Source organism: Miscanthus floridulus, chromosome 17 (genome assembly GCF_019320115.1).
Source record: "Miscanthus floridulus cultivar M001 chromosome 17, ASM1932011v1, whole genome shotgun sequence".
Classification (NCBI taxonomy): Eukaryota; Viridiplantae; Streptophyta; class Magnoliopsida; order Poales; family Poaceae; genus Miscanthus; species Miscanthus floridulus.
In genome coordinates this window covers 100,152,959-100,223,764 of record NC_089596.1, presented here as the reverse complement: position 1 = coordinate 100,223,764, position 70,806 = coordinate 100,152,959, and the positions used below count along the sequence as shown (strand labels likewise).

At 47.2% G+C, this 70,806-nt stretch overlaps 4 protein-coding genes across 7 annotated transcripts; 2 read left to right on the top strand and 2 right to left on the bottom strand.

The window, feature by feature from the left end:
- Positions 1-20,591: 20,591 nt before the first annotated feature.
- Positions 20,592-23,023, top strand: LOC136516240 (3-ketoacyl-CoA synthase 4-like). The gene has a single exon (XM_066509599.1). The coding sequence runs from the start codon at positions 20,886-20,888 to the stop codon at positions 22,446-22,448; it is 1,563 nt and encodes a 520-aa protein (XP_066365696.1). The 5' UTR covers positions 20,592-20,885; the 3' UTR covers positions 22,449-23,023.
- A 17,620-nt stretch (positions 23,024-40,643) lies between these two features.
- Positions 40,644-41,744, top strand: LOC136514975 (GATA transcription factor 15-like). The gene is made up of 2 exons (XM_066508672.1): positions 40,644-41,295; positions 41,430-41,744. The coding sequence occupies exons 1-2, from the start codon at positions 40,948-40,950 to the stop codon at positions 41,742-41,744; spliced, it is 663 nt and encodes a 220-aa protein (XP_066364769.1). The 5' UTR covers positions 40,644-40,947.
- A 3,664-nt stretch (positions 41,745-45,408) lies between these two features.
- LOC136517509 (putative F-box/FBD/LRR-repeat protein At4g03220) lies at positions 45,409-50,929 on the bottom strand. Of its 3 annotated transcripts, none has more exons than XM_066511082.1 (2): positions 49,803-50,929; positions 45,409-45,895 (listed from the first exon to the last, which is right to left on the bottom strand). In XM_066511082.1, exons 1-2 carry the CDS (start codon positions 50,906-50,908, stop codon positions 45,823-45,825), a joined length of 1,179 nt encoding a protein of 392 aa, XP_066367179.1. In that variant the 5' UTR covers positions 50,909-50,929; the 3' UTR covers positions 45,409-45,822. The 3 variants fall into 3 exon arrangements, with proteins under 3 accessions (XP_066367179.1, XP_066367177.1, XP_066367178.1); XM_066511080.1 differs by having other exon boundaries at positions 49,883-50,929; XM_066511081.1 differs by having other exon boundaries at positions 49,922-50,929.
- A 9,300-nt stretch (positions 50,930-60,229) lies between these two features.
- LOC136515083 (sugar transporter ERD6-like 4) lies at positions 60,230-64,831 on the bottom strand. 2 transcript variants are annotated; one of them, XR_010773942.1, is made up of 18 exons: positions 64,428-64,831; positions 64,224-64,313; positions 63,777-63,836; positions 63,618-63,683; positions 63,308-63,373; positions 63,125-63,200; positions 62,849-62,913; positions 62,666-62,758; positions 62,423-62,503; positions 62,249-62,333; positions 61,794-61,840; positions 61,648-61,710; positions 61,507-61,566; positions 61,263-61,328; positions 61,116-61,175; positions 60,848-60,962; positions 60,584-60,750; positions 60,230-60,492 (listed from the first exon to the last, which is right to left on the bottom strand). XR_010773942.1 is itself a non-coding variant. In XM_066508769.1 (17 exons), the coding sequence occupies exons 1-17, from the start codon at positions 64,725-64,727 to the stop codon at positions 60,638-60,640; spliced, it is 1,506 nt and encodes a 501-aa protein (XP_066364866.1). In that variant the 5' UTR covers positions 64,728-64,831; the 3' UTR covers positions 60,234-60,637. The 2 variants fall into 2 exon arrangements, 1 of the variants encoding a protein (XP_066364866.1); XM_066508769.1 differs by having other exon boundaries at positions 60,234-60,750.
- Between the last annotated feature and the right edge of the window lie 5,975 nt (positions 64,832-70,806).

Sequence of the window (70,806 nt, the reverse complement as noted above, 5' to 3'; positions counted from 1 at the left end):
GTTTCTTATGGTGCCGAGCCGGATGTGGACACCTTCTGCACGTACTACGAGCTACAGAAGTAGCTAAAGAAGAAGAAGGAGGTGCAAGAGGGCAAGGAGGTGGAGGTGACCTACTAGTATGGTAGTTGCACCTTTATGTCTAAGAGGAACCAAGGCATAGACTGCCTGGAGATCTCTTTTTGCCAGAAGGGCAAGTGGGACCATGGCTGGCTTGAGCAATGGTTCTATGTGAAGACCTATGGGGTCCGTAGCACTACCGAGGATGGTGTGGAGGTCTCGGAGTATCCATTGACTTCAAGGATGGCCGCACACGCGCGTGGATCCACCGGAGGAGGTGTCTCCGGCGAGGGAGGCTTGCGACCAGGCTTTTGCGGCAGCGTGCCGCTACTCCGGTGGCTGTGACCAGGTGGAGGATATTATGGCCTCCAACTACTGGCCCCTGGGCAAAAACAACCCAGCCTTTTGGCTAGAACAGGTGAAGGTTCCCATTTTTGGGCCGCAGGCCGGGATTCCGTTCCCCCGCTTTGGTCAGTCTTTGAGGGAGGGGGTGACGGAGGACAGTTTCATCTCTGAGGTTCAGGAAGCCGCCGTAGGGTTGGTTGGCAAGATTTCCGAGCGTGAGTACCCATCTCGGAGGGCCATGGTAGGCACCATGCCACGGCTCAATCGAGTTTTTGAGGAGGTCGGGATCATCTACCGGGAGCACGAGGTTCCCACCGAGGTCCTGGCTTTGATTGAGAAGAAGAAGAAGGCCTTCACGAATAATGTTACGGCGGAGGCCGAGTCTAAGAAGAGGAAGGGCGCCATTGTTGCTCGGGCGCCTGCGAAAAAGAAGAAGAAGAGCGGTGCTCTGTTGATCACGTCGGCCGTGTCTTCTACCGGTAGTGCGGGTGTTGCCTCTGCTGGCAGTGAAGACGTTCCGAGCTCCTCCGTCCCATCAGTGGACGTGCGGGTTGCGAGCGGAGAGGATTGTGGCTCTCCTGTAGCTCTGGTGTGCCCTGTGAGCGGTGCTGTGAGCGGTGCTGGGCGTCCAGGATCCAGCGCTGCTCCGGCACGCTCCTCGCATGGTGCTGTGAGTGTCGGCGAATAGCCAAAAGGTAGCACCGCCGAGCCTATGCCTGACATTCTTGGCGGGCTGTGTTCAAGTTCTAAAGAGGGCATGGAGGCCGTCTTGTGGCACGCTCCTTCGTCTCCCACCGTTGTTGCGCCTTTGCCCGTGCCGGTGGCTGACGTTAGGCAGTTGGAGGGCGTGCTTGCTGAGCAGGCCCTGGTGGCTCAGTCTTCTTTGAGTCCTCTGCCCGTCAGTCCACTGGCTGAGGAGATCCGGCCCTTTAGGCCTTCACCGCAAGATATGGCGGAGACTTCTGCCCAGGGGGCGCGACAAGCGGCCTAGCCTGGGCTTTTTATGAGTAAGTTTGTTTGGTGCACATTTTTGTGTTTACTGTCTTCGCCCGGTTTATTTGTTTACATATTGTACCAAGTGCTAATACTGTGTACCTGTTGCTTTGTAGGTGATGTCATGGCTGGACTCCTCACCCCGGAGGAGCGAGCGGCCGCTGCCGGCGTCAGGTTTGGCACCGGGTCCAAGTGAGTATAGAATGTTTTTATTTTACTCGTCATTTGGCCTGTTGTTATTGCCTATTTCTGATCGGCCCTCTGACCTGAGTTGTTGTTTTTTTTACACAGGCTCCTCTGACACTTCTATCTCAGGTTGGGAAGACTACTATCTTGGTGTTCTTGGCGACGTCGGAGGTGGTCTTTGGCTGTTGGTGTGTTTATCGTGAGATTTGCTTTTCTCGCCTTATTGTTTTATGTTTGTTTGTTCTTCTGTGAACAGATCGCTTCAAATAGCATCTGAGGGACATGGATTTCTTCCAACTTCTCCATGTTCATCTAGAACATTAGAGCCTGGTGCGTCTTCGGTGGTTTGCCCCTTTTTTGTGTATGTTCGCCTTTAGACTTGTTTTTGATTCTGTTTCTGATCGCCTTGGTCTTCTTCTTTCTGGTCACAGGGGTATCACACGGCCGTTGTTATGGAAGAGTGCTGCACTCACGAGGTCTCCGACCGAGATACTATGATTGAAGCACTCAAGGCGGAGATCGAGAGCCTAGAAGGTGAAAAAGGGGGTCTATCCAATTCCCTTGTAGCTCTCCACCTATCTTTGGCGGAGAAGGAACGAGAAAAGGATGGTTTGAGGGCCGATCTCACCAAGGCCCGGGATGTAGAAGTTTTGTCTGCCGAGCAGGCCCATAGGGCAAATGAGTTGGCCAAGGGTCTCCGGCGAGAGCTTGCCTCTGAGAAGGAATCCGCAGCGGCGGTGGTGGAGCAGCTGTCTTTGACGACAAGGCGTTTGGACTCGGTCAAGGGGGTCCTTGCTGCAACCATTGGCCACTACCGGGCCACCGTCGCTGAATTTGGAGGTGAAACCTCCGCTCCTCCGGAGGAAGACAGCGTGTACGCCCTCGCCTCCTGGCTAAAGTGTCACCTTGCGAAGCTCCCCAGTCTGATCAATGGCTGCACGGACTACGGGGCGCTGGCGGGAGTAGCGAATTACACCAAGCTTTTGGCGCGTGGCGGGTGTACGCATACCGAAATTATTCCGGAGGGAGCGCTGCCGGGTCCGGAGGAGCTCGATGAGACTTCTCTTGGTTTGCGAAAAACCTTGAGAAATTTCATTGGGCACTTTTGGGCTGCATTTGGGAGATCTGCTGCCCGAAAACTGGCGGAGGAAAAGAGGGCGAAGGTATTTCTACTCTTTGTAGCCGCTATTTTTGTCTCCTTGCTTTTTGCGAAGCTGCGAAGGCTTTCGTTGCTTGTGCCCCTGATACTTTAGCCTGTGCTATAGGATGCATAGAAGAGTCTTGCAGGCCGGCCTCCGTCAGTTCCGCGCTCGGTGACCGTGGGCCGTACCTTCGCCGCCGCTGGCGCTCCGGTGGGATCTACGATCGGCGGTGGTAGTGGTCGGAGGCCGTAGGCACCGTGCCCGCCCACAGTTGATGCGGGCTCCGTTCTAGGGACTTCTGCTGTGGCCGATGCGCCGGAGGTCTAGGCTCTTTGTAGCACTTAGTTGTTTTGGCGTGTATATTGTAGTCCAGTTGGACTCTTGTGAATAAAGTTTATTTTGTTCTGAATGGTTTTGTGGGAAATTTTAACCTTGCGCAGGTTCTGAATCGGGAGCCTGCGCAAGATGTTGCGCGACTCTCTACAACGAAGGTATTTATGTGAGCGGAGAGCTTTGGGAGTATTGGCGTTTGGCCTTTCCCCGCAGTGTTGCGTGCGACGTGTGAGTCAGTTAAGTTTGACATAGACGACGAGTGTGCTAGGTTTACTCGCGCGCTTGCTTGGCGTGGACCTCCGCCACAATAGTTAGGATTTTATTATAAGTTTGTGTCCTGTAAGAATGCTACTTGACGTTTTATGGAATACAAAATAGGTTCACTTTCTTGATTGTTTGTGCGGGGGCTTCAGTCTGTTGTGCTAGTTTACATATCTCGTCTAGTCCCGAGTTTGCACACCGTTGGCCTTTGCTTCGGCGAACGTGCGCAATACAGAGGTGGTGGCCAGGACCTCCGCCCCATGTTCTTTCCTTCTCTGTGCTTGCTTGATGGCGGGGGTAGAAGTGTTGGCAGTTTTTTTACCGGCGGAGGCGTACTTGGAGTCCGCCTGGCGAGGCTTGCTGAATCGGTGTTTCATCCGATTGGAGGTTTGGCGCAGCTTGTGCAGACGGCGGAGACTTTTGGTATTTCTTTAGCTGGGTATTTTAGCTGTCTGGTGGTATGAGCCTCCGACGCTGCACCCTCGTGGGACTTGTTTCATTTGTGGAGATGACAGGTTAGGTCTCTGGCGTCAGGGGGATGTTACGAGATTTCGTGCGATATCCCCCTTCTTCCGTAGGCCTTCGCTGTTCATCACCGTGCCATAGTTCCTGTATCTTTTCTCACTGTCTCCAACCATCTACTAGTGCCTTCGACTTTATGAGTTTTCGTACAATATCTATGGCTGACTTAGATATCTAAGGAGACCCCTGCCTCCATGGTCGTTGCTGTGGCTTGTGCTTGTGCTCTGCCTTCTTCCCCCCTTGCGCCTTATGCTGACTGAGGTTTAAGGGTGTTGGGGGAACCCGTTTTACAGTGGTGTGGTGGCTTTTGGTTATTAAATTTTTGGTACGTTGTTTGTTGGAACGTATCTTGGCTTTAATGACCTATATCTTGGTTGTATTGTTCGTGTCTTTTGAGATCTTTTGAAGTAAATAGGCCTAGTGCCTAAGCGACAGGGTTTTGTCGGACGTTGTCCTCGTTTTGCTGTTTTTGATGGTGAAGACCTTCTTTTTTTTGGTTCTGGCGCCATAATGTTGTTGCCCCTGATGCTTGGGTTGGTTTTTTGTTTATTTCGAAGGCCTGTTTTGGCCAAGGTTGTTTTTGCCTTGATGCCTGAATTTGGTCAGGTCTTCTTCAAGGGTTGGAGGCCTGTTTGGCCAAGTTGATTTTGCCTTGATGCCTGAATTTGGACAGGTCTTCGTCGAGGGTTGGAGGCCTATTTGGCCAAGTTGATTTCTGCCTTGATGCCTGAATTTGAATAGGTCTTCGTCAAGGGTCAGAGGCCTGTTTGGCCAAGTTGATTTCTGCCTTGATGCCTGAATTTGGACAGGTCTTTGTCAAGGGTCGGAGGCCGGTTTGGCCATAGAGGTCATTTCAAATTGCCAATGCCTGTGGCCGGCGCTTTGAAAGGACCTATGCTTATTATTGTTCACCGAATATTGCGGCGCCAGAGCTGGCCGTTTTCGGTTTTGGACTTTTTAGGTGTTCTTTTGGGGGATTACCTCTTTATACTTGTAGAGGATTTTTACATTGAGCCTGCCTTGTTAAAAACCTCACCTCCGCTTGGAGTTCCCCTGTGAGGAAAAGAGTACATGCTCTTTTACATTTTTTGGGTTGAAGAAAAATAAACTGAAAGGTAAATGAATAGAGGGGCCTCCGCTTATTATTTGCGGAGGTTGCCCTTTGGTACACTGCCTAGATGTAATATCTGCTGAGGCTATCGATATTCCAGGTGTGGGTTGTCGTGACACCTTCGCTGTCGGTCAAGTGGAAAGAGCCAGGGTAGCCTACTGTCGTTGTTGTGTATGGGCCTTCCCATTTTGGTTGCAGTATGCCAACAAGTTGTGCATTGGGTTTTCTTCTAAGCACAAGGTCTCTGTGTTTTATGTCTTTCCTTACCACCTGAGAGTCTCTCCACTTCTTGGTTTAGGACTGATATTTTGCAATGTTTTTGACTGCTTCCAGTCTTATGGCTTCTATTATTTCTTTTGCATATTCTTCATCTTGCAACATTAGCTGTCTCGTTGTGCGGAGGCTTTCATGCTTGATTTCTTCTGGCATCATGGCCTCTTCTCCATAAAGCAGTTTGAATGGTGTGAATCCTATTGTTCTTGAGATAGATGTATTGTGTGACCAAATCACTCTGGGTAATTCATCTACCCATTTTCCTTTGCGTAGGCCTAGCAATGTTTTTGATATTGCTGAAAACACTATTCTGTTCGCTCTTTCCACAGCACCATTGGACTCTGGGTGGTATACTGAGGCGAAGGCTAGTTTTGTCCCAATGCTTTTGTAGAATTCTTTGAAGTTCTCTGAATCGAATTGTTTCCATTGTCTACTGTCAAAATCCTTGGTACACCGAATCTGCAAATAATGTTTTGCCAGAAGAATTTTCTGATAGTTTCTGAGGTTATCTGCGCCAGCGGCTTTGCCTCTATCCATCTTGTAAAATATTCTACTGCCACTACTGCAAATCTGTTTCCTCCTTGGGATGGTGGTAATGGGTGGACCAGGTCCATACCCCATCTTTGTAGCGGCCATGTCGGAGGTATAAGCTGGGTCTCCGACGATGGTTTTGACTGCCCTAGAGAGAATGTTTGGCATGCTTTGCATGTTCTGACTGTCTGCTCTGTGTCTTGTATTTGTGTTGGCCAATAAAAGCCTTGCCTTATTGCCTTTGCTGATAATGCTCTAGAGCCAATGTGTGACCCGCAAATTCCTGAGTGTATTTCTTGAAGCAACTCTATGCCTTCGCTCTGTGATATGCATTTGAGGAGAGGCTGGACTACTCCTTTCTTGTACAGTACACCATCTATGATTGTGTAATTTCTTGCCCTGGCCTGTATTCTTGCTGCTTTTGCTTCATCTTCTTTGGTGGTTTTGCCTTCTAGGAATTCTGTTATCGTCTTTCTCCAATCTTCATTTTGCAGGTGTAGTATGGGCTTTGGTGCCTTAGATGCCTCCGTAGTTGCCAGAGACTTCAAGATCTAGTAAAAAGTGTTTGGTGGCAGTGGCAGGTTGTTTGCCACAGCCTTTTCCAATTCATCTGCCTCTGCATTTTCTGATCTTGGGATGTGCTTTAGGGTGAAGCCCTTGAATCTCTGCTCCAAATTTCTGACAACGGATAGGTATTTGATGAGTTCTAGCTCTCTTGTTGTGTATTCTTTCTCTACTTAGCCAGTGACCACTTGAGAATCTATTTTGACTGTCAACATTTTTGCCCCTAGGGCCTTTGCTTTGCTCAGCGCTAAGATCAGGCCTTCATATTCTGCTATGTTGTTTGTTGATTTGAACTCTAGCCTTGCTGTGTATTTCAGTCTGACGCCGGAGGGTGCCGTTAGGATGGTGGAGGCTCCTGCTCCGGCTTGGCCCTAGGCTCCATCCGTGAATGCTATCCAGCCTTGAGTGGTTGGTTGTACCTTGGGCTCTATCGGAGGTGTCCAATCTGCTACAAAATCGGTTAGTGCTTGTGATTTGATTACTGTTCTAGGGACATACGAGATACCAAACTGTGATAGCTCCGTAGCCTATTTGCCTATTCTGCCAAAGGCTTCTTTGTTTCTGAGCAAGTCTTGCAGTGGTAGCGATGTTGGAACTGAGATTTCGTGGGCTTGGAAATAATGCTTTAGTTTTCTTGATGCCATCAGGACTACATAGGCAACTTTTTCCACCTCAGTATAGTTTAGCTTGGCTCTGGACAGTGCTTCTGAGATAAAATAAACTGGCTTTTGAGTTTTGCCTGATTCTTTTTCTAGCTCGTGAACTAAAACTGCGCTGACTGCATGGTTGAAGGCCGCCACATACAGCAATAGGTGGCTTTCTGATTCTGGGACGGAGACCACCAGTGAGTTTGCCAGATATTCTTTCAAGTTATGAAATGCCTCGGATTGCTTGGACCCCCACTCGAAGTTGTCTCCGCCCCTCACGGCTTGGAAGAAGGGTAGGCTACGTTCTGCTAATTTTGAGATGAATCTGTTGAGCGCTGCTATTCTTCCCGTCAACTTTTACACTTCTTTCTTGTTTTTGGGCTCTGCCATTGTCATTATTGCTCTAGTTTTGTCTAGGTTCACTTTGATGCCTTCACTGCTTATGATATATTCGAGCATCTTCCCTTTTGAGACGTCAAATATACATTTTTCTGGGTTGAGGCGGAGGCCAGCTGTCCTGAGGCTGGCGAAGGTCTCCTATAAGTCGGAGACATGATCATCCTTGCTCTTGCTCATGACCACTATGTCGTCGACGTAGGCTATGATGTTTCTATCTAGTTGTGAGCCCAAAACTTCCTTTGTCATTCTGGCAAAGGTTGCGCCGGCATTCTTGAGGCCCTCCAGCATTCTGGTGTAGCAATATGTCCCGAAAGGAGTTGTGAAACTTGTCTTGTCTTCGTCTTCTTTTTTCATCTAGATTTGGTGATACCCAGAGAAATAGTCGAGGAGAGAGAACCTCTGGCATCTGGCTGCCTTGTCGACGGAGGCATCTATTCTTGGCAATGGGAAAGGGTCTTTTTTGCAAGCTTTATTCAGATCTGTGAAATCTATGCACATTCTCATTTTGCCATTCTTCTTTGGTACCAGTACTACGTTTGCAAGCCATTCTGAATACTTGACTTCCCTAATCACTTTTGCATCTAGCAATCTTTGCATCCTCCGCCTTTGCTGCTAGGATTCTGTCCTCTGACATTTTTCTCTAGTTTCTGCTTTCTTGGTCTCATGTTTTCATTGATGTCCAGTTCAGTGCTGTATGATGTCCCTGCTGACTCCCTTGGAGGTCGGAGGCTGACCAGGTGAAGATGTCCTTGTTTTTTACTAGAGTTTCCATAAGCTCTTCCTCCTCTGCCTTGCTCAATTCTGAGCTGATTGTTACTTTTCTGTCTGGTAACTCCTTTTCTAGAGGGATCAGCTTTGTCTCTTCTTGACCTATCATATCTATTTTTCCTCTGGGCATATCTGGAGGCTCTAGTTCTTTGTCTGCCGACTCGACTGCATTGATGTTTTTTGGGCTCTGTAGATAGCTTTTTCTATGTTTCTTGCTTCTTTTTGGCTGCCTCGGACTGTGATAATACCATGGAGTGCTGGTATTTTCATGCACAGGTAGGCCATATGCAGGGCTACATTGAATTTGGTTGTGAATCCTCTACCCAAGATGGCATTGTATGGGTAACACAGATCGACGACGTCGAAGGTTATGTATTCGGTTCTAGCATTTGATTGGGTTCCAAATGACACTAGGAGTGATATCTTTCCTAGTGCTTGTATCTGCTTGCCTCCAAATCCTATCAAAGGGGATTTGGAGGGCTATAGTTGATTCCTGCTGAGCTTCATTTGGTCAAAGGTATTTGCAAAAATGATGTTTGCTGAGCTACCAGTGTCAATCAACACTCTACTTATCTCCCATGCTGCTATGTTTGTCTTGATCACCATTGCGTCTGTGTGAGGGTAGCTTTCTAGCTGGAGATCTTCTTCTATGAAGGTGATTGGGACTCTAGACCAATCTGTGTATTTTGCTGGGCCCTAGACTGCTACGTTGTTTACTAGGCGGAGGTGATTCTTTTTTTGCTTTTTCGTTTGAAACTCCATTGATGATCCCCCAACGATTGGCAGTATCATGCCTATTATTGGCAGTGCTCCATGAGGGTTGACTTGGTTTTCTAGGTTTGGCTCATTTTTTGGTGTTGGGGGTTGGTTGTGAGGTGGCGGCGGAGGCAGTTGCTGCATGTGCTGCTGTTGCGGCGGATGCTCAAACCTGCTTTGGTTTTGTGGTAGTTGGTTTGTTTCGAGGTAGGTTATGTGGGGAGGTTTTGGGTTTATGTAGGTCAGGCTTGCCTCCGGCCTATAGTTGCTCGCCGAAGGCTGCTGCAAGGGCGCTGACCGCCATGCCGGTAGGAATTCTGGGTAGTAGGCGGAGGCCAGTGTGGAGGGATGTATTTGGTTTGCGTTTAGCGCTGGGTACATCGGGCAGTACTGCTAGTGGCCAGTTGTGTAGGTGTTGTTGACCTCTCTTGCACTCTGCTATGCTGGAGGTTGGGCAGTCTGCTTGTTCTTCATTCTTTCCTATGTCACTTTTGTCTCCGAACAATCTTTGGTGCTGTGCCCTGCGCTTTCGCCGTGAAAAACACAATATGGCCTACGTTGTTTCTGGTTGTGGTTTTTGTTCCAGTTTTTGCCTTGGTAACCTTGCTGGCCTTGGTTCCTGGTCTGGGTCTCCGGCCCTGCTGGCGCTCCTAGTTGCCCTTGTTTGGGGTAAGGTTGACCCTCGATGCTGAGCACCTACCCCTGGCCTAGTTTCTGATTTGATGCATTCTGGTTCGTATAGCTCTTCTGGGAGTTTTTGCTGCTGTTTTGCTATCTATTTTGACCCTGCTCCTCTAGCCTTTTCTGGAGGTCATTATCTGATCTGTAGTACTTCTCAAACTCGTCATACAACTGTTGTATGGAAGTTGGTTTTTTTCTTGCTAGGTGTGCAGCGAATGGCCCGATTCGGAGGCCTTTGATCGCTGCTTCGATGGCGATCTCGTCTGGGACGTCTAGTGCCTTCGCCTTTAGTTGCACGAATTTCCGAAAGTAGTCATGTAGTGTCTCTCCCTGCATTTGCTTGCACTGGAACAGATCTGTGGAAGTCAGCGACTGTGCTGCTAGCCCCTTGAAGTTTGCCAATATCTTGTCTCAGAGGTTCTCCTAAGAATAGACTATGCTTGGTTTGAGCATAGAATACCAAGCCAACGCATCGCCTTCGGCTGCAATGATAAATGACTTTACCAAGACGGCGTCGTCTCTGCCGGCGGAGGCTACTGCTGCCTCGTAACTCATAATAAACTGATGGGGGTCTGTCTTGCCATTGAACTTTGGTAGTGTGATTGGCTTGTACGCCGTTGGCCATGGCGACTGTTGTATGCCTTTAGAGAGTGGGGACTTGGGATCGATAGGCCTCCGCATCACCTAGGATGGCATCATGGTTGGGCTGATCACGGGTGGAGGTGTTGCTGCGGAGGCTGGGATTGTGGAGGTTGACGCTGGTACTGCGTGCTGCATACTTAGCATCTCGGCATGTAGGACTGCCAACTGCTGCCTTATTTCTGCTGCTTGTGCTGATGCTTGAGTAGCTTGTTGATTAGCTATGAATGTTGCTACCATTTTGTCCCTCTCTTGTTGCACTCTTTGCAACTGTGCTTGTAGCTGTTGCAGTTCTTGCTCGAGTGTTGTGCCTGAATTTGGTTGGGCCTTTGGATCTTGAATTTCTGGATCTTGGGGTTCTGGTGGTTGACCCTAGGCATCTGCTCTGGTGTCATCCTCCATAGGTGAGGTTGCGTAGGTGCTACGAGCAGTGCGCCTAGGCCTTCCTCTCTAACCCATGGTCACTGCTGCTCTAGTGGTGGTTTTTCTTTTCCCTACCATTGTTGGTTTGCCTTGGCCAAACCACGGTTGGCGCCAATGTGGAGACTAGCGGTCTCAGACAGTGTGGAGGAGGTGATGACCTCCGCCCGCCGGGCACTGCCCTTAGGCGGAGGCTCGGGAAACAGGCATGACAAATGGGCGTGTAAGGGAATGGCACACAAAACTAGGGTTCCATTCATTCATCATCCAACCTGCTATACTATTACAAGTGTTCCCTATTTATAGGACCCAACTACCTCTTGACAGAATTTATTACAATGCCCCTCAACTGCTATAGTACATTCCTGGAATATTCCGCCACCGGTATCTCATCCATAGGGCAATCTCGCCACACCGTCTTCAAGTAATGGGCCTCCATAAGCGGCCGGCCCGCTGTGCCTCGGTCTTCGGCCCAGAGGCCTAGGTTCCCGACGCTGACCTCCACCTTCGGTGGCACGCAGCTGCTTACATGAGCCTCCACCAGTCCGGTCGAAGACCTCATCCGGAAGTCTCCGCCCGACCATGCGGGGGCCATGCTAGCGCACCCACGCGGACCTCGGGCGCCTGCGCTTAGGTACCGGCACACACTTAGGCAAAGTTGTTTGTTTGATTAGCTCGGGAGTAGGGCGGCCTCTGCCTTTACCGCTGGAGACACCCTTCAGTCGGAGTGGGGCGGCGTCCGCCTGGACGGCCGGAGATGCCCGTGCTCGGCCCAGGCGGAATCCGCGACACGCTCGCTGAGCCTCATGCATCACCCTACAAGCATAGCCAGGAAAGTTCCTTTAGTCAGTGCCAGATCTCCACCCTTAGACGGTCAGAGATGCCTTGGTGACACCTCACAGTCAGAGGCCTTCGCCACCTACCGAGGCCGTGTTACAACACTTCCCCTATTCAATGCAGATGGAAAATCAATGCTGACGGGAATCCGAGGGGACACGCCTGGACCAACGGGACGCGCTCTGGTTGACGAGACGTCGCCTGGTCAAATAGGACATTGCCTGGGCATGCCCCACCACTACCACACGCCTGGCATAAGAATCAGGGTGCACCCGCATGCAGGCAACTCTCTGCTTCCCCAGGCAGGACCATGGAACGACCCGATGATGGAACCCCCATCCAAAGGGGCCAATGGGCCTCCTAGGTCGATCGGATGGCCTAGGCAAAATGACGAACGAACAACCGCTAAAAGATAAGCACATCTATTCACTTACTTTGCGTGTTAATTTCATTACTGAGTGTCCAACCCCGGCAATGGTAGGGGCACAAACATTGCTCGAGGGGCTGCGGAGGGAGACTACTCGATTAGACATCCTCATCGTCTGACCCCTCCTTACATTTAAAAAACTAGAGACATGGGGTGCGGGTGTAGAACTTTGAGTAGAACTGGACAAACCGCTAGACCCTACGCACCGGCGGCTACGGTGTTTTTGTTCACCAGCATAGTTGAATTCATAGTTCCCCCTACCCTGAGCTTCTGTATCCGCCTTCTCGAGAGGGGTTCGGAGGGGTCCGCCTATAGAATCTCCTTCAAGGAGAAATTGTCAGGTCGCTTAAAGTCAATCGAACGGCTCGAACCGCCATCGAGAGACGGAGATGAAAAATCATGATGCTCATGCAGGTCACGCTGGCCCCATCGCAAACGCCGGACTCAAAACCCACACGGACATGTCTGGTAAGAGCTTTTCGTCGCTCATACCACCGAGGTAACATTACCAATCCCCGCTTTTGTTTCCATTAAATCGCACATTAATCCAATCATCCAAACGTTGCATATGCGATCTTCGCATCTCAACACTTCGTGTCGCGCCACGCAGCGGCACCCACCTCATTCGATATGAGCGGCAACTAACCGAGGTTCGAAGGCCGACCCACAAAGGGCTCGAGGCCGCCTCGTATCAAATAGAGCCAGGGGAGAAAACCGTGATGAGCCCCAGCGGCCTTGCCCGACCCCGCTCATAAGTGGATAGGGACATCTCGACCTTTCTCGTTCGATTCTAACCCTAAGCCAAACTCATAGAATCTCCATCGAGGAGAGGCCAATGGGCCCCCTAAGGCTATCAAATGGCTCAACAATCTGCCGAGAGGCGGGTTAAGAAGTAGTAAAATGCCACATGAGGGCTTTGCCGACCCCGTCAACGAATGATGGACCCAGATTTCACACGAACATACCCGTTAGCGAGCTCATTAAGCGCGACACTCGAGCTGTCGAGGCAAGTGTCGTCAACTCAGCCCCTCGGGCTGCGGAAACCGAGGACGGGGTGACACGCGAAACACGGCCGACCCCTATTAGACCCCAAGGGGCTCGGGGGCTCGAGCCGCTTGATCCAAGATCAAGAGACCGAGGTTCGAAGGTTGACCCACGAAGGGTCCGGGGCCACCTCACACCAAACAAGAGCTAGTTTAGAAAACACAGATGAGCCTTAGCAGCCTTTGCCCAACCCGCATTGAGGTGGATAGGGTCATCTCAACCTTCTAGTTCAATCTAGCCTCTAGCCGAGCCCATAGAGTCCCCATTGAGGGGGAATATGTTGGAAGGCAGGTCAAGGAGTAATGGAACGCCACCCGAGGGCTTTGCCATCCCTGTCGCAAAGCAATGGGATCAGATTCTAGCCAAACATCCCCGTTAGCGAGCTCATAAAGCACGTCACTCGAGCTATCGAGGCAAGTGACATCACCTTAACCCCACTAGTTGCGACAAACTATGGACAGGGCGACAATCATGCAACTAGCCGACCCTTGACTGAACCCCCGCCATGCGTGGGGCTCGGGGAAGGTCAGGCCAGCAATAGGACCAAACACATGGTCACGCATAATCGCCAAAATCCTAAGTAAGGGGTGCGTACGAATGTAGGAGTAAGTTCGCTACCCTCGCTTCAGTCTCCAGTAACATCCGGCCCCAGCGACCACGATGGGTATGATCTCACTCGGGGGTTGATAAAGGTATGAATACCTTCTTTCTTTTTTCAAAATAGTCATTACATCAGACCTTTTCCTCTTGTCAAGACTGGCGGCAAGGTTCAGGGGAACAGATAGGTAAGACTGCAAAAAGCCCACGCCCAGACGGCTACAGTAATTTTGCTCACCAGCATAATCAAAAATTCCCCTAAAAACACCTTGGGCCCTACAGTCTTAATGAACGGAAAGATCAGACCGCATAAACCTTTTTTCAAATGCAAAAGGGAAAAAGTAAGCTCTAACGAACGAAACAAAATTGCAAAACGAAATCACAAATCTATTTTTGGACACGAAAGTACCGACACTTGTCCACATATTACAGATAAATGTTTATCAAACTTGGTCAACTAACTACTTCTTTGAAGGGAGAACCATGTCTTTCAGCCCGTTCCCCAGGTTCCACGCAATAGGAGTCACCACCTTCATAGCCAGGCACGAAGCCGAGGCTCATTACCTCCAAGTTGATCTCCTGATCATAATGAGGGCGAGCAACAGTGAAGGCTTGGGTGATCCCAGCGTGAAAGGCGTCCTCCTCAAGCTAGCCCACTCGCGCCGTGAAACTCGTGGCACGAGCCACAAGTGAGATGGTTTCCTCCGGCTGCGCCACCCCCAGGTCATCAAAGACCACCCCAACAGTGGCACGTAGAAGATCATGCTCATCACTCTCGGCCTAAAGAATCCCCCGCACTTTGGTGAGCTCCATGCCTAGCCCAGCAGAGATGCTCTCGGCCTACAACCTTTGGGTCACCGTGACTCCAAGATCTGCCCGGAGGGAGTTGACCACCTGATACGCCTCATCGCGCTCTCGGACAGCCCAGTCGCGCTCCTCACAGACCGTGCCATGCTCCAAGCGGAGCCTTTCTATAGTTTGGAGCAGCTCGTCTCTCTCCCTACGTAGCTAGGCAATCACCTCAGCATCCTGACCTGCCCTCCGCTGTAGCACCACGGACCTATCCTCGGCATTCAACTTGAGATCCCACTCTGTCTCTAGCTCCGCCAGGAGCTCGACGTCCGCTGGCTGGCCTCGGTGTCCTTCTAGTGTAGCTCGTCCTACTCCTTTTGGACCCTAGTGGCCACCTCCTCGTCCCACTTCACCCTCACCGATAGGTCCTCAAACATCCCATTGATCAACTTCGCGTCCCGACGCGCCTCGGCTTCCCGCTACTGGGCGGCAGCAAGATGCATGCCCATGTCTCCTTGTAGTTGGGCCTCCTCGATGAGGCGGTCCCTTTCCACCTTTTGCTCATGGAGGAACTGGGATTTGTCTCGGCTACGAGCAATGAGGGACTAAAAAGAAGACCGGTATCAAAAATACGAAAATACAAAAATACATGGAGAAAGAAGAAAGTGAGGGAGAAGATCAAGCGGATACCTGGCCATTGGGAATGATGACATCACGTAGGATGCCCCTAGCCTGGCTCAAGGCATCCATCATAGCCGAGAACCCAATGTCGAGACTCTCCTGCTCCATGCTCTCGGTAGCATCGTTGAGCGAGAAGAGAGTCGTCGTTGGGTCTTGAGGAGCCATCCATTGGAGCTGCAGCTCACCCCACGAGGGCGAGCAGCTACCCCCCAACATTAGGGCAGAGGGCAACCCCACGCTGGTCCTCTCCACCACTGCCACGGCGCCCGAGGACCCTCTAGCCATGTCCCCCTCCGACCGACCCACCTCGGGCTCCGTCGCCTAGGCCGCCTAAGGCGTGGATTGTGCCGCCCCCTCGGACACCACCGTGGCTATGTCTGGCTACTCCTGACTTGGTGTGGTCGTGGCCACCTCCACTTGCGACGCTGGGGCCTCGGCTTGCGGCGCCGCGCCCACCGCCGAGGGAGCCACAAGCGTGGGTGGCAGCCCCGTCTGCTCCAATGTAGGCAGCGGTGTCACCTCTGCCTTCGTCTTCTCGGCAACCTTCGAGGGCGCTTCTTTAGCCCCGGTGCCTGCTTGACCCACCGAGGGCGCGGGCGCCACCATAGGCGGCACCTAACTGGCCAATGAGGCCACAACGTCAGTTCCGCTCATGCCCGAAATAGGGGCGATGTTGAGCGACGGCGTCCCTCCCGCCTGAAGAGCAACACTCTTCTTGGGCGCCAGCGCTAAAGAATGGCCCCGTCATAATAATCTGCAAGAGGTAAAAGGCATAAGGTCAGATCAGAAAAACAAAAAAAACAGGGGGGGAAATAGGGAAATCGGTGACCTACTCCGGTGCTTTTGGGTGGCGAGAATGTTTTGGGGACAAACCCCTAGATCCCTACTCCAACTTATCTGGGCGGGACCGTTTTGAGCCTGCCCCCTGCTCCTAGGCAGGAGGGCTTGTCTCCCTAATCACCAAGGGCGCAGCGACAGAGCCATCCCTCTCTATCGATACCTCGGGCATGGCGGTAGATCCACCCACCCCCATCAGCTCGTGGGGCGCGATAGTAGAGTCGCCCCCCTCCATCAGCACCTCAGGGGCGGCGGTAGATCCGCCTCTCCCCATCCACCGATCCTCCACCGGCACCCCAGGTGTAGCAGCGAATCCACCGGCTCCCACTAGCCTCGAGGACAGGCCAATGGTTTGGCCCATCTCCGCCGGCCTCACGGACTCACTTCCCCCCACGTGGAACAGGAAGGGTCCCTACATGGATAATTGGGTGCCTGTCAGCAAATCTTCGCCCTCTAGGACATCCTAATCCACGTCGGCAACTACCTCATCAAACTCGTTGTCGTCATCGTCGTCACTGCCTATCTCCTCTCCTCGATCCCATGCTTGCTTGTTTCGTAGCATCTCCTTCTTCTTGAGCTCCCTCATCCTCTTATCCCACTTGGCCATGGTGTGATTCGCTGCCGCCAGGATCCGATCCTTCAGTAGCGGAGCTGGGCTATCCCCGAGGATGAGTCTCTTCAGCTGGTCCCGCTATCCCGAGGTCAGCATCAAGGGGTCAGAAATTCAAGTAAAGAAAAGGCATAGGAAAGGGGAACTTACGAAATCAATGAACCCTGGTTCCGGTCGCATTGGAGGATGTCCCGGCATCGAATATATGAAGTCAAGGACAACGCCGACGGTGTCCTTCGAAGGCTCCATCACCTCCTTGATCCGCTACGCCACTTCGGTGGGGGGAGCGCTTTGTCGGCGAGTGCCGTCCCTTCAGGCGACGCCCTGGGCACCATCAGGTACAGGGGGAGTGCGCGGCTCATCAGCGGCACCACCCTCCGCGTGTGGTAGGCACCGATGATCCCTGATCCCTTCACACCCCTCTCCTTTAGAATTTGGAGGATGACGAGATGGTCCTTGATCCTCTTTTTGTCCTTGTCCGGGACACCCCACTTCCATGACCCTAGGATCTCTTCGATGAGGCGCTCGGAGTACGCCGGCAAGGGGGCGACCATGTTGTCCTTGACGTAAAACCACTACGAATGCCACCCCTTGTTGGAGGACGATAGACGCATCAATGGGTAGTCGTTCGCCTAGTTGTTACGCAGGTGAATGCTGGCACATCCCATCGGCATGCTCAGCTCCTGCTTCCCGGCCCGCTTCTTCGACAGGTTGAATGCAAGGAAATACCACCATAGATCAAAGTGGGGACTAATCCCTAGGAACCCCTCACACAGGATGACGAACACCATAATATACTGGACCCCATTAGGATTAAGGTGTTGCAGCTCCACCTGGTAGTACTCAAGCAGCCCCCGAAGGAACTTATGAGCAGGTACGGTGAATCCCCGCTCATGGAAGAGAGCAAAGGACACGACATACCATTCGGACGGCGACGGCTCAGGCAGCCGCCACTCCTCGACGGCGGACAACGGGCGAAGGAGGCCACGGCAAACGAGGCCCTCCAGGCGCTGAGGGGTAATGTTGGATCTGCACCATGACTCCATTGAAACGATGAGAAAGGGGGTGGATGCAAGCTCGATGGCGGCTACAATACGGATGCGAGCTAGACGACGGCAGCAATGCGGGTACGGGAGGCTCAGGCGATTGGCGGCGGAGGCTGTAGATTCGAAGGCAAGGAGGCAAAGTACAGAACCCTAGGGGCAAACCCCATGGTTTTATAGGGCGACGGATATGAGAAGGGCAACCATCTGCCTCGATCTCCAAGCCTGCCATGACACACTGTCACGTCACGTCGCGGGATACGCGCCCATGATCCCTATCCTTTCCCACCAGAATCATACCGGACGGTTCACCTTCCCAAGCGGACCGGACTCTTTTCCCACAGAGGGGATACGAGTCAAAAAGCTTCATCTCTGGCCTGCCTAGGCCTAAGAGTCCAAGGGCTAGCCCAACAGTCTCGATGCCTGTCCCAATGAGGGATGGGCCCATGAGCGACCAGGACTTAGGTACATGAGCATTAGTGGGGCCTTGATCCGCAGTCGAGCCCCAGCTAGGCTGACCCTAGACAAAATCCCTGCGAACGGAATACTAGGGTTCCCTTAAAACTATTCAGTTGACAAAAACCGAATCTCATAGCCCTACCCGCGAAGGGTCCAAAATTACCCCCTGGACAATTCTGCCTGAATCACCCGAGGGCTACACCCGTCGGGTGCTCTCGCACGCACCCTCTGGCAAGTCAAAACACCCCCGGGCGATCCTGTTCAAATCACCCGGGGGCTCGGGGGCTACTGTCGGGGACCTAATACCGGGGTACCCAACGAGGTGGAACTAATAACCATCGAACATTGACACTTCTGGTCAGACGAGAACACTACTGCGCTTCTTGCCCGAACAACGGAATATTGGTTCTGCCTCGCCCGACCACCGAGGGCTGGCTCCGCCTCGCCTGACCCCCGAGGGCTAGGCTCCGTCTCGCCCGATGGCTAGGGGCGGGCTCCGCCTCGCCCGACCCCCAAGGGCTAGGCTCCGCCTTGCTCGATGGCTAAGGGCGGGCTCCGCCTCGCCCGACGTCCAAGGGTAGGCTTAGACTCGCCCGACGTCCGAGGGCGGGCTCCGCCTCGTGCTGACGAGTGCACCTTGATCCTTCATAAAGATGAGCACAGGGTACGACAGGACATTCGAGTCAACTGCAGTATCAAGGGTCATGCCCTGTATGCCTGTAGGAAGGCACCACCAGGACATGATGAGACAGGCGCTTTAAGCCCTTTCCGACCTAACAGTGCCTGAACAGTATTGTAGGCGCCGACTTTTGTCCCACAGTGTTATAGGCGTCGCCATCAGCCCTCGGACGCGGATACTAACATAAACATACGACAACCAATATGATCCAAGACAGAATTCACATCACCTACAGTGACGGACGTAGGGTCACTTCCCTGTCTATTCCTCGAAGGGTCGCAGCTTAGTCCTCTAATACGCCGCACCCCTTCGTCGGCACAGGATGGGACGCACCTACTTGCTGACAGAAGCCAGAGCATGGCCCTGTAAGGATTAGCAAACACGCCATCCCTGGGACGGTCTGCCATGTTTGCAGGGCAGGCACACGGGAAAAGGAAGACTCGGCTCCTCGAAGGACCTTCTCCACCTTTGTTTTTTCTCTTTCTCCCATCTGTAACCCCTGCTCCCCTTTGGTCTATAAAAGGGAGGGCATGGCACCCCACTAAAGCGTCTGACTTTTGACGGATCAATTCAACATAACACACAGCCAAGCAGCAACCGAGCTCTTAGCGTCCTTTCGACCATTCCATCAGAGACTTGGGACCTGTCCCTCTCTTGACCGTTTATACCACCTACTACAAACCTTTTTTGGTACTAATAACACGAGTAGCAACAGACTGGACGTAGGGACATTTAGCCCGAACCAGTATAAACCTTGTGTCATTTAGTGTACCATCTGTGCCTAACGCGCAACAATTATAAATTTACTAGCCGGCGTTTGTTCGAAACACCGATAATTAGCTAGCGAAGTTATTTTTCAACAGCAAGGATTTCATTATCATCTACAAAGTCCATACTCCAAACTTTATTTAAGTGCTACATATATGTTCTATAGTGTTTTTGTTCAATAAAAATTAGTTTTCAACCCTACTTGATATACATGAATTATGGAGTAACTTTTCATTTAACATTTTTATTGATCATCTTAAGTTAAAAAAAATCATCCACACATTCTACCACATGCGTTATCATATAAACATGATGCTCATGACATGTTTTAGTAATTTGTATAGGACACCTAACATGGTAGAAACGAGTTGGTTATGCCAGGTTGGCGTGAACTGTCTTATCTAGGTTACGTTAAAGAATGATTTGTTAATCTGGCTCTTTCGATAAATAAAGATTACATGGCAAATGGATACGTAAATATAACGGTATTTTCATTGTTTAGGTAGGAAAATAAAAAATCTCCTTATCCAGTCATAACCTCTCTTGGATGCCGTGTTCACGGTTAACCAGCTATACCTCCGGTCTCTACACATTTACTTGTTTTGTCGCAACTCATGGACTAACAACAAATCATCCTTGCACTATTCGATAAGGAACATGAGATCATCACAAAGATGAAATGGAAGTTTAGGTTGTTTAGGTCTAACGCCTCTCTCTCTCGCAAGGTAAGGCATGAAGAAACAACCTATGGCAAGCAGGTGAACTTAGCAGGAGAGCCTAAAGACAAGAAGGATGATCCATTTGGCTGGAACACTATGTGATTGGACAATTTAATAGAGAATATTAAAAAATTATCATCACTCTATTGACCATTTGTAGTTTTATGAAAAACTGAAAAACGTCATTCGAATATGAGAGAAAACATCAATTTACGACTGAAAATCTTTCTCATCCCTCTAAGCTGAAATATTTTATTGGAAGATTGTAAGCTGAAATATTTTACGGCCTTACTTTGTCACAAAATTTGCAAGGATGCCCACATTAGAAGTTACACTCATCTTGGAGTATGAAATCCAGGATTCTTGGAGGGTGCCACTGCAAAATCCGAAGAAGAAACGGAGCAAAAAAAAAAAAAAAAAAAAAAAAAAAAAAAAAAAACCCTCCTCGTCGCGCACCCCTTGCCATTATTTATCCCCTCTCCCTCTCCCTCTCCCTCTCCGCAACAACCCGTCCCCGCTTCGTCCTACGCCGCCGCCGCCGGAGACGGGCCACGCCCATTCCCCGCATCCCCACCTTGCGCCCTCCGCCAGCTCCTCTCGGCCGCCGCGCAACTATCTCCACCCCGCGATTACAGCGACCACGAGACCAGCAACGCCTCCACCACCAACGGGAAGGATCCATCCAGCCAGTCCACGCATACCCCGTCTTTGACTCGCACTTCGCTTTCCAGATCTAGGCGGGCGGGCAGGCGGGCCAAGGAACGATGAACGGAGGCGCCGCCCCACCGTCGGCGGCGAGCGCGGCCACGGCCGCCGCGACGCCGCCTCACCGGCGGCTGCCGGACTTCCTCCAGAGCGTGAACCTCAAGTACGTCAAGCTGGGGTACCACTACCTCATCACCCACCTGCTGACGCTGATGCTGCTCCCGCTGATGGCCGTGATCCTCCTCGAGGCCGGGCGCACCGACCCCGACGACCTGCGGCAGCTGTGGCTCCACCTCCAGTACAACCTCGTGTCCGTGCTCGTCCTCTCCGCCGTGCTCGTGTTCGGCGCCACCGTGTACGTGCTCACCCGCCCCCGCCCCGTCTACCTGGTGGACTTCGCCTGCTACAAGCCGCCCGCCCACCTCCAGGTCCGGTTCGAGGTGTTCATGCGCCACTCCAAGCTGTGCGGCGTCTCTGAGGACGCGCTGGAGTTCCAGCGCAAGATCCTGGAGCGGTCCGGGCTCAGCGAGGAGACGTACGTCCCCGAGGCCATGTTCGCGATCCCGCCGCAGCCCACGTTGGCCAACGCCCGCGCCGAGGCCGAGACCGTCATGTTCGGCGCGCTCGACAACCTGTTCAAGTCCACCGGCGTCAAGCCCAAGGACGTCGGCGTGCTGGTGGTGAACTGCAGCCTCTTCAACCCCACGCCGTCGCTGTCGGCCATGATCGTGAACAAGTACAAGCTCCGCGGGAACATCCGGAGCTTCAACCTCGGCGGGATGGGGTGCAGCGCCGGCGTGATCGCCGTGGACCTGGCCCGCGACATGCTGCAGGTGCACCGCGGCACCTACGCCGTGGTGGTGAGCACGGAGAACATCACCCAGAACTGGTACTTCGGGAACCGCAAGTCGATGCTCATCCCGAACTGCCTGTTCCGCGTGGGCGGCGCGGCGGTGCTGCTGTCGAACCGCGGCGCGGACCGGCGGCACGCCAAGTACTCGCTGAGGCACGTGGTGCGCACGCACAAGGGCGCGGACGACAAGGCGTTCAACTGCGTGTACCAGGAGCAGGACGGCGAGGGCAAGACCGGCGTGTCGCTGTCCAAGGACCTGATGGCCATCGCGGGCGGCGCGCTCAAGACCAACATCACGACGCTGGGCCCGCTGGTGCTCCCCGTGAGCGAGCAGCTGCTCTTCTTCGCGACGCTGGTGGCGAAGAATCTGCTGAGCGCCAAGATGAAGCCCTACATCCCGGACTTCAAGCTGGCGTTCGAGCACTTCTGCATCCACGCGGGCGGGCGCGCGGTGATCGACGAGCTGGAGAAGAACCTGCAGCTGAGCCCCGCCCACGTGGAGGCGTCCCGGATGACGCTCCACCGGTTCGGCAACACCTCCAGCAGCTCCATCTGGTACGAGCTCGCCTACATGGAGGCCAAGGGCCGCGTCCGCCGCGGCCACCGCATCTGGCAGATCGCCTTCGGCAGCGGGTTCAAGTGCAACAGCGCCGTGTGGCACGCCCTGCGCAACGTCAAGCCGTCGCCCGACAACCCCTGGGAGGACTGCATTGACCGCTACCCGGTGGAGCTCGTCGACGGCTTCCCCACGCACATGCCGCAGCAATAGTCCCTAGTAGTATCTGTTCTGTTCTGTATCCCACCCCGCCTCCTCTCCTCCAGTCCACTCCACACATCCATCCATCCATGGACACATAAATCTTAGCCTCAAATCCTCACCTGGCTGGCTAGTGGTGTGTAGTGACATATACACGGGGCGAGGGCGGGGCTGCTTTCCCTGGACATGAATGATTGCATTGGAAAAATCTCTAGGCTTTCCCTGGACAGGCCTCCTCTGCTCTGTTCAGTTGTGTAACCAAGTGTTCGGCAGCATCGGGTCTTTGGTGTGTCCCGCTCCCCCAGCTTGTCTCTGCACCTGAACCTGAACCTGAACCTGTGGTAAGCTTGAGTAGTGCTGATGATTGTTGATTTGTTGTATGTACATTTGTCTGTTCAGCCATTGCTGCCAGCTGATTGTCATTTACCGGTACTACTAGCTAGTGGTCCAGGCTCCGGATTACAGAGGAAGAGGGTCCGTTCCTCTCAATTTTACCAAAAAGGAGTGTCTTGAGTGTGCCGATGGACGGATCGATCGAGTCTCTGTTTGTCGTGTTCAATTGGAAATCTTGCTCTTGCTCTTTTTAACTATGCCCTATGTATATCACTGGCCTGCCTTTGATGAGCTGATGTATGCATTATAGCTGTTTTTTTTCCTTCAACAGATTATCTTGTTAAATTCCTAATCTCTGAGAGGTGATTTCGTTCACACAAGTTGTTTTACTTCTCTCTGTCAGTTTGTTCAGTTATATTCCTTGTTAAACTGAAGTCTAAAATATTCATCAGCCCTTTTGCAAAGTGGAACTTTTTTACTAGACCATGCATATTTTTTTCTAAAAAGATAAAGTGATTCCTGTAAAATTTTCTATATGATTCCTATGAAATTTCTGACTTGGGTTCCAAAGTGGCCCGTTGTTTCCTGTTTTGACTGAAGAAAGGTTCTGTTTTAGGCATTTTCATTGCCATTGCCGATGGTCTTTGGATTTTGTTTAGAAGAAAACCGGTGCCATCCTAAATACATACAATCGTGGAAAATACCATTTAAAACTAGTGCTCTTCACTATACGTTGATAAGTTTGATGATTTATTTATCTTTTTTTCACATTAACATTTTCCATAATTGAAAGGCATTGCCATCGATTACGATTATGAAAGTGTTGGACCACATTTCTTAATATTTAATTAATGGAAGAGTAAGAATCTTGTGCTACACATGACTGCAAGGTCCATGTCACTTGAGCTATCGCTCTTATCGTGCTAAGAAGGGATTCGATTTAAGAAGCACATTGTTTTACAAAAAAAAATCATATGCTGTATATTATAGTACCATTATTGATTATTCCCATCGTGCTTTCCTTCTTGTTCTTTCTCGCTGCCGAGAAACAATATAGTACCGGCCTTTCGGCCGTTGCCTCATCGTCACATACTCGCATGAAGCGCTCCCTGTTTTTGCTGGTTCAGAGGCGCTCCTGTTGTCGGTCTCTCTCTTGGAAAAACAAAACCGACAACAGCCCTGCATACAGCCATGGCCCATGTGCAACAAGGCAAGATCTGCATCTACAGTTTCCCCCCCCCCCCCCCCCTCTGCGAAACCAAGACCCTTGGTCAAAGATGAAACATTGTCACTGAGCATCATGTTCCTTGTGCTGGCTGCTGGGCCACGTTATAGTACGGACCCTCTCCAACTCCGATGTGTCATCTTGTCTGGCTAAATGTGCAGGCTGCATGTTAATCAAGTACTCTATTTTCTTATGGATTGAAGTACTCAGAAACCAGCCAGTGGTTAGTGAAGCGAACACCGTGCCAACTGCCAAGCAAACAATGATGCAGGACAACTGCTAATGCTGCCAAGCGACATCCGTTGGTTACTACTAATTTGGAAGGCTGTGTAATTTGCTGAAGCTGGCAGGAGTAATTAAAAAGGACACCGGGCGCCATCTCGCCATCTAGTCTAACAAAGCTGCCTCGACTAGGTGCCTTGTGTGTCTAACTACACGATACGTGCCCATAAAACAAGATACCGCCCATATATGAACCTCAACTTGATGCCAGTATAGCATCGACGATTGCATAAAAAAGTTGCTTTTTTTTTAGCAAATATAAAAGCTGCTATATATGGATGTAAAAGCTGCTATATATATGGATATTGAGGTTCATCTTTTTATGGCCCGTATATGAACCTCAAAATACTGCCATATATGAATAATATAATAAAAGCTGGCATACCTGAACCTCAACATGTGCCTCCCTAGCGCTTCAGTCTCACTTTCCGGTTTAGCAAAGGCCCAGCCCATCTGCACTTGCCAAGGATTCTAAGACGGGCCAGGGTGAGGTCCGAAAATAGAACCCAAGCCAGGCGGGCCGTGTGTCTGAGCTAGCTCGCTTTCCACCCAGATCTGTGATGAAGGGTTCAAGGATAATACCAGCTATTCGACTTCAACTGGTTTGTGGTGTGCGCATGAATAATAGTTAGATACCAAAGGTTTATCGTTAGCTAGCTAAAAATTAATTAAAATCAGCTCTACTCTATTTAAAACATAAAGCTAATAGGTGGATTAATTTTTTAGCAAGACTTCTACCGGTTGTTCGGTTGATAGTTTTTACAGCTAATAAGCTAGCTGATGCTATTTTGTTATGAGAAAAAAAAATACTATACGATGGTTAATAAACTGGGCTGATAAATTCAAGCAAACATGACATTCCATCTCCTCACTAGTCACTTACGTCTTCTCTTGGTGCGCGAGATGTCATATACTCCTGGTACGTACTCCTGTACAGGACAGGAGTAGTACTACAAGATATAGTACATATATCAATAAATATGTTAACCGGCCTGCTCGCTGATCGGTTTCTGGACTGGTTTGTGCTGGCTAGTGCTGGTTTATTGTGAGAGAAAAACACTGCTGGCTAGCTGGTTTGGGCTGGCTGAAACCAACAAGCGAACAGGCTGAACATGGTCACTCCCAACCGGTATGTATTTGATAAAGAAAATTAGACCTAGACCGGGCAATACAGCTTGCGACAACGAAACAACTGAGCCGCTGATACAGTACTACATCCGCTGATACATGCAACCTAACATGACATGGCGTAGGGTTGAGATGGCGGACTAGAGGAAGCGTGAATAGTTCTTTTTAAAATTAATCGTGCCAGCTAAGCGAAACAAAAGTAAAATTATAACTAACAGTCTAGCCAAGACTACACCACTCTAACTAAGTTCACAAGTACATTATAAAGATCCTAATTAGGCAACAAAGGTGCCGGGCTAGCTAGAGCTCACATAACCAATCTAGCTTGCAAGGTCACACAAACCAATGCAACTAGTACTTCACACAACCAAGGAAGTTCCTACACAATCTAGTAAGCAAAGCACAAAGCCACCTAAGCTCACTAGAATTGCTCAATAACAAGGCCACACAAGCCAAATTATAGAGCGAAAATTACTTAGCTACGCAAACTAAGCAATGCGACTAACAATGTTACTCAAATCGAATTAGACACGCAAGAGAGCTACTTCTATGTTACTTGTCAGGTATCAGTACTAGGGATACCCGAAGAAGGGATCTGAGGACCGTGGACGACAAACTCGCCTAGATAATCGAGGACGTCTTTTAGTCTCGACCGACCCTGAAGACACGGTTTCCACCTCGCTAGACCCCACGGGCACGGGCCCCGCGTCGCCCGACCCTAAGGGTACAGGAGTCGTCACGCCCGACCCTGAGGGCACGAGCTCCGTCTCGTCCGACCCCTCGGGCCCGGGCCCTATGTCGCCCAACCCCGAGGGTATGGGAGCCGTCTCGCCCGACCCCAAGGGCACGAGCTCCGTCCCACCCGATCCCGAGGGCGCAGACTCCGTCTCGCCCTACGGGGACCCATACCGCCTCCAACCACTACGGGTCTAAAGGTACGACCCTAGGGTCAAACTTCTGACACCGGGAGAGAAAGCGGGCACGTCTCGACGTGACCCGTGGCCACGTCAGGCCACGCCCAGGGGTTCATATCGCCAACAGTGACGGGTGCGTGGTCGTTGTGCTGCCTACTCCCCGTACGGCCGCTGACACGCACGTTGGTTCACCACGCCGTCCGTCGGGACGGGATGGGACGCCACGACCAGCTGATGACGTCGAGGCATGGCACCGATGGTGTCAAATCATGGACTAATTAGGTTTAAAAAATTCGTCTCGTAAATTAGTCATAATCTATGTAATTAGTTATTTTTTAGTCTATATTTAATACTCTATGTATGTGTCCAAATATCCGATAGAACGGGTACTAAAATTCGGTCTAAGTAACCAAACATGCCCTAAGATGATTGTGCAGTTTGGGGCCCGGTGTACGGCGACCGGTAGTACGTGCAGGTTACGCTGCCACACGCACACGAGCCGATCATTAGCCTGTCCCCTGGTGACTGGTGTCGTGTGCGTACTAGCTCTCTCTCCCTCCCAGAATTCGAATGATGTCTCAAAATATTTGACATATAGGGTGTGTTTAGTTTTTGGAAGTTGGAATTTAGGGCTACTGTAGCACTTTCGTTTTTATTTGGTAATTATTGTTCAATTATGGACTAATTAGGCTCAAAACGTTCGTCTCGTAATTTCCCACCAAACTGTACAATTAGTTTTTTTGTCTACATTTAATACTCCATGCACGGGCCGTAAACATTCGATGTGATAGGTACTGTAGCACTTTTTAGAAATTCGAGGTAAAACTAAGGGTGTGTTTAGATCCAAAATTTTTTGGGTTTTGGGTACTGTAGCGCTTTCGTTTTTATTTGGTAATTAGTGTCTAATTATGGACTAATTAGGTTCAAAAGTTTCGTCTCACGATTTCTCATCCAACTGTGCAATTTGTTTTTTTTCATCTACATTTAATACTCTATGAATATGCCGTAAGATTTGATGTGACGGGTACTATGCAAAATTTTTTGGTAACTAAAAGGGCCTAAACAGGGGCATAGCTTTGCACATAGTACTCCGTAGGCCACACACCCTACTCCATCACTCATCTTTCAAATCGTTGTCCTCTGGTGGAAGACACATGCATGGGAGCTGCATTGCGAGATGTGAAAAGTTGGTCCAGGGGATGGTTTGCTGCGTGTGGCATGAGAGCAAGCACAGCATTAAATGAGCATGTCAACTCAAATACACAGTAACGTAATGATAAAGTTTATAGGGTTAGCCAGATCTTTTCAGGCCGTTCGGCTCGACTTGTCTGGTTTGTTTTAACTTGTTTTAGCTTATTCTTTATTACATAATATTATTGAATCAGCTGAAACCAGCCAGAACCAGCCGGTACACAGTAGTATTTCATTATCCGTAATCATACTGCATGCTACATGTCGGCATAGAAAGTGACTAACAAGTAAATATTTATAGTTTTATCGTACGTTATGATCGGAGGTGGTATAGTACTCAATGATAAAGTATTTTTATTGGTTTAGGCAACGTGCCCTACATCCAGTCTGGGTCGGTCGGTGACTTTATTCATGAGTCCAGATGCTCGAAGTTTGCAGTGAGGTTACAAATGAGAAGGAGAAAGATGGGATATACAAGAGGTCCGGTCGACTCCGGTCGGAAGGGCCAAGAGCGACAGGAGCTCCGCTATGAGCTAAGTATTCAAGTGTATGCTTGAGGTCCGAACCTGGCGGTTCTATGGTTATGAGCTAATGAACTTGATCGATCTAATGAATCTGAATCACCTTGTATGAACTTAAATCAACTGAGTTTCTTGGGAGAGAGTGCATCCCCTTTTATAGATAAAGGGGATGGCCTTACAAGTGAGAGGGAGGGAGTACGTATGCTTCTAAGCCTTGCTGCCCATGTCGCGGGGTACAAGATGATGATAGGCACCCACAACACTGTTGGATGTTAGATGCACGTGGGAGGTTACGTCGCCTTGTTCGGGTATGGCAGATGTCGATATCTGCATATATTGTTGATGCCCAGAGGAATGTGAGGAGTTTCACCATATTCACTCGGTACGGTAAATCCCGACGCCCACAACTCTGCCGATGCCCAGAGGCATGTGGGGAGAGCCTTACCGTATGGGAGTCAATGGCGCCCACAATACTGTAGGTAAAAAGTCAGCGCCTACAATACTGTTTGTGTTAGGGCGGTTGCAGAGTACTGTTTCTACAGGTGTACAGGGTATGGTTCCTGGTATCATGATTTGACTTGAGCTCCTTGTCTTACTTTCTCTATTCGTTTCCTGGTCCTTTCCGAGCGATCGTCCCCAGTCACTTGGTCCTAGTCGGCTCTGGTTGCGCCAGTCGAAGAAGAGCGGTGAGCAGAGCTTCTGTGTACCCCCGATCGGAGACGTGGGGTCAGAGTTGAAAGTAGTGCTTTGGCCATACCTTTCGGTTGGAGAGGCTGTCCGAAGGCGACTGGAGTCGGAGCGAGTGCTCCAGTCGGAGAGGTGGGTCGGAGTCGAAAAAAGGGTGCCGCTCCTCCTCGGGCAGACCTTCTGGTCAGTGATTGGATCGCCCTTCTGGATTGTTGTCCGGATACTTGGGCCGACCCATGAGTTGCTTGTTGTCTTCTTGGGCCGAGCCTTTGTTGGGAAACCGGTCCACGAGGGACCCCGTGTTTATAAACCCGACAGGAGCCTCCGAGCCCCTAGGCGATTCGGGCAGAGTCGTTCGGAGGATTTTTGTCTTGACAGCGGGTGTGCGTGAGCGCAGCCACGGGTGTAGCCCCCGAGCCCTCGGGCAGTTCGGGCAGAACCATCTGGGGGGTTTCTGTGTTGCCAGTGGGGAAGGTTTTTATTTCATTGGCAGGTGCGCACGAGCGCACCCGCTGGTGTAGCCCCCGAGCCCCTAGGTGGTTCGGGCAGAACCGTCTAGGGGTGTTTGTTTAGTGGGCGTGTGTGCATGTTTTTTCAGTAGAGGCAGAGTTGTTTAATCAAGGCGTCGTTGTGCAGCCGAGGCGGTTAGTTGTTTTTAGAGATCGGGTGAGACGGAGCTCACGGATCCTAGCGTCGATGCGCGCCGTGGGATCGGGAGAGGTAGTTATTTTTTTAGGGATCGGATATGATGGAGCTCGCTGATCCTGGCGTCGGTGCACGCGGTGGGATCAGGCGAGTCAGAGTCGTGGATCCTAGTGGGGCAAGTTCGGGGTCGCAGACCCGGGTGTTTTGGAGTGCGGTCGAAGCGTAGCCGGATGGGACGAGTTCGAGGTCGCAGACCTAGGTGTTTTTGGAGTGCAGTCGAAGCGTAGCCGGATGGGGCGAGTTCAGGGTCATAGACCTAGGTGTTTGGAGTGCAGTTGGAGCATAGCCGGATGGGGCGAGTTTGGGGTTGTATACCTAGGTATTTGGAGTGCAGTCGGAGCGTAGCCGGATGGGGCGAGTTTGTGGTCGCAGACCTAAGCATTTTGTGTCTTGAGCCTCCAAGCCCTATTGGGCTTTAGTAGGGGTTGATATGAGTTGTGTGCGTTACTCTATCCTCGGTTTGTCACAACCGAAGGGGTAGAGTTTTGTCGCTTGTCCCGATCGCTCGAGCTCGAGTGACGTGCTCGGTGAGTTTGCTAATGGGTATGATCGATTGAAATCTGAGTCCGTCGTTCATGATAGGGTTGGCATAGCCCTCTTGTGACATTCCACTGCTCCTTTACCTATAACCCGATAGATGCCTGGGTTGTTCTGGAGACCGACCCGGGTGGCCTAATGGTCTCCCCTCGATGGAGATTCTATGGGCTTGGCAAGAGGGTCAGGATCGAACGAGAAGGTTGAGATGACTCTGTCTGCCAAACTAGGCGAGGGCCGCACTAGGCTCATCTATGTTTTTCTCCCCTAGCGCTGTTGTTGCTCATGTCGAATGAGGCAACTACCGCTTCATGATGCAACACAGAGCGTTGTGATGCATTTTGCTACACGTGCGATGCTTAGTTCTCGAGCCTCTGGGTGGTTCAGGGCCCGAATCATCTGGGCGGCACGGGCGTATCTAATGAATGCGTGTATGGATGTATGAAATGATTATAAAGAAATAGAGAGGGTTTGGTAGTGTTACCTTGATGACCTGAGTGATGGGGTTTGCAGAGCTCTAGTCAGAAATGTCCGACCGGGACTCGTGCTCGTCGTTCATGATGGAGTCAGCATAGCCTACAGGGGGCGTCCCTTCGCGCTCTACCTGTCTCTCGGTGTGTTTTTCTTAACCATTCAATCGACTTAGGAAGCCCGATGGTCTCTTTCGACGGAGATCCCGTTTTGGGTCTTTCCAAGTCCCGCCTAGGGATGCGGAGAGCTACCTACGTGTGGCGACGCTTCAGTTTTCACACCCAGTTGTGTGATAGTGGTGGGCCATACCCAGGCCACGTCTTGTCTCACCAGGCGGCGTTCCATCGGTCAGCGTGCGTCCCATCGGTCAGGGTGTGTCCCATCGTTTTCCATCCGCATTGAATGGGGGAAGGGAGAGAGTTTTTCGCTCTGATCTTTTGCCCCTCTTCGACCTATCATGTTTTCTCCTTAAATAGGGGGATGGAGAGGGCTCTCCGTCGTAGTCCTTTTGCCTGTTCTCCAACTCTTGTCTTTCCTCCTTCTTCTTCCTCACCGAGAGTGCCTGTATACCATGACAGTTCCTGAGTGAGAGAGACGTTAAGCGAGGGGAGGACTTATAGATCCTTTCATAAATCTGGAGCGCGATGTCAAGTTGGAGGCTGGCTGGGGTGGTGCTGGCCGTCTTTGCCTGAGAAGGGGCAGCTTCCGACGAATGGGGTGGCGCGGTGGATTCATCTGTGAGGCCTTCTTTAGGATGGAGCCGTGCGTGGACTTTCGCCGGTGGATCTTCATCGGGCGAGCCTTGTCGGAGGTCGCTCGGTATTGTGTTGGCGGAGGGTTCCGCGCCTGCAGTTGTTCAGGTTGGTCAGTTCATAAAGTTTGATGAGATCTCTTCCAGCTATGGCGGCTATACCTCAGTAGCGGCATCCCTACCCAGGAGCTGCCTCGACTGCATGAGAAGGTCAGCAGCTCCATGCTCCTCTGCTGAGCATCTATGGGTGCGACGCCCTTGAGGTACCCGTTGCGCTTACCGAAGTCGAGGGAGCGGAACCGGGCAGGTTCCTTGAGGTACCTGTCGCGCTCGTCGAAGTCGAGGGAGCGGAACCGGACGGGGCCCCAGCGGCGGTGGTTATGTCCGGCGGCGTTCAGGCGATGTCATTGAGCAACCGCAGTAGTATTTGTAGTAGTAGTAGAAAATGTAATAGGTGAGTTCGTGGGTGAGTCCCCATGTGAACAGTTTTTTGCATCAATGAATACAATAGTATTGCTCCTGTGATAGAATCGTTATCTAATCATTGTTTCTATCCTAGCATAGCTATTGTTTTTGTCCTTTCTTTTTCGCACCTGCCTGTTAGTTCCATAGGCTGCAACTTTTTTAAGGGCCTAGGCATGGCCCGCAGGGCTCGACTGCTCATAACCGTAGGTCATGGCGGGGTGCGTTTGGTTAGGAGCAAGAACAAAGTTACGTAGGACAATCAAAGAAAAAGGAATGCGCTTCCATTCGAGGATGAAGTTGTTTACCATGTGACAGTAAAAAAGAGAGATAGTATTCAGTATTGTACCCTTATAGAGCCCCCGAGCGACCCGGGCTGAAAGTGTTCGGGCTAGGGCGCTTTACAGGGGCAAGGGTTGACTAAAAATGCGGTAAGACCAAATTGAAGAGAAAAACAACGTAGCTGTTCAATGTTCCAAGTGTTGGTGAGAACGTTGTCATTGTTGTCCTCCAATCGGTAGGTGCCTAGTCGGATTACTTCGGTTACCATATAGGGTCCTTCCCATGGTGGAGAGAGTTTATGTTTTTCCTTTATTGATTGGGTCATTCGGAGTATGAGATCGCCGACTTCGAGTATTCTCCCCCTGATCTTCCTTTCGTGGTGCCAACTGTCGGTGCAGAAAGTGACCAACAAGTAAATATTTGTAGTTTTACCGTACGTTGTGATCGGAGGTGGCCTAGCACTCAATGACACAGGGTTTATACTGGTTTAGGCAACATGCCGTACGTCTAGTCTGGGTCGGTCGGTGACTTTATTCCTAAGCCCAGGTGCTCGAAGTTTGCAGTGAGGTTACAAACGAGAAGGAGAAAGATGGGGTGTACAAGAGGTCCGATCGGCTCCGGTTGGAAGGGCCGAGAGCAATAGGAGCTCCGCTATGAGTTAAGTGTTTAAACGTGTGCTTGAGGTCTGAATCTGACGGTTCTATGGTTGTGAGCTAGTGAACTTGATCGATCTAATGAATCTGAATCACCTTGTATGAACTTGAATCAACTGAGTTTCTTGGGAGAGAGTGCATCCCCTTTTATAGATGAAGGGGGTGGCCTTACAAGTGATAGGGAGGTAGTACGTATGCTTCTAAGCCTTGCTACCCACGCTGGCGGGTACAGGATGATGGTAGGTGCCCACAACACCGTTGGATGTCAATGCACGTGGGAGATTACGTCGCCTTGTTCGGGTATGGCAGATGTCGATACCTGCATATACTGTTGATGTCCAGAGGCATGCGTGGAGTTTCATCATGTTCACTCGGTAAGGTAAATCCCGACGCCCACAACACTGTCGATGCCCAGAGGCATGTGGGGGGAGCCTTACCATATGGGAGTCAATGGCGTCCACAATACTATAGGTAAAAAGTCGACGCCTATAACACTGTTTGTGTCAGGGCGGTTGCAGAGTACTGTTCCTACAGATGTACAGGGTATGGTCCCTGGTATCGTGGTTTGACTTGAGTGTCTTGCCTTGCTTTCTCTGTTCGTTCCCTGGTCCTTTTCGGGTGGGCGTCCCCGGTCGGTTGGTCCCAGTCGGCTCTGGTTGCGCTAGTCGGAGAAGAGCAGTGAGCAGGGCTTCTGCGTACCCCGGTCGGAGACGTGGGGTCGGTGTCGGAAGTAGTGCTTTGGCCAGACCTTCCGGTCAGAGAGGCTGTCCGGAGGCGGCTGGAGTCAGAGCAAGTGCTCCGGTCGGAGAGGTGGGCCGGAGTCAGAAAACGGGTGCCGCTCCTCCTCGGTCAGACCTTCCGATCGGTGATTGGATCGTTCTTCTGACCTATTGTCCGGATACTTGGGCCGGCCCATAAGTTGCTTGCTGTCTTCTTGGACCGAGCCTTTGTTGAAAAACTGGTCCGCGAGGGACCCCGAATTTATGAACCCGACACTACATTTGCTACAACGTCTTTCATTATGGGAGAGAGAGAGGGAGTACTCGATAGCGTGTGCCGCTACGCCGTGTGCGGCTGGACTAATTAGGATTAAAAAATTCATCTCACAAATTAATTTTAATCTATACATTTAATTTCGTAATTAGTCTATATTTAATACTCATAATCAATCTATATTTAATATTTTATGTATTTATTAGACATCCGATGTCACCGGGGCTAAAGTTTAGGAAGGAAAATAAACGCAGCCGAAAGGCGCCCGTGCATGGGGTGCATCCGTGCATGGGTGCATTTGCAGCAGGTACGTGCCCCGTACGGTGCACATGTAGCGGATGGAGCTGGCCGGCGGCGGTGGTGTCGGCACTCGGCGCTTTAATTTGATTTGTATTTGGTAATTAGTGTTTAATTATGGACTAATTAGGTTCAAAAGATTCGTCTCGCGATTTCTTGACCAACTGTGTAATTAGTTTTTTTTTTCGTCTACATTTAGTACTCCATGCATGTGCCGCAAGATTTGATGTGACGGTTACTATGCAAAATTTTTTGGGAACTAAACGGGGCCTTGGCGGTGGCCACCGCGCGCGACAAATGGAAATATGTGGAATCATCGTCAGGCTAATGCTCCATCGGCTTTGGCTTTCTCTGCAACCGATCGGTTTTTTTTTTTTTGAAATTAAGCCCTTGTTTAGTTGGACCCAAAATCCAAAAAGTTGCTATAGTATCTGTCACATCGAATATTTACGGCTCGTGCATGGAGCATTAAATGTAGACGAAAAGAAAAACTAATTGCACAGTTTGATAGGAAATTGCGAGACGAACGTTTTAAGCCTAATTAGTCAATGTTTGGACACTATTTGCTAAATAAAAACGAAGGTGCTACAGTAACCCCAAAATCCAAATTTCGCGAACTAAACTAGGTCTAAAGATGGAGAGTACTCCTAGCTTTCACCTAACCAGTCGTTCCGACAAGAACGAGCGATGACGACTGATTGAGAGAGACGGGAGACGTGATCCAACTGTGTGTAAAACTAATCGATATCGGCAAAAGCAAAGATAAAATCTGATTTGAGGTAGCATGTCAGGGGGACATTGCCCCACAATTGGTCTTGTACAAATCGCAAGGTTTGGGGGGGGGGGGGGGGGGGGGGGGGGGACTGGACACCGAGGATTTTGAGAAATTAACGTATCCTGGCTGGGTCCTGAAAAAAAAAATGTAATTCTACGTTTGAGTGGTCAAAAAAAGTTTAACTTTAACCTATTTTATTAGAAGAAATAGTAACGTCAATATTTATGGACTACTATCTCTAAATAGATTTACTATAAAAATATATTTTATAATTAATCTAATGGTAGTTTTTTTATATAAAGGAGAATGTTATTCCACAGACGTTATAATCGATTAACAAAAGTCATAGTTGATTTCGACAATGACTCATATTTTATAGTTGGATTGACGTATAAGCTTAATATTAAAAAAAAAACACTACGTCAAATAATATTTATAGGGGCAACTCTAGAGACTTTATAGAGGCGGTTTGCCCAGCCGCTCCTATCCAAATGCCTCTACAAATCATGTATTTGTAGAGGCGGTTTTTAGACCGCCCCTACAAATCGATTTATAGAGGCGGCTGTAGTTATCAGTCGTCCCTACAAATCAATTTGTAGGAGCGGCTATATATTGAGCCGCCCATACAAATCAATTTTCAGAAATCACAAAAAAGGTGGGAAAATAACAAAAAAAATTTAATCCGAGGAGGTCCCCACCAGCAGCGAAACAGCCACTCTATGGTTTTAGCATTTTTTTCACGATTTTTGCACACTTTGCATCAGTCGGGATTTGAACCCGCAATCTCTCCCTCGTGCAAACTCCTCTACCACTGCACCTCACAATCACTTATGTCTTAAAGCCATTTTGGTTCTCCACATATTATACAAAACTGAGCATAAATTGATTGTTTGTGGCCCTAAACTAATTTAAATGAAAAAGTTGACAACTACAAAGTTTTATAACTTTTCGAGATCTACAATTTTCATTTTGGTAGTTTCTCCATCCGAGGTCACTTATAAAATTTGAATTTCAAATTTGAGAAATTCGAACGTAGTTTTTCATGAGAAGATAATTTCAAATGAGAAAGTTATCAACTACAAAGTTTCATAACTTTTCAAGATCTACAACTTTCATTTTTACTGTTTGTCCATCCGAGGTCGTTTAAAAATTAAAATTTCAAATTTTTGGAAATTCAAACGTGGTTTTCCTTGACAAGATGATTTCAAATAAAAAAGTTGTCAACTACAAAGTTTCATAACTTTTCGAGATCTACAACTTTCATTTTGGTTGTTTCTCCATCCCAGGTCGTTTACAAAATTTGAATTTTTGTGTTTAATTTTTAATACTCGGTGTCTATTTGTAGGGGCTATTCAATATTGAACCGCCCCGCCCCTACAAATCGGGCCATTTGTAGGGGCGGCTGATAACACAGGCCGCCCCTACAAATCTATTTGTAAGGGCAGCTCATTTGGCAACCATTTGTAGGGGCGGCTCAATATAGAGCCGCCCCTACAAAGAAAGGGAGGCGTTGGCACAAATCATTTTTGCAGTAGTGAAAGGGTCATACAAATACTCCAAGATTCCTTAGCATTGATGATTTTCTTGACTTAGATTTCAAAGACATACTTTTAATATGTTAAAAAATGTCTCTCCAGCTCAAAGATTTGCTAACATTTATTATAACCCCTAGTTGGTATGTTCAGAGATGTGTCTACAATTTTTTTTCTTTATGGCTTGTACTTTTAATGCGGAATTATCTGTTTGAGGATTCACCGACATAAATATGCATTGAGATTTGGCTTGTTGTATGCTATAAATAGATGTGCCCGTGCAACGATGGTATGCATAACCACATCATTCATCATTTGTAGTTGTAGAGTAGCACAAAAGAAATACTACTAGCAATATCGATACCATACTAGTCGTCCATGATGGCTATAAAAGCAATCCTCCATGTCCTAGTCTTCTGTTTAGTTTTTACAACGATCACAACACATAAAGTTTGTGGTGAGGATGGTTGTTACCAAGAAAAAAGATTGGTTATCCTCAGTTGCAAGGAAACCATCGAAATTGGTACACCATATGTCGGGCCAATGCCGTGCAAAGTTCTAACATGGCTTGCATTTGTCGCAACATTAGAGTTGAAGAGGAGCACTTCATCAGCATGAGCAAGCTTGTTAAACTTGCACGCGAATGTCACAACGCAGTGCCACCTAAAAGCAAATGTGGAAGTAAGTGACTAATACCATCTGTCTTGGTTTAATTTTTGGAAAAGAAATATCAGTATCATCCCTTTATTGAGTTATTATTTTATTTAGCAAGAAAAGTATAAAATATTTTCCAATTCACACTTGTCAAAGCAAACTTTGTAAAATAGAATTTGATATGTTTTTTTTTTCTCAGCTTGGACCGTTGGACCGCAGCTATGACCGCAACGCCAAGGGCTCATCAATAAGAGCTTATAGAAGTGAGCAACCGATGTCATAATCATGAAATAAAATGTTAAATCTGTACTCACTTGTCTTTTTATCTCAGATTTAGTCATGTCAAGTTAATGAATAATAATGTCGGTTTCATATAATATGCAATGGCACGCATAAATTAATATATAAACAATTTCTAAAGTTATTGTTACACAACCATTGGGGAAATATTACACCTAATACTGGCCAAAGAAGTCCAATTTGGCAAAATCATTGTCTCTTCTAGTCATCACTACCACAATCCCGAATTGCCTTGAGTGCCAAAAACCGCCAAGGAAATATGTATTTTTCTTGGCGGTTAGGAACAACACTCAAGGAGTTTCCTTGGCTGTTTACAATAACACTCAAGGAAATGAGTAATTTCCTTGGAGGTTTTTAGAAACCGCCAAAGGAAATACCCATATTCCTTGGCGGTTTACTTCAACCTCTAAGGAATATATGTTTCCTGGGAGGTCGCTGTCCACAGCCAAGAAAACTATACTTTTCTTGACGGTTTGATTTCGGCACTCAAGAAAATCCTTGGCTGTCAAGGTAATTTCAGATTCTGGTAGTGAATCCTATATATTATTGTGCTCGTTCTTTGTTTGCCTAGTAGATCATCATCGTCTTCTCTACGGGCATCATACTGAAGGTGGCACCGCTTCCCTTATTCTACCTTCGATCAGTGAATCATTTGAGTTGATTCTACAATGAAATATGAATGCATATAAAGAAATCATACCACGCATGGTAGATAATGGTGTCACACACAGCATTTTAAACTAAAACTATGTATGTATGGCATACACGCAACAATTTCATCAGTTAAATATCACGAAAATTAACAACAGTATTCATTATAAACCGTCATAAATAAAGCTAATAGGGTGAGAAGTTTTATGGGCATTGAATAAGCTATAATTAAACTTAGTAAATATGGTGCCATGGTACAATATAAACGAAGAGAGATAATCAAAGTTTCATGGGACGAAATGAGTTTCACAATAATAAAAATTAAGTAGTTAACAATATCCATTACAACCGTTACAAATATACTAGATCATAATGATATTATTTCTACCATTCTAAAAAAACCCTGACCGGCAAAGTTCCTGCCATATTTTCAAAAGATAAAATCTGATCAAACAAGCTGTGATCAATCGAAGCACTAACCAATCACGAGCCAACAAATCGCGTGGCCCGATGGTCATTCTCTGTTTCTCGATTTGACCGGGGCCTTTTTTCCCGTTTCTGAACGGTCGATGGATGGAGGGCCGGCCGGGCGTGCATCATGGCGTGGCGTGGCCAACTGGTGGCCATGTAAGCATGCATGCAAGGGCGCGCAACGCAATAATTATGCACATCCACCACGTCTTTTCTCGAGTTCATCCTTCCTGCTCCTGCATTGACCGACCGGTCGATGATGGGATTCTTCTGCTTCTTTCCATTCGATTCCCTTCTAGTATATATTCTCTTTTCCGGCCGTTTATAGCCCCATCAGCAGCCCAGGAGGGCAGAGGGCTCTTTGCCTCTTTCTTTTGTTGTTTTATTCGTTCACTCCCAAGTGTGCAGCAGCACCTTCGCGCTCTATTCGACAGTGTAGCCAAACGCGGGGGCATGTACGCTGCCTTTCGTTTTTTGCAAAGGAAAGTAGGGACACGACGTTTGGTTCGGGCCTTTGGAGACTGGGATGTATGTATCCTCTGTAAATGCGTGCCCTCGCACACCAGCTGGAAAGACGCGTGGTTTCCGTGAATCCGCTCTACATTGTGTGTTATTATCGATAAAGAGTCAAGACCTGCGATAGCAAGGTCCTGTTTGGTTCTAAATAAGTCACCTACTTATAAGTTAAAAAGTGAAAAAAGTAACTTATTTTACCAAACACCACCAACTTATAAGTCACCTCTGCTTATAAGTTTTAAGTTGGTTCACCCCTGCTTAAAACTTATAAGTCACCCTTTTTCGCGTGGGGCCCACACCTTTAATGAGCTTACAAGTCATCTACAACCAAACATGCATGACTTATAAGTCACTGGTTTTCAGTCACCTGACTTATGGAAACCAAACAGGGCCTAAGAGCCTACATCCTTTGTTCTCTAATACTACATCCTAAGGATTTTAGACAGATTAGAAGAGAGCACAAAAGGCACATGTACGCTCATTTTATTTCTTATTAATTGGATGCTACCATCCACAAGATTCATGGTGATTGGTTAAAAAATAGCAAATAGCAAAATAATATCAACCAAATTTATGCAACTATTTAGTGCAAACTGTTTTGTCCACCTAGTAGAAACTCTTATATTTAGGTACAAATTTTGAATGCTTCAATGCGCCGCTCCTTCCGTCCTATAATATGAGGAACCCAGTTTTGTTCTAATGCAAACTATAGTAACTTTGACCAAGTTTATAGAACCGGTCTCATTGTCTTACTAGTATTTGTCCTAAGTCAAACTATAGCAACTTTGACCAAATATAAGGAATGCTATGTTTTAGGCATTTGAAATATAGCAAGTCCCATTATCTTACTAGTATTTAATTTGGCTAATAAAAAAGCTTGTGCACATGCATTAGTTTTCAAGGTCTAGAAATAACCAAAGTAATCGAAGAAAAAAATATCAAACCTGATAGATTACTCACCAGCATTATTTCATTTCGCTATTGCTCGTCCCTCATTGTCATTGAGCAAGCTCTCGGGTCTCGGCCTCTCGAGCACCGGCGCACGGGCTCTGCCATTTCATTTCGAGATAGTATAGTACTCCCTCCATGCTAAAAAAATAAAGTCGTTTTGGACAGCGACACGGTCTTCAAAATATTACTTTGACTCCTTGTTTTATAAAAATATTTATCAAAAAGTGATATATGTATATTTTTATGAAAGTATTTTTCAAGACAAATCTATTTATATGGCTTTCACGTTTTCAAATTCAATAACTTAAAAGTTATTCACGATTTGTCAAAACGATTTTATTTATTTTTTAAGTAGGGAGGAAGTACAAAGCAGCCACGAATATACGCTCGGTGTTTGTCAGTCGTCACACGGATCCACATGTTGTTGATGCAGTAGGGGCAGAGGAGGAGGAACAGATCGGACTGTGCGCCTCGTGATCGGCGACCGGCGATTCTACTGCTCCGGCCACCTCCAGTCCAGTCCAAGCACAGCTCCGCGCCGCGCCCGCGTCCCTAGGTTATTATTATTTGCATCCCCGCACCAGCAGCCGGCCGTCGGACTGTCGGGGCGCGCGCGAACGCCTGGGAGACTGCTCCCCGTTTCACGTGGCCGCCCTCGCCTCCCTTTTGACCCTTGACAGCCCGCACCGCCGCCTGCCTGCCTGCCTGCGCAACCTGCAGTCTGCAGAGCCCAGTGGCCACTGGGTGGCCAGTGGAGGCCGGCGGACATGCGCGCGGGCACACGCGCCACACCGCATCGCTTCCCGTGCCGGTGTCGCGCCACCAAATCCAGCTCCCGCCTCCTCCGTCACGCGCCGTATAAAAACCACCGGAGCCAGCCGTTCCAACGGCTGCAGCTTCTTTCAGTCGCCCGCCGACGCCACCGCCCGCTCGGCTCGAGATCGCCGCCGTACTGCTGGCACCGTGCAGTAGTGTGTGCGTGCGCACACGGAGCTGTTGGCGGCTGCGAGTTCCCAGCCGGCTGCTTCCAAGAACCGACAGGACAGCCCCTCGATCACCTCTTGCTGCTGCCTGCTGCACACTGCCCGGGCGCTACGATCCAATTCATATTCCGATATATACCACGCCACGCCGTGTCGCCGACCAACCACTGCGACTAGCCCAGCCCCGGCGGCCGTGTTGGTTCGTCGTCGTCGTTCAAGCCTGTGAGGCCGCACAGCCAGCCAGGATCGATGCTGCAGCAGGAGGTTGCGCCGTGCGCGTGCGGGCCGCGCTACGCCGGAGGCTGTGGCGGCCGGTGCGCGGCGTCGGCGCCGGCCTTCTCGCTGCTGTTCCCCATGCCAATGGGGTTGCCGCCGGAGCAGTGCTACTACTACCACGCGGAGGACGGCGGCTGCGGCGGCCCGGTCGACTGCACGCTGTCGCTCGCCACGCCGTCCACGCGCCGGGCGGGCGGTGGCGGTGGCGGTGCCGCCGTCTTGATGGAGGAGCCCCGCCAAGAAGGCTCGCCGCCCCGGCGGTGCGCCAACTGCGACACCACGTCGACGCCGCTCTGGCGGAACGGGCCGCGGGGACCCAAGGTGTGTCCACGTCGACACGACCTTTTTCTTTCTTGTCGCGTGGGGCACAGTTCGTCCTGCTGGCTGCCATGCCATTGCCATGCATGCATCGCGCGCTGGTCTCACGTCCCCCTGCTCGCTCGCTTCTATTGCAGTCGCTGTGCAACGCCTGCGGGATCCGGTACAAGAAGGAGGAGCGGCGCGCCGCGGCGGCCGTGGCGCCAGCGCCGGCGACGCAGGACAGCGGGGCCCGGCCGTACGCGTGCGGCGGCTACACGCGACCGCCGCCGCCGCAGCAGTGGGGATGCTACGGCCCGGCCGCTGGGAAGTCGGCGGCATCCTACGGGATGTACGGTGGCGACGGCGTCGTCGACGCGGACGGGCCCTGCCTGTCGTGGATGCTCAACGTCGTGCCCTCCTCGCCGGCGTTCGCCGTCCGGGAGAGGCACACTCTGTTCCAGCAGCACTAGGCTACTGACAAGAGAGTAGTAGTAGTGATTTTGTTACCATCTTATATCGTTATTAGTAATCAGCTGAGCAATGAGATCAGATCACCACAAAGTTGCATTGTACTGCTAGACCGAACATCATCAACGTGCAAGTTTGGAAGAAGCTCGCGTGAGTACTCCGTAGTACTAGTATTCTTTATTACTAGTAGATTTGACAGGTGATTCAGCTAACACTACTTTTCACTGTTCAGTAATCATCATCATGCAGTGTGAGGTCACTCACTCCAACGATCGCCATTTACTCGAGCTGCTCATGTTTAAATTAACCGAAACTTGTCGGAACAAGTACCATTGTTAGAGTATATCCACCAATATCTAAAAAACCGAGTCTCAAAAACATAGTTTTGCAATCTTTCTAAGAGCATCTCTAGGAGTTTTACAAAACAACTCCCTATTTTTATTTTTTATAAAAAAGAAAAAGAAAATGTTCTCCAGCAGTTTAGCAAAACACCTCCTTATATAAAAATAAAAGGTTGTCAAATATCTCCTTCAACTCGTAAGTTTTTGCGGTCGGGAAGAACTCCTTATCCATTCCTCATCCGCCGTTTTTCTCGAGAGATCGGAGCAAATTAGATGCATGAGTAAATTAAAAAAAATAAATGGTTCTAGATGAGAAAACGGTAAGAGACAAATAAACTATTAAAAAATATTTGGTTGGTTAGAAATAGTTTGGAGTTTTCAATGCAAAATCGTTTAGGAAGCTATTATACCATAGTGTTGAAGAAGAACAAAATTTTAGCAAATAAACTATATCAAACTCCTAGACATGCTTTAAAACCTAATGAGTATAAAAAAAAACACTCCACCAACAACTTTTTCATTGGTTTCTAACAAAAAAAATATATACACACGCTGTTACCATCACGCCTCTAAGCACTTGGGGACCCACAAAAGGATCCTCCTTTTGGAATTGGTTCAGAGCGCGGTTTTCTAACTTGAACTTCGAGCCTCCATCACGCCTGCAAGCACTTGGACTTCCTGTTTAAAATTGACCAAACCTTGTCAGAACAAGGCCTACACGGGGCTCGGCAGTTAGGGCGTCCGCAATGGTGTTAGCTACGTAGCTAGCTGACGTGGAGGTGAGAGACAAGAGAAATGACTATTTTATATCTTCTTATTCTAGTGGACCCACATGCTCCTCTCATATGTTCTTGGGCTACGTGAAATAGATAGACTATTTGCTCGTCGCTAGTGACAACTCTCTCTCCTACTTTTTCCTTGACACGTCACATCTAGCTAGCCAAATAGCTAGCCATTGCGGACGCCCTTAGCAGAAGTACTGCTGAGACTATTATAACTGGAAAAAAATGTCAAAACAGGCAGACTTCAAGAAATGTGCTTGAGAATTTCATTGATCAAGAACAATACACAGACATGCTCGCGTTTACATTGAATATTGGAACCATTGTTTACATTTTATTTCGGCAACTGTCGTCCGTCTTACAATTAATGTTGATTGGATCAAGTTTGTCTAGTTATTATTCACATGCCTGAATAGGCGAATAGCTCCAAGTGCAAATGTGTCCAAGTCACTGTCCTTGAGTCCTGAGGAACTTTATTGTTAAATTAAAATCTAAAACCGACTACACCAGCACTATTGTAGACAAACACAGAGGAGACGTGATGCTTTTGAATTAATATAAACAACGAAATGTCATTATTCATCAAGACAGGAGAATGATAAACCATGTTACCACTTACTGTATAAGGGTATACAGTTGTTAGCTTTTCTGAACCTGTTAGAATGCATTAGGAACAACAAGGCCACTTTATCCCAGTTCACTGTTTTGATATTTGTAATCCGACGCAGCTCTCGTGGACATGATTTTTCGGCAAATAAAATGGTTTTTTTAATATCAACCTAAAATGCTCAGGTCTAGCCTATCTTTTGTTTGGCCCCATCTATATCTAATTCTTTTAGTTTCGTCCCTGACTCTGATGTTAATTAGAGAAATGATTTTTTTTATTTTCATGCAAAATCAACAGAACAAGCCGAACATGTTGGCAATTGGAATATTGATGGAATCAGTAATCCACGAAAATACCAAGCAGATTTTGTGGAGCCCAAAGCTTGTTGCTAAATGCTACTCACTTTGTTCCAAATTATAAGACATTTTGGCTTTTCTAAATACATTGTTTTTACTATGTCACAACCAAAAAAAAACAAGCATAAGGTCAGAAAGCCAAAGCTTATTCCAAAGTCTCTGGCTAAGTATGAAAGAGAGATGGCCAAGAGTCCCTAGTTAGCTTAATAATTTTAGACAGTAAAGATCATATCTGATACGGAAGATAAGTGGATGGAATCATTAGTCAAGATCACATCTAATACGGAAGATTAGTGGATGGAATCGTCAGCACGAGAATTTTCATATATAGACACAGTTTCTATCGTATGGATCACCTAAGCTTGTACCATCGGAACATCCCGGTATGATTTATCCTCGTCCACCTCTGATTTATTATAATACAAGCATCCCATATTCTTTTGTGCATTATTATCTTTTTATCTAGATTAGACTACTTGAAGAAGACTACGTATGGACTCTGATACTCAACACTACTTCTATAAGCACCTTCGAATAATTGAGTTAGATCGACAAATCTCGAGATTGACGAAGTTACTAAAGACGTTTCGCTGTCGATGGGCACATTGTCTACCACCGAAAGAATGGTGTAATTAAATCGTCTTAAAATAAATTCAAAAAAATACAAGCACTCATGTCAATTCGAGGACTTGAACCGAGTGAGTAGGTTTGCATTAAAGAAGTCAGTTTAATCATAGACAGAGAGACTAAGTGTTTAAATAAGTTTATTGGGTCAGCAGAACGTCGTTAAACCATCTGGAAATAAATCTTTTTAAAAAATACAAGCACGAGTATCAAGTCAAGAAGTTAAACATGAGTGAGCAGGTTCACATCAAAGAAATGACTACTCTCTAACCTCCCGGAAATCCTAGGCCTATGAGAGCCTTCCGTTACTGTTCACATTAATGTTCACCGTTGACGTCAGCCTGTTCGCTTGCTCGTAAACGATCATAAATTTTCAGCCGGGAACCGTGTTTTTCTCTCACACCAAACCAGCCAGCAGTAAATAATCCACGATACGATACGGCCTCCCGAACAGGCTGCGCAACACTGTTTATGCTCCTGCGCAACATGCGTCTTACTGTTTGCTCCTCTGTTCATTGCTCTGTTCATGTGCCCCTGCAGTAACCGGTGCGGTGTCAGCACGCCTGCCTGCCTAGTGTTCTTGATGCGGCTGGCCAGCAATCGGCTCTCCTCCATCTCTAGCAAAGTAACTCATGACATTTAGGTTCAGGGCTCGGTGTCATATTCATGGCTCAGTCCAACTGATTTCTTATTCACTGAACATCAAATTTCAGGGCATTTTTTACCGTTTCCATATTGATTTTTTTAAGTCTTCTACGGTTAAAATGCTTGCATTTTCAATTAAAAGATGACGTGAGGCTTGCGGTGGGACTAATAATATCTCAAAGTCGTGCCTCGGTCCAAATCCAACTTCATGTATGTGATACACAGCGTATATGTGATAATGTGTAACCAATTATGTAAACATTCAGGCAGCACGATCTCTCACCTTCAACAAACAATTATATATAAGGATCTTAAGCAGTCCAAACAATTATATATAAGGATCTTAAGCAGTCCAAGCTTTTAAAAACAAGGATGATCCTCCACAGTGCAACATGCCTAGGGGATTATTATAAGTCAACAAGCTACAAGCAGCGGTAACTTCCATGATGACAAACACAAAATAAAGCCAATGTCTTCTGGTGCGAGCGACGAGCAACCACAGCTTGTTACCCCTTACCCGGGCAATTCTTCCAGAGTTACGTTTGTTTCTGGCATAGCAAAGCTTAGCAACTTCCGATGCACTTCATTGGCCTTGCTTGCAGTGCTTGACCCATACATTAATCTGAACCTTTTTAGATTCACCGCACAATTGAATAGTCGTTTCAAAAGAGTAATTTCATGGTCAGTCCCTTTCATGTCGATGATTACTACTTCTTCAAGGTGCGTCAGAGTGAGTTTCTCGGTCTTCCACTCTGTTGGTTGATCACAAACACAGCCAAATGGACAGACAGATTGTGCCTAAGAAGAAAGAGCATGATATTACCGTCGAATATATTGGCAAATGCAATCAGGAATAAAATAAAGAGAGTAGTAACAAAATACACAAATGCCTAGATAAGTAGCTATTCTATCAACAGATTTCCACAACAAAAATTAACAATGGTAATTTGTTGGAAGCCAATTGATTTTAGCAATATGGTTGTTATTTGCATTTGCATAGGAGTGATGGAGCATAAACAGTTTTAAATTTTCACAAATCATAAAAACTTATACAACTGACAACACGTTATCAATAAAACCTTTTGGCGTTAACTACTCCCATGCCATTCTTGTAAGAACAGAACTATACAACAACTCAATTGATTTCTGATTTGTTTCTAACATATTGATAGTATTTAAAGGCGATACTTTTTCCAGAGAGCCTTACAACAACTCAATTGCTTTCTATCGCTTCCTAGTTTCTTGAGTAAACAAACAGAGCTTTACATTCAAGTTTGTATCAGCATATAAATTTAATTTCAATCGTTGTAGACCAGTACACATCCTTATCATATGGAAACAACTCGCTCCAGAAGCATGACCTCGGTTGAATACATTCAGGTGCAAGGCCGTAACTTGAGGGAGCATTGTTGTCTCCCATCAAGTACTCATACCCATCTACAAACCCATCTATATCATGTTGATCCATAACAACAACAACAACAAAAACAACAACAACAACAAAGCTTTTAAGTCACAAATAAGTTAGGATAGGCCAGAGTTGAAACCTAGCAGGAGCAATCAAGGTTCAGGCACGTGAATAGCTGTCTTCCAAGCACTCCTATCTAAGGCTAAGTCTTTGGGTATATTCCATCCTTTCAAGTCTCCTTTTATTGCCTTTACCCAAGTCAACTTCGGTCTTCCTCTGCCTCTCTTCATGTTACTATCCTGGCTTAGGATTCCACTATGCACCGATGCCTCTGGAGGTCTCCGTTGGACATGTCCAAACCATCTCAACCGGTGTTGGATAAACTTTTCTTCAATTGGTGCTACCCCTAATCTATCACGTATATCATCGTTCCGAACTCGATTCCTTCTTGTATGACCGCAAATCCAACGCAACATACGCATTTCCGCGACACTTATCTGTTGAACATGTCGTCTTTTCGTAGGCCAACATTCTGCACCATACAACATAGCAGGTCTAATCGCCGTCCTATAAAACTTGCCTTTTAGCTTCTGTGGTACCCTTTTATCACATAGGACACCAGATGCTTGCCGCCACTTCATCCACCCTGCTTTGATTCTATGGCTAACATCTTCATCAATATCCCCATCTCTCTGTAGCATTAATTCTAAATATCGAAATGTATCCTTCCTAGGCACTACTTGACCTTCCAAACTAATATCTTCCTTCTTCCGAGTAGTAGTACCGAAGTCACATCTCATATACTCAGTTTTAGTTCTACTGAGTCGAAAACCTTTGGACTCCAAAGTCTCCCGCCATAACTCCAGTTTCTGATTCACTCCTGACCGGCTTTCATCAACTAGCACTACATCATCAGTGAAAAGCATACACCAAGGGATGTCCCCTTGTATGTCCCCCATCCGTGAAAAGCATACACCAAGGGATGTCTCCTTGTATGTCCCTTGTGACCTCATCCATCACTAAGGCAAACAAATAAGGGCTCAAAGTTGACCCTTGATGTAGTCCTATCCTAATCGGGAAGTCATCCATGTCTCCATCACTTGTTCGAACTCTAGTCACAACATTGTTGTACATGTCCTTAATGAGCCCGACGTACTTCGTTGGGATTTTATCTTTGTCCAAAGCCCATCACATAACATTCCTTGGTATTTTATCATAATCCTTCTCCAAGTCAATAAAAATTATGTGTAGGTCCTTCTTCTTCTCCCTATACCGCTCCATAACTTGTCTTATTAAGAAAATGGCTTCCATGGTTGACCTTCCGGGCATGAAACCAAATTGGTTCATAGAGACCCGCGTTATTGCTCTCAAACGATGCTCGATAACTCTCTCTCATAACTTCATAGTATGGCTCATCAACTTAATTCCCCGGTAATTAGTACAACTTTGAATATCCCCTTTATTCTTGTAGATCGGTACCAATATACTTCGCCTCCACTCATCAGACATCTTGTTCGATCGAAAAATATGGTTGAACAGCTTGGTTAGCCATACTATAGCTATGCCCCCAAAGCATCTCCACACCTCGATTAGGATACCATCCGGTCCCATCGCCTTACCTCCTCTCATCCTTTTCAACGCCTCTCTGACCTCAGATTCTTGGATTCTCCGCACAAAGCGCCTATTAGTGTCATCAAAAGAGTCATCCAACTGAAATGTTGTGTCCGTATTCTCACCATTGAACAATTTGTCAAAATACTCTTGCCATCGATGTCGGATCTCATCCTCCTTCACCCAGAGATGCTCCCTTTCATCCTTAATGCACTTAACTTGGTTGAAGTCTCTTGTCTTTTTCTCACGAACCCTAGCCATCCTATAAATGTCCTTCTCTCCTTCCTTCGTACCCAAATGTTGGTAAAGATCCTTGTATGCTCTACCCTTTGCCACACTTATAGCTCGCTTTGCAGTCTTCTTTGCCACCTTGTACTTCTCTATGTTGTCCACACTCCTGTCATGGTACAAGCGTCTATAGCATTCTTTCTTCTCCTTAATAGCCCTTTAGACTTCCTCGTTCCACCACCGAGTATCTTTAGCCTCGCCTCCACTTCCTTTGGTTACTCCACACACCTCTGAGGCCACCTTCCGAATGTTGGTTGTCATCTTCTCCCACATGTTGTTCATGCCCTCTTCTTCTTTCCAAGAGCCCTCTTTGATAATCCTTTCCATGAATACCTCTGACGTCTCTCATTTCAGTTTTCGCCACTTTGTTCTTTCAATCTTAGCTTGTTTATCCCTACGGGCACGCACCTGAAAACGAAAGTCTACCACCAAAAGCTTATGTTGAGAAACAACACACTCCCCTGGTATCACCTTGCAACCCAAGCATTCTCGTTTGTCCTTTCTTCTTGTGAGGACAAAGTCAATCTGGCTAGAGTGTTGTCCGCTACTGAAGGTCACTAGATGAGATTCTCTCTTTCTAAAGAAAGTGTTGGCTATCATCAGGTCAAAAGCTACCGCGAAGTCCAGAACTTTCTCCCCCTCCTGATTCCTACTACCATACCCAAAACCTCCATGAACTGCCTCGAAACCTGCGCTTGTAGTACCTACATGTCCATTAAGATCTCCTCCTATAAAAAACTTATCACTGCTAGAATTTCTACTACCATACCCAAAACCTCCATGATCTCCCTCCTATTGATCCATAAGATGTTACCAAAAAATGAAAGATCAGGCAGGATAAAGGAGGAATCCAATTTTCAAATAACTGATCATCACACACAAAAAGGTCCTATATCCTAGCAGGTTTGCTTTATATTACCTATGCAAAACAAGTAGTTGCATATCTAGTCTTTCTTGATTAAAAAAAATATATGCTAAGCATCTATAAACATGCTTTAGTTGTGAAGTCACTTCCCAACGGCGAAAATGTGAATAAGAATAGATATTGTGCAAGTATAAACCATAACTATTCAAGTTTTAACCACTCAATAGTTCATGTCCCCTTTCTTGCCACCACTAAGATGCCATGAACCATTGAATAACTATTAACTAGTGTACTAGTGCATCAGATTGGTAGTATGTGGCTATGTGTGTTCCCTTGAAGCATTTTCTAGCCACACATATGGCATTTGGAGTAATTCTCAAACGCTGCACACATTATTTAATAATACCAATTACTTCAGTGCTATAAAATGAACCCAAACCTAAGCCACATTATTTAACAGGGCAGCTGTTTTAATTTAGACTCTTCAATTTCTACAGACTACCCTAAGTTAGGCATAACACCTAATCAAATACCTCTTGAACACCAAGTTAGCTTTGTCACAATTTAGCTTGGTAGCAATTAGCAAGTTCCCCGATAGCGTAACTCCACTCACCTTCTGAAAAATGAGCCAAAGAACAAGAGTGTTTAGGACCTGAAATCGCTGCAAGAGCCTCAGACTATGATGATTAGGCTCTCTATTGTCGTGTTGCCCATACACAAGAAAATAACTGCCGAGCAGTCCGAGTTGTTCCAAATTGCCAAGATGGACAGATCGTGGATGATGCAAATCAAGCCACACCAGGGACTCCAGCTGAGGCGCTGAGATGTGGACACTTGGATCATCATCAAGCAAGCTGAAACTCACTTCTAACTGCTTGAGAGTCGGGGTAACAATTGTGAGCTGCCGTAATCCACAAATGCTCTCCAGCTTTATGTGTGGGAGGGACTTCGAGTGGATGGAGAGATTGTCTAGCCCCAGAGACTGGCAGACCCTGAGCTTTTGTAAGCGTGGGCACCGAGGCCAAGATACAACCTCTCCGAGCTCACAAGGGCCATGGAGTTGGAGGCGGTAGAGGCTGAGGTCGGCACGCCGCGCAAATGTGCCTGAGGATGGCAAGAAGAGACCGAGAAACCCTAGCCTGAGCTCAATCGTGGTGGCCTTCTCGAAGCAGGGCAGCTCAATGCCGCCGCCTCTTCCCGCATCCTCCTCCACGCCGTCGCTCCTGGGAACCATGTTGTGGTAGACAAGGCCACCGGCCAGGCGGCGCGCGGCGGCGGGGAGCCAGGCCGACGCGGAAGCGGAATCGGGACCGGAGCCTTCGGTGGTGGTGACGGAGATGCGGCGGAGATCTGCGGCTTCAGGGTCATCGAGAAGCTCGCGGATGCGGTGGCCATCGGGGCCGAAGTGAAAGCGGAGCTCCGGGAGGAGGGCCCAGAGGCTGCGCCAGCGGCGCGCCAGCACGCTGGTCCGCGCGGCCTCGGCGGTGGTGACGAGGCGCAGAAGGATGTCGACAAGGAGATCGTAGGGAAGGGCGCTGAGGCGGTCCTCGCCGTCAGCGCAGAAGGATAGCTTCGCCTTCGCGAGGTTGGCTGCGATTCCTCCTCCGCCGCCGCCGCCGCCGCCGCACTGCAGCGCCATGGATGGGAGCGATCAGTTGGGTTCCCCAGTCCACAGTGCAGACGAGGCCACTTGGGAACGTGAGATAATGGGCCGTTTGATTTGCTCATGGCCCAGATGAGATGACTGCCGGCCCATCAACAATATTTCCATTCGTACTTGATCCTTGAGGCATGAACGAATTTTGAAACTTTGCTCAAAAAAAATGAACGAATTTTGAAACTCAAACTTTGTATAATTCTTTGACCATGGTTAGTTTGATGCCTCGTACTCCCTATGTTCCAAATTATAAGTCATTCTTTCTTGGAGAGGGAAAGTATCTCAAGTTTGACCATGAGTAGTCCAGCACTATAGTAGGAGAATAATTTTCTGTTTATCCCTGTCAAACTCCCAAATTTCCTCTAATATGTCCTTGATTGAGCATAACGACAGTAGTCTACCCTCACCTCATTCAAATCCAGCAGCAGCCAACATAGCCGCATTTCCTTGCATTTTGTTGTGAAACGGTGTCTCCGGACGAAGAGGCACCTGCACACCAACAAACACCTCTTCTACTGGTGATCTTATCTATGTGACAGTTAGGATTAGTAGTAGATTAGCAGTTAATCCCGTCACCAAGGGGCCTATCCTTTGGTGAACGGTTGTCTCTTGGAGACACCCCTCAAATGTATATAATCCATTTTACAGATCAATGAAAAGCAGTTGTTTCCAAATCTTGTTCATTTCATTCACTGTTTAACACGTTATCAGCACTGCTCTACTAGACCAGCGAGAGAACGACGACGTAGAGGCAACGAAGGCCTCTGAACCCACCGGTAAGCATGACGAAGATTGACTTACCATCGCATGTTGTTCGTCAACTGTTCTTCGCCCTTCGCTGTGTCGGTGGAGTTCGCCGTGGCCCGATCCGCCACCACGGCCACCATGGACAACGCCGCAGCGTCTTCGAGCGCCTTGGGCCTCGTGTTCGCCGCGACAGTGCCCATGGTCATGGCCATGGTCCTTTCGGCTGCCTCTTCGACTCCGTTGTTCGTGGCTTCCATTCCAATACGGTTCCTCGCCGTCGATGGATTCCTGTTCGTGGCTGTCATGCTTCTCCTCCGCGCGATCTTCGTCTGCAGAGCCAGCCACCATCTCCTCGCCTTGACTTGGACGGTGCCAGCCCCTGCAACGCTGCACCAGTAGTCTAGGAAGCCCTGGCGCCACCAGTCTTGGAACCCCCGGCGCCACCAGTCGTTGAAGCCTCGGTGCCGTCCGTTGATGAAGCGGTTACCGAGCCCATCGCTGTCCCCGCGTACATACCCATGGAGTCGATGTCGCCAGCACCGGCACCGCCTCGCTACTGGTGTGACTTTTGCAAGGAGTACACGCTGATGCCACACACGCTAGAGTACAACTACACGCTTCCATCGCCCACACCGGTCGATCCGACCCAAGTGGCGGCTGACAGTGGCATGCCCGGCGGCGTCCTCAATCCTTGGATCTTCAACACCGTCTCCACGCCGATGCTCCAGCAAGTGAAGACCAAGGACGAGGACATGGTGGTTGCCCACGGCGTCGGCAACCTCTTTAACCCCGGTGGCACGCGCACGGCCAGTACCGGCGTCCCGCTGTACAGCTTCTTCGACGCAGCCGGCCCCTTGGCTCCTCCTTCGGCGGCGACCCCGCCAATGGCTCCTCCTCCGTCAGAGGCGCTACCCCTTCCCTAGAACATCTTCGGTGCTCGTACGGACATGGTGGCGAATCCAGCACCGGCGGCTGCTCCTCCTCCGCCTGTGACCCGCACGGAGGCTGCGGCCCGCATAAAGGAGCAGGCTCTCCCGGCGGCTCCTCCATCTTCTGCTGAGGGCAGCACCACCATGCCCCACATGATTCGCCGCCTCCTTGGCCATAGGGTGGCCGTCGTGGACAGACGCCTGGGGATCCGTCGGGGGACTTGGAACCCGGCCGTGCTCGGCCTCCCGTTGGCGGAGGTGCTCAACATGGCTAGCGGCAACAACGACTTCTACTCCACCGACGAGGGGAGTCCTCCTCGATCTGAAGATGGCAAGCACGGGCAGCGCAGTGGACAGGAGCGGCGAGGTTGATTGCGGCAGTGGCGGTGGCCTCTAGAATCGGCAGCGGCGGCGAGCGGTTAGGGTTTCAACCCTAACTGCCACCCGATCCCCCCCTCTTTTGTGGGCTGCTGCGCGTGCGCAAATGGGCTAGCCCAATGGCCTACGCCCTGCCCTCCCTCCCTGCTGTCTACTGTGCACCCGACTGGGCCAGGCTGGGCCCAAACGAAAATGGATTGTTCCTGGTTCTTTTGGCCCAACTGACTCCTTCTGTTTTATTTATTTCATTTCAGCATTAATTCGTATAAGACTCTGTTAGTCTCTTATAATTATGTGCTATAAAATTAAGTACTCTTGTGTTTAGTCGCTGACTTTAACTATAGTTGTACTTGTGATATTTTATCATTGTAAAATATCCATTTATGATATTATTCAAAGTATTTGTCCCTGTATGTATGGCAAATCCAATAAATAATATCCTTGTTATTACGACCATGATCTTGCAAATTATTTATTCATTAATCAATTTTGCAATAGATCATTTTATTTAAGCCCCTTTTATGCTTTTTGACTTTAAAGCACTATGCGCTTAAATAATGGATGCGACATTTTATGTATATTTTCTCATCAATTGTATAACGCGCATGTTCCCTAGTTGTTTGTTGGCCATACACAAAGTAGCACCATTGTTTCTACTATGGGATCTACACTAAGTAAACACTTAGTGACTATCCTCAACGTGCGTACCCAACATCACAAATGAGAATATTTGGTCTATATCTTTTCACAAAGATGACTACCATTAATTCGCATTCCTATTGGCCATACACAAGGTAGCACCATAGTTGCTACTGTGGGATCTACACTAAGTCCATAACTTAGTGACTATCCTCAACGTGCGTACCCAATTCGTTTGCGAATTGACTAAGGTCTACATCATTCTTGATGACTACCTTAAGACGTGTTTATACAACTTGCATAATTACTTGGCATCTACTGTTAATACAGACTATGCCCAATTTAAGGTCTACACTTTTATGGTGACTACCTCCATTATTTTATTATGCACATGAGATCTTTACACCATTAATAATACAAGATTTATCTTGTCTCTATCTTGCATCCCATAATTATAACACACCATAATATTTTAATAACTAAAAATGTTTTGATGGTTTGCCTCGTGTAGGATCAATGACCGTTAAAGAGTTTGATTTGCTTGCTCTAGACGACCATAATTATCCCACATGGGCTGTGGATGTAAAGGTTAGTCTTGCGTCCTGTGGACTTTATCGAGCTATGTTAGCACCCGAAGATGGTGTTGCACCTCTTGATGATCAACATGTATATACGGCCCTATATCTCATTAGGAGCCATATTTATCCTGATCTTAAGGTTGAATACTTGTTGGAAGAGAACCCACGAAATCTATAGAATTCTCTTAAGCAACGCTATGAACAACAAAAGGCACTTGTCCTACCTGCGGCCAACTATGAGTGGATGCAACTTCGATTATAGGATTTTAAAACTACGAGTGATTACAACTATGTTGTTCTTAGGATTTGCTCAAAGTTGCAATTCTACAAGAAAGAACCTACAGATGCGGATAAAATAGAAAAGACTCTGTCTACTATGCTTCCCTCTGAAAGGATTCTTCAACAACAATACCGTGAAAGGCGTTTCCAGATTTATTCTGAGCTTATACAAACTTTACTTGAGGCCGAAAAACATTCTGAACTTATGGTTTGGAATAATCAGCAGCGCCCCATAGGGTCTGCTCCATTGCCTGAAGTACATACTTACACTCAGAATAAACCCAAATTTGATGGTGGACTTTCTAAGACCCATCCTCATGGAAATTCTAAGAAAGGTAAAAAACAACGCAGACGCAATAAGAAATCCCAAACTTGTGTTCCCAACAAGGGTAAGAACATTTCCAAAAATAGGAATGACAAACCTGCGTGTCAGAAGTGTGGTTGTTATAGCCATATTACAAAGAAATGTCATACCCTAAGTCATCTTGTTGATCTCTACTTAAAGTCTGTGGGTCGCGGACGTGCTGCACCAGGACAGAAGTATGAAGCCCACTTCAACATTCGACCTAACACCACCAGGAATGAGGCTGGTTGTTCACAACAAGTTCCAATGGAACCAAACAACAACAACATATGAGGAGGCGAGGATCTTGCTGATACGGGGAATATGATTGTGGAATATGCATCCAACGACATATTTGGAGACTTTGAATAGGCTCCCAATCCCTTAGATTCTAATGTCTTTATGTTCTAGTGATTATAATAGTTAAAATAATTTATGTCCTATGTGTTCTAAATATTTAATAATGTCATCACTATTTGGTTTGAATATCCAATAAATGTAATGTAAACATTTGATATTCAATAAATAAAATATGTATTCTATGTATCATCAAAGAGTTTCATATCAAATTCTTTATTTATGTATAGTTTCTACGAGGGTCAATCTGATGGGGGAGGAATTATGCCTAGTGGACAGTGGTACCACTAATTCTATACTTAGAGAATCAAAATATTTCCAAACTCTTACAAAAAGATAAGGAAATGTTTTGACAATCGCCGGGCGCGATGCTACAATAGTTGGCTCTGGTCGTGCCACTATTGTACTCCCTATGGGTATCCAAATTACAATTGAGGATGCATTATTGTATCCTGATTCAAAGCGTACCTTATTAAGTTATAGAGATATCCATCAAAATGGTTTTCATATTGAAACCCGTGATAACAATAATGAGGAAATTCTCCTCGTTACTAAAAATAGCGGATATGGCAAATGAATTGTTGAGAAAATTCCCTCTTTTCCGTCTAGATTGTACTACTCATACATCAAACCTGTACCGCATGTTGCGTACAAGGTAATTTTTCAGAATGTTGACGCATTCAAAATTTGGCATGAACGCCTTGGCCATCCTGGTATAGGGATGATGCGAAAAATTATCAGCAATTCTAAAGGTCATGAGTTAAATACTGCTAAATTTCCAAAATCTTCAGATTTTATGTGCACTTCATGCGCTACCGGGAAATTGATCGTACGGCCATCGCCCATTAAGATCCAAAATGAGCCACTAAAATTTCTTGAACGCATTCAAGGAGATATTTGTGGCCCCATACAACCAACGTCTGGACCGTTCATGTACTTCATGGTTCTAATAGATGCATGCACTCGATGGTCTCATATGTGTCTTTTGTCCACACGTAACCATGCATTTGCAAAAATTATTGCTCAAGTTATTAGACTTAGAGCACATCATCCTGAATATCAAATTCAATCAATTCGAATGGACAATGTTGCTGAATTTTCCTCAAAGGCTTTTAACGATTATTGTATGGCTTTGGGAATTCAAGTTCAGCACTCTGTCCTATATGTCCATACACAAAATGATTTAGCAGAATCTCTTATTAAGAGAATTAAACTCATTGCAAGACCGTTATTACAAAATTGCAATCTACCAACTTCATATTGGGGTCATGCAGTCTTACACGCTGCTGACTTAATTCAATTGCGACCAACTGCATATCACATAGTCTCCCCATTGCAATTAGTACGTGGGAATATGCCAAATATTTCCCATCTGCGAAAATTCGGTTGCGCTGTATACGTACCGATCTCCCTGCCTAAGCGTACTTCTATAGGTCCACATAGGAAACTTGGTATCTATGTGGGATATCAATCTCTATCAATTATCAAGTACCTCGAGCCTCTTACAGGGGACTTATTCACGGCCTGATACGCTGACTGCATATTTAATGAGGACCATTTTCCGGCATTAGGGGGAGACTTCAAGTACCAAAACAAATGCCAGGAAATCATCTGGAATGCCCAAGGCATTCCCCCCTCAGATCCACATACTCTAGAGACTGAACAACAAGTTTAGAAAATCATAAACTTGCAACATATTGCAAATAACCTGCCAGAAGCATTTACTGATTATAAGGGTGTCACTAAATCCTCTTATCCTGCTTGCAATGCGCCCGAAAGAGTAAATGTACCAATAAAAACCATTCAACTCTCACTTCCAAAGAAGAGGGAGAGAAGTACGGCCGCTCCTAAGGATAAAGCTACAAGTAAGCGTTCGAGGATATCGAGGGCTAAATCCTCCAAATCAGTAAATCCAAGCCAACATCAAGTTGGTAGACACCCAATAGTGGATAAAAATCCAACATCAGGACCAAATCCACAACCCGGATCAACGGTGCATCCAAATTCTGATCCTGGGATATCGGAACACCCTGACTCCATAGTTTTGGGAAATGTTGAGTCAAATAATAGGATGAAAGAAATTTCCATCAATTACATAGATTCTGGAGAATCATACAATCGTAAGACTACTGTTGCCGACATGTACTTCTCCACAGCAATTGCAGAAATCTTTCTCAATGATCCAGATCCCAAGACCATGGCAGAGTGCAAAAAGCGCTCGGACTGGGCTCAATGGAAAGAAGCAGTTCAAGCTGAGATAGCTTCGCTCACTAGAAGAGGGGTATTCACATCTGCAATACCTACACCTTCCAAAGTCTTTCCTGTAGGCTTTAAATGGGTTTTCATCTGAAAATGGAATGAGAATAATGAGGTGGTGAGATATAAAGCGAGGCTAGTAGCACAAGGGTTCACGCAGAGACCCGGCATTGATTACAATGAAACCTATTCTCCAGTAATGAGTGGAATTACTTTCCGATACTTAATATCATTGGCAGTTCAAAATCATCTATCTATGCAGTTGATGGATGTGGTGATAGCATATCTATATGGGTCACTTGATTCGGACATATACATGAAGGTTCCCGATGGAATCCAAATTCCGAATCCAAACGCAAATCGCAACATGTATTGTGTAAACTACAAAAGTCATTATATGGCTTGAAGTAGTCGGGATGAATGTGGTACAACCGACTGAGGGAATTCCTTCTAAAGAAAGGATACTCTAACAATGATGATTGCCCATGTGTTTTCATTAAGAAATCTTGAACGGGATTTTGTATTATATCCGTGTATGTTGATGATTTAAATATCATTGGCAGCCCAAAGGATATTGATGAAGCACGTAAACATCTAAAGAGGGAATTCAAGATGAAGGATTTCGATAAGACTAAGTATTGCCTAGGCTTACAACTTGAGCACCGTCCTTCAGGGATTTTAGTGCATCAATCAGCCTATATCCAGAAGATATTGGAGAAATTCAATATGGATAAATCATACCCTAATAAAACTCCGATGGTTGTTCGTTCCTTAGAAATAGAGAAAGATCCATTTAGACCACGGGATATTGGGGAAAAGATGTTGGGACTAGAGATCCCATATCTCAGTGTCATTGGCGTACTTATGTATCTTGTAAATTGCACCAGGCCTGATATCGCATTTGAAGTGAACTTACTAGCTAGGCATAGTGCGGACCCAACTCGCCGTCATTGGACGGGAGCGAAGTGTATCCTCAGATACCTTAATGGCACAAAGGATCTTGGTTTATTCTTCAAGAAAAATCATGATCCCAATATGATTGGTTATACTGATGCTGGTTACTTATCTGATCCTCATAACGGAAAATCCCAAACATGATTTGTATTCCTATATGAAGGTACAACTATTTTATGGAAGTCTTCTAAGCAGACTCTGACAGCGACCTCTACTAATCATTCTGAAATTATTGCTCTATATGAGGCATCACGAGAATGTGTATGGCTTCGCAGAATGATTAACCACATACAACAGTCATGTGGTATTGGTTCAATTGAATCACCTACAATTATCTATGAAGATAATTCTGCTTTACATAGATGCAATCAGGTTACATAAAGAGCAATATCACTAAGCATATTGTTCCTAAACTGTTTTATCCCCATGAATTACAACAAAACGGGGAAATAAACATCTTGCAAATCAAGTCATGTGATAATCTCGCTGACCTATTTACTAAGTCCTTACCAACTTCTGTGTTTCAAAAATTGGTACACGGCGACTTTGAGATTTGCCAGAATCAGGGGGAGACATCTCCTAAATGTTGACCTGTACCAGCATCATATTATACTCTTTTCTTTCACAAGTTTTACTTATAAGGTTTCTTGTTAAAGTTTTTAATGGGGTAATATTAACATAAGCATGTGTCATATTTTCTATTTTCTCCATAGGGGTTTTTGTGGGAAATATCAAAGACACATTGTCCTCACAACTCAAACATGGTTTTTCCCTGAAAAGGTTTTTCATGTGAGTTATCCAAGAGGCAATACCAATAATATGTCGTCATATTTTCTCCTAATTTTCCCACTGGGTTTTTACAGGAGTTTTAGTGACATATCACTTTATATTGCTTCTCATATTTTTCCTAAAATGGTTTTTGGGGAAGTAATCTATATGTCGTATCTTCAATATTTTTTTCTACGGGGGTTTTTAATGGGATACCAATGACATAGTGATTTATTTAAATCACACACACATATGCTATTTTCTCCTTATTTTTCTATAAGGTTTAAAGGAGTTTTTATAGCATATCTATACATACATATTCCTTAGATTTTTCCCACAGGTTTTTCGAGGAATCCAAGCTTACGGCTGCATTGATCTCAAGAAAGATTCGATCAAAGGGGAGTGTTGTGAAACGGTGTCTCCAGACGAAGAGGCACCTGCACACCAACAGACACCTCTTCTACTGGTGATCTCATCTATGGGACAGTTAGGATTAGTAGTAGATTAGCAGTTAATCCCGTAACCAAGGGGCCTGTCCTTTGGTGAACGGTTGTCTCTTGGAGACACCCCCTCAAATGTATATAATCCATTTTACAAATCAATGAAAAGCAGTTGTTTGCAAATCTTGTTCATTTCATTCACTGTTTAACACATTTGAGAAATAAGTTGCCCATATCTTCATCAAATCTGTGGCACATAGGACAGAGGTGTCCAACCTGACTCCTCGTCTTGCAATGTTTTCCTTAGGGATGCCAACGGAATTGTCTTGCAATGTTTTGCACTTTTGCTTGACCGGCGAATTGGCATATGAAGATCTTCACCTTATTTTCAACATTCATTTTTCAAATCTTGTTCTAGTCAAAAGCGCATGTAACAGCACAGGAGGTCGATGCATTGGTGCCTGTAAGCATTTGGGGACCCACCAAAGGATCCTCCTTTTGGAATTGGTTCAGCGTACGGTTTTCTAACTTGAGTTGCTTCCTGTTTAAATTGACCGAACCTTGTCAGAACAAGGCCGTTAGCAGCAGTACTAATGGGACTATTAACTGGAAAAATGTCAAAAGCAGGCAGACTCTAAGAAATGTGCTTGAGTGATTGATCAAGAACAATACACAGATATGCTCGTGTTTACATTGAATATTGGAACCAAGGTTTAGATTTTATTTTGGCAACTGTCGTTTATCTTACAATGTTGAAGGGAAGAAAAGTAATATAAGAGTTACTGCACAAGCATTTACAAGTCTATTGGGGTAAAGTTAAAACAACATTGTATAAAATCTCATGTACAAGACCTTTTATGAACAGAAAGAATGTGTGGCCTTCATCGAGTGGTTTGAGCTACGAAAGAATAGCCAAGAACACCAATTATGTGAATCAATGTTCTGTTCTCCATCTAAAGCGACAAAAAACTGAATAACCATATTCTTACTATCTAAAGCAACAAAACTCGAAAAGCCATTTCATATTTTGATGATGCTGGAGCTCAGCGGAACGACCATTGTATCTCCTCGAGGGTTCTTCCCTTTGTCTCTGGCACCCAAACGATTACGAACATGAGAGTGAAGGCACTCACAATCATGTAGGAGGCAAATGTACCTGTACAATTTGGAAACAAAGGTAACCTGTGTAAGGTCTGATAGTTCACATATATGATCCTACTCTACACAAGAGATAAGCACAAATGCACATGGACCTCCAGCACTCCAGCTGATCAGCAAGTTTGCTGTCATTGTTATTCCAAAGGATGTCAACCAGTTGGCAAGGGTTGCAAAGCTTCCTGCAAGACTCTTGATGCTAACTGGGAGGATCTACAAAAAGCAAAGTTTTGAAGTAAGCCTTCAGATTGCTTACAGCCTGTGCCTAGGAGGATATGAACAGTGCTCTTCAGTGGAAACCTAAAACTGGGAGAGAGGCATCTAGTGAGTAGTGAGATATCTTCGCTATCCATTAAGGTACTATACCTCAGACATTATGATCCATGGAATGGCACCCATACCGAAGGAGAAGGCAATGACATAAGCCTGGGTGAAGTATTTGAACAAAAAATTATGGCACAGATTCCACATTTAAAAACAAATGTTCAGATGAAATGTAACTGACAGACTTACCACGACACCAACCAAGGACACCATACTTAAGATGTTATACAAGTCAGAGTCATGTGAAACATTATCCTGAAACAAAAAATCCATGATAAGAAAGAAGAATATTCAGTGAAATGAGATGATAGACCCTGCAACAATCCTGCGTATCAAAATCTTCATAAACCATGTACCGCAGTATTGTAAAGAGTACAGAAGAAGAACTACTATCTTCTCATCAGAATCTTATCGCAAAGGAACGTGAACATACCTTGATGTAAAATACAATAGCAACTACAAGAAGGCTTAGAGTCATCCCAGCAGAAGAAATCTGCAATTTGAAGTGGCAATTAAATTAAGCTACAGAAAACTTAACAGCTAATAGCATTAGAGGGAAGCAGAAGTTAGTTACAATAAGGAGGATTCGTCGGCCAGCTCTGTCCAAGAACATGGTTGTAACAACAGTGGCAAGAACCTGATGGAATCATGGAAGGCTGTTAGAAGCTTAAAATAAAATATAGAGACTAGATAAAATCTGCCTAGTTATTATTCACATGCCTGAATAGCTCCAAGTGCAAATGTGTCCAAGTCACTGTCCTTGAGACCTGAAGAAATTTGATTGTTAAATTAAAAAGCTAAAACCGACTACACCAGCACTGTTGTAGACAAAGACAGAGGAGACGTGCTGCTTTTGCAATAATATAAACAATGAATGTCATCATTCATCAGGGCAGGAGACTGATAAACCATGTTACCACTTATAAGGGTATACAGTTATTAGCTTTTCTGAACCTGTTACAATGCATTAGAAACAATACGGCCATTTTATCCCAGTTCACTGTTTTGATATTTATACTTTGTAGTCCAATAACACTATTCCGCATTGCCAATAAGATACTTATGTTGGTTATCTACCAATTAAATTTGCAAGATACCCAAAATTTCTTGCCTAAAACTTATGATGCCCATCTAGTAATGAAAATTACAAGCCAGTGAACGAATGCACAGCTTACCTGCAGCTTTGAAGATGCTACTTGCATAAAACAGTATACCATTTATTCCACTTAGCTGTTGCAGCACAAGTAGACCAATTCCTATCTGCGAAAAGTTGTGACATTGTCACAAACTGACAATTACAAAATGTGAATACTAATTAGGTACGAGATAAGCAGATAAAGTTAAGTTACAATTAGGGGCGTTCGGTATTTCTTTTGGTTCAACTCTTGAAAACGGATTGTAGTCCTTTTGTTTGCTGATGTTACTGCTCTCTGCATAATGGGGAGCAAAGCTAAAAAGTTAATCCCACTGATTTCATAAGAATGAAGTACATAGAGCCGTGTGCTTGATGTTAAAGAACTAATGATACCCAAAGGGAAGATTGCTCATATAAATCATATTTAATTAGTCTAAGAACGAAAGAAAGTGCTTACCTTTATATCATTCACTTCTGCAGTGATGTCAGCATCGAATCCCCTCAGAACTTGTAGAGAAGTCTCGCAATCATCCATCATATTCATCTTTGCCTAGAAATACAAGGGGAAGAAACATCCGTTGGAAATTTCAGCTTGGCACAATGATTCAGAGTTCATTATCCCACTTGTGCATGTATATACCAGCCATCTTGGAGATTCTGGAATGAAGAATAGGCCAGGTATCAACACTATGCAGGGCAACGTTCCTACAAGTATGGCATCACACACTTTAGGATAGAAATTATCTCAAACAGGGTCAGAACAAAAATATTTGCCTACTATATTTCTATTATTCAATATATTGCTCAAATTATTTGCTGTTGCTGATCATGTGAGCTGAAATATCAGAATTGAAGTGCAAACTAATAGCAATAACAACAGCAGACCCATTAGTGCATCATGGTATAGCCACATTACCTATTACTGCAAGAAGCCTCCAAGGAACAAACAAGCCAAGCAAATAGGCAAACATGATACCAAGGGTTACAGACAACTGCAAAACGAACAAATGTTGAAATGTACAATGAGTTCTGCATAAAACACGCCAAGTGTTTACCTGAATCTCACAAATAGATAAAATGCTTGTGAGTATAAGCAAACCTGGTTCACAGAGCCTAGAGCCCCTCTCATGTTCTGTGGAGATATCTCTGCTATGTATACTGGTACCTGGTGTCACGAAATTCACAGATCAAAATTAGCTGTTATAACCAGTCCATGCTTCCATTGTTGTTTTGCCAATAAAAATAACTTCGTAGGGGTAGATCACTTTGTCTCGAAAATGTTGATATCTCAGTTGATCTTGTTCTTTTTTCTCACTTGTACAGCTTAAACACCACAAGTACTCTAACTGTCAAGCCATAAATCTCCTATGCGCAGAAAATAATCAAGGATGGAGTTTTATTATACTAACCACATAGGAAATGATACCGACACCAAATCCTTCAAGCAAGCGTCCCATATACAGAAATGAAGAGTCCTGTAAAGCAGACATCAAACAGTCATCAATCCTAATGTTGTCACCTGTCAAGCAATATGTTGAAATAAACAAAGGAAACACATAATGCCATACTTTTGCAAAGGAGATTGCAAGCCAACCAATGACGTTCGGAATCGCTGCAATCATCAACGACTGCCAAACAGTTAGCAAGCCAGTTACTGTTAGCGAAAAAGGGTACAACTTCAGTGCAAAACATGTCTTCAATTGATGAAAACACCTTCAGTCAAAGTAACTGTAAATACTCAAGTGACGTCTTTTCAGCCCAACTGCATGATTGATGATGACCATGTCAATGGGAAAGATATATCTAACGAATTTACGAGCACAAAAACTAAGGTCATAATCCGATTTAACGAAGCCGCACAACAAATTCGGCACAGGCGTCAGCCGACAGAGAACTAGTGTGCTTTAAATTTCAATCAGCAGGTAGTGCATACTACTCTCGACTCTCAGCACAGAATGCAAACAAAGAAGAAAAAGGACTAATAAATGAAGAAAAGGAGCAGAGTTGTTTCTCACCCCTTTGCGGCCCATGTACTCGGCCATCTGCCCGCTGGCGATCGCCCCGACCATGGCGCCCACGTTGGAGAGCGAGCCGAACACCGAGAACTGCGCGGGCGGTCAATTATTAGTTTGGAAACCTGAGTGTGTGTGTGAGGGGGGAGATAGAGCAAAAGCCAAAAACGTAAGTAGTAGAATTCACAGGCAGAGGGAGGGACGTGCCTCGGAGATGGAGAGGTTGAGGTCCCGGATGATGCTGGCCTGCGTCGGGGAGGAGTATCCGCCGGTGAAGCCGAACTGGATGGGGCCGAGCGCGACGATGAGCGTGCAGAGGAAGGCGGAGACGTGGGACTCGCGCAGGACGGCCATGGAGGAGGTGCCGGCGGCGTTGAGGCTGGACTGGTGCGACCCCATCCCCATCCGGTACCAGCTCCCGCTGTTGGGCAGCAGCGGCTTCTGCAGCGCGCCGTCGTGGTCGCTGCCGCTCTCATACTCGCCGCCGGATGCCCTGTTGCTCGCCATGGCGCCGCGCGCGCTCGCCGCCCAGCTCGCAGCGAGATTTGATTGATTTGTTTCCTTTTCCACTAGAGGTGGGGTGGGACTTTGGGAAGAGGAGGACGCGAATGCCAGGAGACGACAGGACAGGAGCGAGACCCACCTCGTTCCGTTGAATGGGTCAGACTCGTCGTGCCAGGCAGGTCTCGTCGGGGTCCCAGAAGTGTCTGCTCTTTTTCTCAGCTGAGCTGGACATGAGTTTCGGCTCATCATCCACACGTTTATCTTTGGACGCGTTCGTTGAGCAATTCTCTACTGCCCCGTGCTGCCAAGCATGCTCTTTCATGAAGAAAAAAGAAAAAAAAAGAGGCATCGATTTGGAATGATCTTTTTTTCTTCTTCTTTCAAAACACCCTGGGCTGCAACAAGATGCAACTTGCGTTATGGATAGCCATCAACGTTGGATGGCCGGATGGGCAGTGACATCCCGGGGAAACGTTTTCCTCTCGTTTGGTTTCGGGACCTTGCAGATGATTGCACGTCCTGCCATGGCTATCAGAATTATTAGTCGGAAACTCCTTGACTGACTGACGTACTTTCTCCGTTCCAAATTATAAATCGTTTTAATTTTTTTTTCATCTATTTTGTTATATGTCTAGACATATTATTATAGTCCCGTTCGTTGGTCTGAAATTTGGATGAAACTGGCTGAAAAACATTGTTCCAGTTAAATTGTAGTGAGAGAAAAACACTGTTCCAGCTGAAAAAAAGCTGAACAAGTCGAATATGGGGTAAGCCGAACATGGCCTATATCTACATGCACAGTCAAATAGATGTAACAAAAAAAAAAGTTAAAGGGACTTATAATTTGGAACGGAGGGAGAAGAATATTTACTGACAGATGGGTCGGCTCAGCTGTGGCCTCGTTTGCTTCACTGGAAAAACAAGCCAAAATATTATTTTAATTAATTTGTTGTGGAAGAAAAATAATAAAAAAACAAGCTAAAAAGTACAAATTATAAGAGAAGAACAGGGCATGTATCTGTATTCCGAAGTCAGTCACAGCCACGTCAGATTCGCATGGGTCAATAAGCTACTACCTCCATTTCTTCTTGAAGAAAAAGCCAGTGTGCTCACGGCCACCGTCGTCCATCGTGCGCCTCGTGGTCGCGGATGGTACAGCTAATGTCTCCCTCTCCCTGACGGAAGACTCTCAGGGGTTGGTTGTTCCTTGTTCGCATGCTGGAACGGAAGCCCAAAGCCTACAACTACAAGGAAAGGAACGTGTTGCATGTGTGCAGATCATGCCGGATTTTCTACACCCACAGTTCTGATCGGGATTCAACAGCAACACCGGACATCTCTCCGTCGGTTTGGTATCACTCGACACCGACAGCGACGCGATCCAAATTTGATCAACATGACCAATGGGTGAGGCGGTGAGGCGTCTTTTTTGGTTTTTGCTTCTGCTACTTTGTTGTTAGTTTGTCAGCTGGCGCCGTTTGGTTAGCATACATCATGAGCAGGGCTAGCTCTCGGACGTCCCCCTCGTCCCGAAGGAAGAAAGTTAACGGCCACAAACGTTAATTCGTCCGGATGGTCAAGACGTATTTAAGGTCTCGCCCGACTCCAAAGGCGCGGGCTCCGTCTCGTCCGACCCCGAGGGCGCAGGCCCCGCGTCTCGCCATACCCCTCGGACGCAGGCTCCGTCTCACCCGACCCCGAGGGTGCAGGCTCCGTCTCGCCAAAACCCTCGGGTGTGGGTTCCGTCTCATCCGACGGGGATCCATACCGTCTCCAACCACTACGGGTCTAAGAGAACGACCCCAGGGTCAAACTTCTGACACCGGAAGGGAAGTGGGCGCGTCTCAACGTGACCCGTGGCCACGACGAACCATACCTAGGGGCTCACGTCGCCAACAGTGTTGGGCGGCGCTGTGCTGCCTAATCCCCGTACGGCTTCTGACAGGAGTACCTGTTGACCACGCCGCCCGCCGGAATGGAGTGGAGCGCCGCGACCGGCTGATGACGTCTATGTATAGCTGAAAGGTCCTAATGGCTAGAGGGAGGTGAATAGCCTATTAAAATTTCTACAACAACACTTAACAAACCGGTTAGACAATTATGAGGCGAAGCAAGTGTTGCGCTAGCCTACTAAAATAGCAAGCCACCTACCACAATTCTAGTTTATATAGTTTATATCTACACAATAGCTATGACACTACACTAAGTTAGTGTGTTCTCAAAAGCTAACTAAAGAGCCACACTAACCAAACTAATAAGCTCTCACAACTAGCTACACTAAAGAGCTTGACAACTAGTTTGCAGTAATGTAATGAGAGTGAGCAAGAAGGTTATACCACCGTGTCAAGGAATGAGCTAATCAATCATAAGAATGAATAACAATGAAGACCAATCACCTCGGAATCAAATGATGACATAATAATTTTTTTACTGAGGTTCACTTGCTTGCCGACAAGCTAGTCCTCATTGTGGCGATTCACTCACTTGGAGGTTCACGCGCTAATTGGCATCACACGCCAAACCCTCAATAGGGTGTCGCACAACCAACACAAGATGTGGATCACACAAGTCACGAGCAAGCCACTAGAGTACATTTTGGCTCTTCGCCGGGTAAAGGTCAAGAACCCCTCACAATCACCACGATCGGACCCAGAGACAATCACTAACCTCCGCTCGACGATCCTCGTTGCTCTAAGCTATCTAGGTGGCGGTAACCACCAAGAGTAACAAGCGAATCCCGTAGTGAAACGCGAACACCAAGTGCCTCTAGATGTAAACACTCAAGCAATGCACTTGGATTCTCTCCCAATCTCATAAAGATGATGAATCAATGATGGAGATGAGTGGGAGGACTTTGACTAAGCTCACAAGGTTGCTATATCAATGTAAATGGCCAAGGGAGTGAGCTAGAGCCAGCCTTGGGGCTTAAATAGAAGCCCCCACGAAATAGAGCCGTTGTACCCCTTCACTGGGCACAACACGGGGTGACCGGACGCTCCGGTCAGATTGACCGGACACAGGACTCCAGCGTCCGGTCGTGCGATGCACGCCATGTGTCCCCTCTCTTCAAATACTGAGTGCCCGATCCCAACGGTCAAGTGATGATCGGACGCAGCAACTTAAAGTGATCGGACGCTGAGCCCCAGCGTCTTTCCAGTAAGGATCCAGAGATGACTTTTCACGATCGGACGCGTCCAATCATGCTTGACCGGACTCACCCAGCGTCCGGTCACACGGTGACTCTTCTATGAGCTGCCACATCAGCCGGACCGGATGCACCCTGTCAGCTGTTCGGTCACCAAGTGACCCAGCGTCTGGTCAAAGACCGACGCCAGCGTCTTTGCTGTATCATTGACCTGGACGCACCGGTCCCACTGAGACCAGCGTCCGGTCACTTCGTGACCAGCGTGACTAACTCCTTTTCAACTCTATCTTCTTCACCCTTGCTCAAATGTGCCAACCACAAAGTGTATCACCTTATGCACATATGTTAGCATATTTTCACAAACATTTTCAAGGGTGTTAGCACTCCACAAGATCATAAATGCATATGCAATGAGTTAGAGCATCTAGTGGCACTTTGACAACCGCATTTTCGATACGAGTTTTATCCCTCTTAATAGTACAGGCTATCGGATTCTAAATGTGATCACACTCACTAAGTGTCTCGACCTACCAAAACAAAATGGATTCCTATCCATTTATACCTTTGCCTTGAGCCTTTTGTTCTTGTTTTTCTTCTTTTCAAGTCCAAGCACTTGATCATCACCATGGCATCACCATCATCATGTCATGGTCTTCATTTGCTTTACCACTTGGAATATGCTACCTATCTCATGATCACTTGATAAACTAGGTTAGCACTTAGGGTTTCATCAATTCACCAAAATCCAAACTAGAGCTTTCAATAGCACCTAGTAATAAATAGGACCACGACGTGGACCCATCCTCGCCATCATCTACAAGATCGGCGGGACCTGCATAAAGGAGATGAATGACGTCGTGACCCTAGAGGCCTTCTTCTCCCTCGCCTTTCTCCTTTTTCTCTCTCTTTCTCTCTCTCTATAACCTGCGGCTTCCCCTTCACCTATAAAAGGGAAAGCAGGACGCCCCACGGTGGGGCACTGAGTAGATGGAAAAACTGAGCTTCAACAAGACTCAACTCCGTTCGATCTTTTCACCTAGAGACTTAGGACCTTCTCTCTCTCGCCTGTTTGTAACCCCTACTAAAAAACTAGTGCCGGTAACACGAGCAGCAACAGACTAGACGTAGGGACATTCCTCCAGAACTACTATAAATCCTTGTGTCCTCCGAGCGCACCATCCGAGCCAGACATGTAGATTCAAATTTACTAGCTGATGGTTCGAAACACCGACAGTTGGCATGCCAGGTAGGGGCTTTTTGCGTGTCTCGATGTCCAAATCAGGCCTTGGATGGCTAGTCATGGCATCAGCTGGGTCCTGAGCATGCACGTGTGCTTTGGGAGCCTGGACTTCATGGTCACGATGGAGGGAGAGTTGGCGCAAGCTCCTGCCGTCATCCAGTCTCTTCACCCTGTTGGCCTCGACACGATCATCAAGGCACTTGAGGAGCTGCAGCTGCATGTGCCAAAGGCCTGTGTCCCCAGGAGCGATCAGCTCCTTAGCTTCGACTATGGGAGGCTAGAGCGCTAACTCGACGCCTTTCTGGGACCCTGACTATCTTGAGAGGAGCTGCGCTGCCTTACTTTTTCCTTCGCCAATGCCATGATACAACTCACTGGAGGGGAACCGCTCTCCCTGGAACACCTCACCCGGTGTGCCTCGGCAGCGTTCCTATTCAGTCTATGCAATGCTATGGGGACCATTTGATGAGGACATGACACCCATGCATATGACCATGTTTGGCACATGGTATAGAGGGGTAGGAGGCCAGCAAGGGTGTCTAAGTCAAGAAGGAGACCCGAGGCTAATTCGGTTCGAGTCCCCGAGATAGAGGCCCAAAGCAACTCAAGCCTCCACAAACCAATGAACGGTGAAACTGTTCTTGACAGAATAATCTAAGCAAAACCCAAAACCTAATGATGGCGGCGGCGTATGATTATAAAGGTCTTAGGGTCATCGCCTACCCTAGACACGCCCCCTAATGGGCCCAAACACGATACACGGTCCAATGGACCAAAAGACGGTGTCGCAGCACCCTGACAGATTCTGGACACTGACTTGTTTTGACAATTCCCGTTGATTCCGAAGAGCTTTTGCTATGAGACCACTTGGATTGGCTTCCTTATCAAATTAGCTTTCCATCCATATGTGGATCGTCAAAAACGAAGTCAAGATGCGTCCTGGGTGACCAGTTTAAGGCAGACTGGTCCTGGAGGCCGAGGCAGACTCGAACTTGAGTTGCTTTAGGCCTCCACCTCGGGGACTCGAACCGAATTAGCCTTGGGCCTCCTTCTTGACTTGGACACCCTTGCTGGCTTCCTACCCCTCCATACCATGTGCCAAACATGGTCATATGCATGTGTGTCATGTCCATCTTAGCACCACAGCTCCTCTGGTTATCAACCAAGTCACGGACCAGGTTGACCTCATCAAGAAGGCTATTCTCTGCCTACGCAACGAAGAACACAAGCAAGAACAAGAAAGAACGCAATCAAATTGTAGATGAATGATTATCTCATGAAGTTGGGGTCTCACAAATCGATGAACGGTGAAACTGTTCTTGACAGAATAATCTAAGCAAAACCCAAAACCTAATGACGGCGGCGGCGTATGATTATAAAGGTCTTAGGGTCATCGCCTACCCTAGACATGCCCCCTAATGGGCCCAAACATGATACATGGTCCAACGGACCAAAAGACGGTGTCGCAGCACCCTGCCAAATTCTAGACGCTGACTTGTTTTGACGATTCCTGTTGATTCCGAAGAGCTTTTGATGTGAGACCACTTGGATTGGCTTCCTTATCAATTTAGCTTTCCATTCATATGTGGATCATCGAAAATAGAGTCTGGATGCATCTTGGGTGACCAGTTTAAGGCAGACGGGTCCTGAAGGCCGAGGCAGACTCCAACTTGAGTTGCTTTGGGCCTCCACCTCGG

Coding starts and splice junctions, on each gene's coding strand:
- LOC136517509 (XM_066511080.1), bottom strand. CDS start 50,908: ATGGCGCTGCAGTGCGGCGGCGGCGGCGGCGGCGGAGGAGGAATCGCA. Junction 45,896..49,882: donor TTTGGCTCATTTTTCAGAAG/GTGAGTGGAGTT, acceptor CTTTCTTCTTAG/GCACAATCTGTCTGTCCATT.
- LOC136514975 (XM_066508672.1), top strand. CDS start 40,948: ATGCTGCAGCAGGAGGTTGCGCCGTGCGCGTGCGGGCCGCGCTACGCC. Junction 41,296..41,429: donor ACGGGCCGCGGGGACCCAAG/GTGTGTCCACGT, acceptor CTTCTATTGCAG/TCGCTGTGCAACGCCTGCGG.
- LOC136515083 (XM_066508769.1), bottom strand. CDS start 64,727: ATGGCGAGCAACAGGGCATCCGGCGGCGAGTATGAGAGCGGCAGCGAC. Junction 61,841..62,248: donor TAGCATCTTCAAAGCTGCAG/GTAAGCTGTGCA, acceptor AAATTTCTTCAG/GTCTCAAGGACAGTGACTTG. Junction 61,176..61,262: donor TGTCCTTGGTTGGTGTCGTG/GTAAGTCTGTCA, acceptor TACTTCACCCAG/GCTTATGTCATTGCCTTCTC.
- LOC136516240 (XM_066509599.1), top strand. CDS start 20,886: ATGAACGGAGGCGCCGCCCCACCGTCGGCGGCGAGCGCGGCCACGGCC.